This window comes from Schistocerca gregaria, chromosome 8 (assembly GCF_023897955.1).
Source record: "Schistocerca gregaria isolate iqSchGreg1 chromosome 8, iqSchGreg1.2, whole genome shotgun sequence".
Lineage (NCBI taxonomy): Eukaryota > Metazoa > Arthropoda > Insecta > Orthoptera > Acrididae > Schistocerca > Schistocerca gregaria.
In genome coordinates, this window is record NC_064927.1 from 301,282,249 (window position 1) to 301,354,337 (window position 72,089).

Here is a 72,089-nt window from a genome sequence, read left to right on the forward strand (position 1 = left end):
GAACAGTAGAGAACGATCAGCAAGAGAGACCCAATCACTTACAATTGAATTTTATAAGTAAACAGTATATCCTTTGGTATTTAATTCAAACTGATTTGAATTTCCTGTCAGGAGATCCTCCCTCTTCAGCATAGACTAAGTCTTTTTTCCGACAGTTTATGAGTGGGGGAGGGAGGGGTCTGGGGATTTACCAGAGGTGGAGGGGTCCATTAATTTATCAATTTAATTAACTAGTCAATCGCGTTGATAGAGTGGGAAGGGTCTGTTTGAACAACTTAAGCTCGAAAGTGTGGTTGTATAAGTGAGGGAGGAGGATTAGAGGTGTCCAGTGAAGGTGAAGTGGTGTGGGTTTCCCGGGAAGGACGGAATATCCACAGTGTGTCATAAATCAACGGTCAGGGGCTAATAATCAATTTTGCAAAGCCATAGGTTAAGGTCATAAGTCAATCAGCTGCCACAATTAAATTAATTTCCTTATCAATTTCATATCAAAAATGGGCTTATACTGCCTTTACCCTACCAATTATGGCACCTTGGAGATCAGAGTGGTTTGCGCCACAGTGTTGTGGTGATGACAGAAGTCCCTTGCAATAACTAATCATGCTTTGTTTCTCTTCTAGGTCTATGTAGAAATTCCGTACGTACCTCTTAATATGTGCAGTGCATCGGTTTTTCGTCAAAAGGAACTCAATGACAGCTGGTTCCTTTGTAAGAGCACGGTCAATTTCCTTCCCCGTCCCTGAAAAAATCTTTGCCTGTGCCTCGCTTCTAATGATCTCGACGCTGACAGGACGGTAATATCCGTTCTTGGTTTTACTATCTGCGAATAGATTAAGGCCTGACTGAAGTTATACTCTAATATATGAATTGTTATTATCCATTAATCTACTTTGAAACATGATCTGACAGAGAATCGTCCGAAAGGTGTAGACACAGTAGCACCTACTTGCACAAATTCTCCGCAAAGAACAAGAGATAATCACAGCTTGTATAATTGAACATTGAAAGCTGTGTAATTACTCTTAAAAGGCGGCAAAAATTAAAGAGTTAATGTGATTAGCTTGTAGCTAAACATGGGCACGTGCGACAGTTTTCATTGCCTAGCTGACTGACAGAAAGTTGCAGCCTTATACCTGTTGGATGGCTGTAATTGTATTGTCTTTCTAGCTATAGCCTGTGTGTGTTGTGGTAGCCATGGGCTTACCCTTTCACGACAGCCGCCATCCGGAAGACGCTGTGATTGCGGGTCTACGTGTGTATCAATCTTCGAATGCTCTGAAGCCTTTGCGCTTACCGGAGCGGTGTCAGCAGGACACACTGGATCCTGCTGCCGGCACCGCACTACTTCGCATTGGCAAGCTACGTTAATAAACACGGCCACAGAAGCCTCCAGACTTACATAAATCTCTTTTATGCGCAAGTTGTTTATACCTGGGCGGAAATAAGTGACTGAGTGATCTGACTTTCCTCTTCCGGTATCGTGATAATGATGTAATACCCAAATTAGCCAGAATCAGTCATCATGTGCAGACAACGAAAGCCAGGAAGATCTACCATAGAGCCAATCAAGCACCTTTTTCTTGAAAGAATCGAGCAAATACGCAGTGAGTTAGATAATATAACGTCCATGTTAATTGCTTTGCATTTTTAATGGCGACAATTGTCTCACATCAAGAGTGGGATAAAGTGGACATAATAACGTTTGATCATTCAGCAAGATATGAAACAAAAGAGCAGTTCACCGGACTAAAAGATAAAGTGCCCAAGAAAGACTCCATTAGGCATCCAAAACGGGTAGTGGTGAACCGTTATTCCAGAAGGATTTGATGAAGTGGCTGTTTCAGTTTGTCCCAAAGCTCTTAATTTCGCAACTACAATCAAGATAATTCCTCTTGAACAAATCGTGAGGGCCGTCGAAGAATACTTGTTTTGTCTTCAGAAAGTGCAAGCCGAAGAAGTGAGACAAGATGTCTCGAGAGCTCTACGGAAATCGAAAACACATAGAAGCAACGTAACATCGCAGGTACGGAAATCTCTTAAGAAATCAAGAGAAATGAAAGCATCTTTGTGACGAAATCAGATAAGGGAAATGCTACAGTTGTTAACAACGCTTTGGAATACCACAAGGAGATGGAACAACTATTAGCTGATCCTGCGTGCCTCAAGTTGATAACCCAACCGACAAACAGAATCATCCGGAAAGTTAAAGATCTGATAGTCTCCAGAACGGATAGCTGTGTTATAAAAATACGTCTCACCCAGGATGTATGGACTACCGAAGATCTACAAAGAACCACTTCCTGTGAGACTTATTAGTGAATGCCATTAACTAGCCAACATACTTTTTGGCAAGTCATTTATCTGGAAAACCGAGACATCTAGTTGAAAAAAAAAATACTTTAGTCAAATATTCAAGACTTTTTTTTTAAATTACGTCGAGAGCGAAGATACCAGGAAGTGACATTCTTGTTTGCTTCGATGTGACAATGTTTACTAACATCCGAGAAACTTGTACAATAGAGATCACAAGGGGGAAAGCTATTCCAGACTTTTGTGACTTAATTAACTTACTGCTTCGTTAGAGCTATTTTAAATACGATGATGAATTCAATGAGTGATCTGACGGTCTTGCAATGAGGTCATCCAAGTTGCCAGGAGCATCTGACATTTTTTATGGAATATTGTGAGCAACAGTCATTACGTATGTGCTCCTTTGAAGCCTTCCTGTTGGCTCTGCTATGGGGATGACATAATTGCTATATGGCAGCTATGAAAAGGTTCATGGGTTCCATAATTTCTTAAATGGTATCCACCGCAAAATTTGGTTTATTTTTGAGGTTGAGAGTAGGGTCAGTATCGTGTTCCTGTATGTGTTGATATATAGAAGATATGACAACACTCAAGAATACAGAGTAATCCTGCTGCTAAGTCTTCTTCTGAGCCGGGGGATAACCGTTACAGTATTAATCAGAACGTGTACAAAACTCGGTCTTTGTAATACGCTTGAAGAGACATCAGAACGATCTTCCAGCCATCACAGACACACAAGTTTTCAAACAATGGAAAATCAAGGATGGAATAATAACAACATAATGGGAATAATTGATCGCTACTCACCGTATAGTGAATATGCTGAGTCGCAGATAGGAGAACACAAAGACTCCCAAACAATTGAGCTTTAGGGCAAAAAGGATTCATTGGAATTAGACAAAACACACACACACACACACACACACACACACACACACACACACACACACACACACACAAACACACACACACACACACACACGCACACAAGCACACAAACGCACAGAAACGTAACTCATATACACATGAGCATAGTCTCTGGTTGCTTCGGCTTCACAACAGATGTAAGTAAAGCGACACTTGTAAATAGATTACCTTAGATTATAGCACGAATGGGATTTGATCGAACCTGTCATGATACGGGAAACCACACTTATGTTTGAAATTCTTGAAAATAGGATTCTGAATTTCGTATCGCTTTTCCAGTGACACATATGTCTACGCTTCTGTTACTCTACTTGTGCGATTTAAGTAGCTGTATCTACAGTGCATTAATCAAATCAAGAATTGGACAAAGACTTTAACATAATTTTCACTTACGTAGGATTGTACCGAATATTATTTCCAATAAGTAAACGATTACACTATAATGTATGTAAAGAACCTAAATCCAATCAAGAATTGGACAATGATTGTAACACAACTCCGTTTCATGTGGGTTTCTATCAAATAATTTTGCAATAAATAAATAACTATGCTGCAATATGAAGATTATATTTAGAGCTGATTTGGCGGTATTACCGACAGACTTAATAAAAAGCTATATTTTGCTGGAGGTGATTTCATCGCAGTACTCGTACTTTGTAGCCAGTCTGTTTTATCCTTCTTTGTGATACTACTCACGCGTTTCGGTAGGTCATATTCTTGAGACGTGAGAAGGTTTACGACAGTGGTTAAAAACATATGCCAAGTCAGTCACATTTGACGCTATAAATCACATATTTTTATGTTCATTGAAAACAGAGACATGAATGAATAAATAAATTCTATTTGAAAACAAAAAATCATTTTGTTTGAGAATGTGTTTCATGACATTTCTTTTACTACGTATCCATCTCGTGACGCTTTGTTTTTAGGGATTTTAAAGCTCCCCTACATCTGGTTTCCTGCATCATAGACACACAAGCGTCGTGATTTGGAACTTTGAAGTATTGCACCAAATATTTAACAACCTTTGTAGTGAAGATACTTCATGTTACATCGGTGACATAATAAGTTATAAAGAAAAACTATACTTCTATTTTAATTCAATGAAGTGAACCATGGGTTTACAGGGTCCTCAGATGCCATTTTGTATAATTTCAAACTAAGTTATTTCTGTGAGTCACTGTGGAATTCAAATGCACTTTCCTTTGAAACTTCGTTGTCAGGATCACTTTAAACGCAGTGGCATATTAAGTGCTATGAAACACATCTTCCATGGGAAATGAAATTGCTTTTTATTAATATTTAACGGGAGTCGTTTCTATTACTTGTTATTGCACTATGACGCATCGCGTAAGAAACGAAACTCTGAAGGAAATGTTTCGAGCTTCAGTGCAAATGTAGTAACTAATAATGCCAAAATGAAAAAAATTATGATTTTATGTTTACATATTATATTTGACACAGAACGTTCACATAGACTTCGTAGGGCATAAAAATATCTGCAGCAATTCATTACATGTTTCTATATTCGAGTATGATGCAAATAAGCGGTTCGTGTACTACACAGATATAAATAAATTAACGTTAGTCTGTTAATATTCCATGCCTCTAAAACACAAAGAGTTCAGTTTTCTATAAAGAAAAATAGGTTCTCCTTATTAGTACCAAAACAAATGTTAAAACAGATTAGTATCACTGGTGTAACACAAAAAAAGTTAAAAACGCAGATATAATAACACAAAGACATTTTCGGGAGGAGAAGGATCAAGCAATCTGTTGGCGTAGGCTAGCAGTACGTTAGTAAAAGAGATTTAGCTTGTATGCACATAATGGAAGGGAACTTCAGTAACTCTTCGAGCTCTGTATCCTTGCTACGTATAGTTTCGTGTTAATCGTTACTTGTCTTATCCTCTGGCTCAACAATTTTCAGTAGTCAGTCCACTGTACTGCACAACTGATATCTAGTCATAAGTAACAGTAACCAACGATCGTTTCAGGAAAAGGAATTTTTTCTAAGTTTATACACCTGTTTCTGAATTGTGAGTCTTTCAGTCAACGTTACGTATGTGTGTGTGACACAATTGCTAGCATCAATTCACAACTGAATGTATCACTGAACAAAAAGAATAACAAACGTGCAGGAAACAGACAGGTCACAGAAAAACAAGCATCTATTTACTGTTGTAAAAGCGAAATAATGCGGCTGTAAATGGGATAATCTTTCGTAATTCAGAAGTGCAGACCTTGTCTCCTCCAACCGAACGACGTGACACAGTGTTTAACACTCCGGAAACAAATCCCACAGGAACCATGCTCCAGTGTCCATCCAGTAGGTGGTAGATCGCGTCCTGAGGAATAACTTTTATTAGATAAAAATGTTCTCTGATGCTTCTATCGAACTTAGCTGTTGTTTTTCAAGACTGTTTAGAACCTTGAGACGCAGGCATGGCATAGAGACTGCGCGGGGTGGAAATGCAGTGCGTGTTGCCTATCACCCATTCGGCTCCACCTGAAAAATGGAAGGCCTCACAAAATTTAGGTTCCTGATCAGCTTGTAGAACACTTATCTCCGTGCAGAGACTCTCATTCATATGGTTTTCTTGTTGAAAATCGCTATAAGTTTACTGAGGTAGGACATATGTTGCACATTTGGTTAGGAGGCCCTGCTAGTTTGGTGAAATCTTGTCATACCATGATAAGTGAATACAAAAGGACGCATTCTGTCTCTGGGGAACGTCAGTGAACCTTTTTGTCTCTAACAAAAGTTGATCCCAATTATGTGAGCGGCAATACCCCTTGAGGTTCGTTTTAAAAAGACAATGAAACACTCTTAATACATATATGAAATAAAGACGATGCAGCGCTAACGAGTTATCCCAACGGTACGGAAATTGTTACTTGTGATGTCCATGTGCAGAAAACCAAATGATTACAGTTTGCCGGCCGGAGTGGCCGAGTGGTTCTAGGCGCTGCAGTCTGGAACCTCGCGACCTCTGCGGTCACAGGTTTCAATCCTGCCTTGGGCATGGATGTGTGTGATGTCCTTAGGTTAGTTAGGTTTAAGTAAAGTTGTAGGGGTCTGACTACCTCAGAAGTTAAGTCCCATAGTGCTCAGAGCCATTTGAACCATTTTTATCACAGTTTCAGAAATAACTGGATGATATATTCGAGGGAAAGAGCCTCACAAATTGAGCAAGTTAATACCGTGTTGGTCCTTCTCTAGCCCTGATGCAAGCAGTTATTTGTCTGCGCATAGGTTACATTGTTGCTTGATGCTCTCTTGAGGGGTGTTAGATCGTCAAAATCCAAAGCTGGTTGGAGGACCTTGTCATTAATGCTCCTAGTGTTCTCAGTTGGGGAGAGAGTTGGTGACCTTGCTCATCAAGTTAGGATTTTTAGGACACGAAGACAGACACAGGCCGAATGTACCCGACACCACTGCAAACGGCTTGTTTGTTGAAGAAAGGTCATGCTAGTCAGTGCAATGGGTGCCGTGAGCTTACGCCCCTTTCTGTGGGCCGGCTGTTAATGGTGCTTGTGGCCACTGAAGCAGCAGCTGCAAGTCTGATCGATGATAACGATAAAACCGTGTCTCTGACTGCCTCTCTGGCGATTGCTTGGTTTTCACGTTCTGTAGGTCCATCGCTTTGTTGTTGAAGTTGTCTTCAGCCACGTTTCACGCATTCCTCCCAGTACATTCAAATAGTGGCACCGCTCGTACTCAGATGTCGAGCGACTAACCCAATACTCCAACCGGTCTCTTTGTGCCAAATTACGCTTTCTCCCTCGAATGCAGGAATCCACGTATGTTATACACGCACCTATCTGCAAGGATAGATACTGTCCAATACAGTACACGGAATGAAATTCACAAAGACATTACGCTCTTGCACCGTCATCACCCCTGTTTATTATTTTTGCCAGTTGCGCTGTGCTGCCGCCGAAGTTTATACACTGAAGACTCAAAGACACTATTACAACTGCCTAATATCGTGTAGGGCCCAAAAGAGCAGGCAGATGTGCCACAACAGAACGTGGCACGGAATCGATTAACCCTCCAGCCGGTGCGTCAACTTTCATGACGCCACTAGTCGCGATGTATCTCGTGCGTACATGCGACGATTTTTGTGATTTTCTGTTTGTTTACAGGTTCTTCTTCTTTTGTTTTTGTTTTAAATTGCAGTTACCTTTATTGTTACAGATTTTACAAATACAGAAGTGGACATCAGGCTCATTACACTTTCAAATTATCAGAAATATTTGTCATTTTGTAATGGAGAATTACATGAAATTCTTTTAAAAATTGTTTTTATTATAGATACAAATAAATTATTGAACTAATCAAAACATATCTCTTTTTACTGATTGCCCTCTACAGAAAGTCATTGTTCACAAATTATTTTTGCGTGCTTTTGCAAACAAAGATGTGTACCGCATTTTTCACATGTATACTTGCTGAGACAAGTCTTTTTTGTCTCCGTGACAGGTACCTTTTACTTTTATTGTTTTCCGATTCCAAGGATTGTTCAGCGATTTCTTGCTCTTTTCCTTTAGGTTTGTACTTCACTAGCACTGAATTTATATCATCAGGAAGAGTCATAATAAGAGCTCTTCTTTTGAGATGATTTTGCAGTAGAGTCAAAGCCAAAGTTTTGAGGTACTCGCACCGTTTCGAGTATTTATTCTTGTTGCCCAAGAAAGTTAATCTTAAGTTGATGCCTGTAATGTTCAACAGGTGGAAAAAAATCACCATAGTCCATCTTCTTGTTGACCTAGCCACATTGTAGGTTGCACAGAGTTTGTCAACTACATCAACTCCAGATTTGGTGTGATTATAGTATAGAATAATTGATTTTTTTTCTCTAAATCTTCCGAACTCTCACTTGACGATACATGCATACTCGAAAGGAGGACTACAGTTTTCCTTTTTTTCGGGGCATACGACACAAGGGTTTCATTCTTGCTGTAGCCAAATACGCTACCATATTGCTGTCTACTTTTTGGTGCTACGAAATACGATGACAGTTCCTTCTTCTTTTTTCTAATTGTGCATACAAACTACAGTCACCTTTAATGCAGTTCTCTTACTAACTCCAAACTAGTGAACCAGTTATGTGCTGTAATGTTTCTACCCGTCCCATATATTGGTTCGGCAAGTCTCAGAACTACTACTTTGGCGGAGTTGTTATTCTGAAGGGGTCCTTCTGGTTGTAATCCACAACATATTTCCAGTTGTAAGTATAATAAAGCTTGGCATCACATAGGCAGAAAATGTTGATGCCATATTTAGATGGTTTGGATGGTACGAACTGGCGAAATCCACACCGGCCTCGAAATGCTGGTAGTGCTCACCAACTGAGACGTTCTGACCGAGGGAGTAACGTGTCTTGCAGTCATTCAAACACATGGTGAACATTTCCCTCACGGCTGCTAATTTGTCTGTCTTGCACCATTCTTGTGTTGTGGCTCCATCATATAAACGAACACATCTTATTAGGAACCGGGAACGTTTTTCGGACATGGTCATTTTAAAAATATTCAGACCAAGGTCATCTGTTGTCCAGAATTCGTGAACATTCTGTCGCCCACCACGGATCACACCAGCAAGGTATTAGGAACCGGGAACGTTTTTCGGACATGGTCATTTTAAAAATATTCAGACCAAGGTCATCTGTTGTCCAGAATTCGTGAACATTCTGTCGCCCACCACGGATCACACCAGCAAGGTATAACAAGCCAAGAAAGGCTTTTATTTCGATTGAGTCTGTGTCCTTTCAGTCACTCTCGAGAGCAAAGTTTCCTTTTAGATCAGCTATACGCCTGTTAGTGTTGACCACAATTAGACCTAGGATATCATTACTGATGAATAGGCTCCAGCAGTCAATTTCAGTTACCATTTTCTTGGCGTCTCCAACTACCACAGGCAGTGTGGTTAGTACATTATGAGGCCGTGTCTGTGTTGCTTTCCAAGACACTTTCCTCCGTTTAGTTCCATTCTCACCAAAAATAGAAAATAAGTACATTACACCATTATTAGATATTGTTATTATTACATCTGAAAGCATATTTATTGTCTTTTCTATTCACCAAAATAGTAATGTTCATCAGTTTCCTGCGCTTCATTATTTTGCTCTTCATCAAATTCATGATCTGTGTCTGAGTCTGCAGATCGTGTTTCGAGTATATCTTCGGTTTCTGAATCAGTTTCTGCAAGATCATCTTAATCTTCAATGGATACCTCGTCGTCGAGAAGAAGTCGATGTACTTCTTCCAAATTATTTGAATTTTCTAGGTCATATCGTTTACTCATTTTGATAGAGAGTACACCTAGCTACAACGAAACGTTGTTTCACTTAGAAGACAACAAAGCAACTGCCGACTTGCGTACGCTGCAAGCAATGCAACAGCTGCAGTCATTAGCGGCGACAAAGCGTTAGCCGAGTAGGCGCCCTGTATCTGACAGATACAGGCAGTTCATGTTCCCACACCTGACTCATTTATGACCTTGTCAGTATCGGGATAAGACTGAAATTTCTGTGAAGCAATAAGAAAGGTATGACACAAGATGTCGTGGGCCAGCAAACCGTTACCACTGTTCATTGCGGTAACATTAGAGAAAAAGTAGGTCATGTATCTCACAGATACGTACATGCGCGACTGTGGGCGGGTTAATGTCTGACGTAATGCTGGAGGGAATTGTCACCATGACTTGTAAAGGGATGCCCGTAAATCCGTGAGAGTACGAGGGGGTGGAGATGTCTTATCAATAGCACGTTGCAGGGCATCCCATACATGCTTAATAATGTTCATGTCTGGGGAATTTGATGGCCAGTGCAAGTCTTCAAACAGAAAAGTGTTCTTGGTGCTGTTCTGGAGATGTGCCGTGTCTCATTGTCCTTCTGACATTTCTCATGTCCGTCGAAAGGCACAATGACTATGAATGACGGCAGGTGATCAGGCAGGATGCTTCCGTACGTGTCACCTGTCAGAGTCGTACCTAGACGTATCAGGCGTCCCATATGGCTACAACTGCGCATGCCCCACACCATTACATAGCCTCCACCAGCGTTAATAGTCCAATGATGACATGCAGGGTCCATGAATCCACGAGGTTGTCTCCATAACCGTTCACGCCCGTCCATCCGATACAATTTGAACCGACACTCGTCCGACGAGGCAGCATATTTCCAGTCATCAACAATCCAAAGCAGATGTCGACGGGCCTAGGAGAGGCGTAGTAAATCTTTGTGTTGCGCAATCGTCAAGGATACACGAGTGGATCTTCGGCTCCGAAAGCCCATATCGATTATGTCTCGATAATGGTTCGCAAGCTAACTCTTGTTGATGGCCTAGCACTGAAATCTGCGTCAATTTGCGGAAGGGTTGCACTTCCGCCACGTTGAACGATTCTGTTTAGTCGTCGTTGATGAAGTTCTTGTAGGATATTTGTCGGAGATCTGATGTTTTACGGGATTGCTGATATTCACGGTACACTCATGAAATGGTTGTATGGGAAAATCCCCAATTCGTCGCTACCTCGGAAGTTCCGTGTCGCTTGGCTCTTGCGCCGATTATAACATCACGCTCAAACTCACTTAACTCTTGATAACCTGCCATTGTAGCAGTAGTAACCTGTCTAACAACTGCGCCAGATACTTGTAGTCTTATGTAGGCGTTGCCGAGCGCAGCGCCGTATTTTGCCTATATACATATTTCCGTACTGGAATAAGCATACCTACACCAGTCACTTTCGCGCTTCAGTGTAAAATTAGCTGGGATACCCTGCATCGCTCTGGAAGTTGGTACGAGATTATGTGGTAGTTACAGTAAAAGGATAAACTCTGAAGTGTAAGAATTTTTAAAAAATATATTGAAAGCACATTCTAAACATCTACATTACTTGTTAAAGTATGAGAAGTAAAGTTCTTTTATTGAAAATGTAGTCTAACTATTCACAACGATGGTTAAAGTGTAAGAAGTAAATATTTTTATTGAAAAGCTATTCTATTTACAATACCCGTTTACAACAACATTTTTTATTTTGTTATCCGGAGTGCATACGTAGAAACGTTTCTAATTTCCAACTCGTATAGTTGGCTGCGTATAGTCGGCCGAAAGAAAAAGCGTGTTTGAGGCGGATGCCACAATATTACTAAGTTTGTCCTTCCGCATTCATTGGTATTCGGGGGCATACATTCTGTGTGTCGTTTGTACTTTCCATTCAGAAGCTCTTCTGCGATGATGCTACTTATTTGATAACTATTTGACGATCATCCGTGTTCCATTACATAATTTTGGTAAGTCATGATTTCTTAGTAGTATGATCGGAGATCCTATTTTAAGTCGAATGCGTCTAGTGGCATTCCTGGTACTTTGAAAGAATTTTAAAATTCTGTAGGGAGGTTCACACACTCTTTAACGTTTACCACAGTGTCGATCGGTTTGTATGTCCCCTCTTCACCGGTAATTTTCCTTCGAATATTAAAGCTGACATCGTCAACAACACTGTTTCTTGTAGCTAAACTTGCACTTTTATATAGCCAGTGCGGATTGGTAAAGTTGTAAACAACATTTAGATAAATTTGGTCAATGAATTCGTTTTTAGCAGTGGCTGAGTTCCAGAAATCACTTGAGTTTTATGAGCCGGTCGCCTGGTCAGTAGGATATGTGCCTTGCCTATTTGCAAAAGTTGTTGAGCAAAATGTGTTGCTGTTTTCTCTTTCGGCAGTTTTAACTCTCATATTGCTTGTTAGTCTTAATACCTGTATATGTGGCCAGAGATGTGATTCTTTTAAAGCATGAATTGATCTCATCTTATGGTATGGACTTTGAAGTGTTTGCCAAAGATCTTCTGCGAGTGTGAGTAGAGCACCTGCCATCACGTCAGTTTCCTCGCAAGTCTGGTAAAGTCCTGTCCATGGCTTCGTGCGATTATTATATACGGTTGTGCACTCGCCCCAGAAATAACTTCAGCTGTCTTTAGAAGTTAACACAGTCCAGATGCTCTTGAGTGTTTACATACCGGAGTTTGCTTTTAATTTATTAATTAGGAGTCAAATTCCGTAGGACCAAATTGAGGAGCAAATCTCCAAGGCCATGGAACGTGTCAGTACATGAAATTACAATATAAAAGTAAGAAAAGATAAAAATAAAATCTTTATAAGCCCGAAAAATCTCAATCCATAAGTTTAAGTAAACGCAATCGACAGTACAACAAGAATCAGCTTAATTTTCCAAGGAACTCCTCGACAGAACAGAAGAATGACCCATGAGGTAACTGTTCAGTTTCGATTTTAAGAGGCGTAGATTACTGCTACGATTTTTGAATTAGAGTGGTAGCTTACTGCAAGTGGATGCAGCAATATACTGCACACCTTTCTGAAAAAGCGATAAGGAAGTCCGATCCAAATGAAGGTTCTATTTCTGAAAACTATTAGCGGAGAGAAATCTGCTTACTCTGGGGAATAAGACAGTATTGTTAACAAACAATGACAGTAAGAAATATACATATTGAGAGACAAATGTCAAAATACCCAGATACGTGAACAGGGGTCGACAAGAGGTCCCTGAACTTACACCACTTACTGCCCGAACCGCCTGTTTCTTAGCCAAGATTATCCTTTTAGTATGGCAAAAGCTAAACCATAATATAATACCACACGACATAAGCGAATGAAAATAAGCAGAGTAGACTAATTTTCGTGTCGAACGATGACTCAATTTAGATACCGTTCGAATAGTAAAAATGACAGCATTAAGACTTTGAACAAGGTCCTGAATGTGGGCTTTCCACGACAGTTTACTATCTATTTGAAGACCTAGAAATTTGAACTGTGAAATTAGATCGTCAGGTTTTGATGAAGTCTGACTGTGACTTAGCATTAGTTTATTTTCTACAAGCTATGAACGTAGGTCATGAACTGCATTAGTTGTAACCGAGCCAATGTTCTACACAACATCCTTTACTGCCAAGCTAATGTCATCAGCAAAAAGAAATATTTTTGAATTACCAGTAATTCTATAGGGCCCCCCATGAACCATGGACCTTGCCGTTGGTGGAGAGGCTTGCGTGCCTCAGCGATACAGATAGCCGTACGGTAGGTGCTACCACAACGAAGGGGTATCTGTTGAGAGGACAGACAAACGTGTGGTTCCTGAAGAGGACAGCAGCCTTTCCAGTAGCTGCAGGGCAACAGTCTGGATGATTTACTGATCCGGCCTTGTAACACTAACCAAAACGCCTTCCGGTGGTGGTACTGCCAACCGTTGAAAGCAAGGGGAAACAACGACGGTAATTTTTCCCGAGGGCATGCAGCTCTACTGTATGGTTAATGATGATGGCGTCCTTTTGGGTAAAATATTCCGGAGGTAAAATAGTTTCCCATACGGATCTCCGGGCGGGGACTACTCAAGAGGACGTCGTTATCAGGTGAAAGAAAACTGGTGTTCTACGGATCGGAGCGTGGAATGTCAGATCCCTTAATCGGGCAGGTAAGTTAGAAAATTTATAAAGGGAAATCGATAGGTTAAAGTTGGATATAGTGGGAATTAGTGAATTACGGTGGCAGGAGGAACAAGACTTCTGGTCAGGTGACTACAGGGTTATAAACACAAAATCAAATAGGGGTAATGCTGGGGTAGGTTTAAAAATGAATAAAAAAATATGAATGCGAGTACGCTACTACAAACAGCATAGTGAACGCATTATTCTGGCAAAGATAGACACAAAGCCCACGACCACTACAGTAGTACAAGTTTATATGCCAACTATCTCTGCAGATGACAAAGAAATTGAAGAAATGTATGATGAAATATCAAGAAATTATTCAGATAGTGAAGGGAGACGAAAATTCAATAGTCATGAGTCACTGGAATTCGGTAGTAGGAAAAGGGAGAGAAGGAAACTTAGTAGGTGAATATGGATAGGGGGTACGAAATGAAAGAGGAAGCCGCCTGGTAGAATTTTGCATAGAGCACAACTTAATCATAGCTAACACTTGGTTCACATAAAATAAGGTTGTATACATGGAAGAATCCAGGAGATACTGACAGATTTCAGATAGATCATATAATGGTAAGACAGAGATTTAGGAACCAGGTTTAAAATTGTAAGACATTTCCTGGGGCAGATGTGGACTCTGACCACAATGTATTGGTTATGAACTGTAGATTAAAACTGAAGAAACTGCAAAAAGGTGGCAATTTAAGGAAATGGGATCTGGATAAACTGACTAATCAAGAGGTTGTACAGAGTTTCACGGAGAGCATAAAGGAACAATTGAACGGAATAGGGGAAAAAATACAATAGCAGAAGAATGGGTAGCTTTGAGGGATGTAGTAGTGAAGGTAGCATAGGATAAAGTAGGTAAAAAGACGAGGGTTAGTAGAAATCCTTGAGTAACTGAAGAACTATTGAATTTAATTGATGAAAGGAGAAAATATAAAAACGCGTCAGTAAAGCAGGCAAAAAGGAATACAAACGTCTGAAAAATGAGATCGACAGGAAGTGCAAAATGGCTAAGCAGGGATTGGTAGAGGACAAATATAAGGATATAGAGGCTTATCTCACTTGGGGTAAGATAGATACTGCCTACACTAAAATTAAAGAGACCTTTGGAGAAAAGAGAACCACTTGTATGAATATCAAGAGTCTTATCTTGGAAGGTAGATTAAGGAAAGGCAAACCTACATTTGTAGCATTTGTGGACTTAGAGAAAACTTTTGACAATGTTGACTGGAATACTCTCTTTCAGATTCTGACGTGGCAGGGGTAAAATACAGGGAACGAAAGGCTATTTAAAATCTGTACAGAAACCAAATGGTAGTTATAAGAGTTGAAGGACATGAAAGAGAAACAGTGGTTAGGAAGGGAGTGAGACAGGGTTGTAGTCTCTCCCCGATGTTATTCAATCTGTATATTGAGCAAGCAGTAAAGGAAACAAAAGAAAAATTCGGAGTAGGTATTAAAATCTACGGAGAAGAAATAAAAACCTTGAAGTTCGCCAATGACATTGTAATTCTGTCAGAGACAGCAAAGGACTTGGAAGAGCAGTTTAACGGAATGGATAGCGTCTTGAAAGGGGGAATAAGATGAACATCAACAAAAGCAAAACGAGGATAATGGATTGTAATCGAATTAAGTCGGGAGATGCTGAGGGAATTAGATTAGGGAATGAGACACTTAAAGTAGTAAAGGAGTTTTGCTATTTGGGGAGCAAAATAACTGATGATGGTCGAAGTAGAGAGGATATAAAATGTAGACTGGCAATAGCAAGGAAAGTGTTTCTGAAGAAGAGAAGTTTGTGAACATCGAGTATAGATTTAAGTGTCAGGAAGTCATTTCTGCAAGTTGGGGAAGAGTTCTCGGGCTTCCAGCCAGGTGGCGGTGTCTTCAAACTCCGACGTTTAGACGAGTGACATACTCATCATCTTCGTCAGAAGATGATGAGTATGTCACTCGTCGAAACGTCGCAGTTTGAAGACATCGCCACCCGGCTGGAAGCCGGGGAACTCTTCGCCAGCTGTATACGCCTGAAAAACATACATTCACATTTCTGAAGGTATTTGTATGGAGTGTAGGCATGTATGGAAGTGAAACATGGACGATAAATAGTTTGTACAGGAAGAGAATAGAAGCTTTAGAAATGTGGTGCTACAGAAGAATGCTGCAGATTAGATAACTATCGAGGAGGTATTGAATAGGATTGGGGAGAAGAGAAGTTTGTGGCACAACTTGACTACAAGAAGGGACCGATTGGTAGGACATGTTCTGGGGCATCAAGGGATTACAAATTTAGCATTGGAGGGCAGCGGGGAGGGTAAAAATCGTAGAGGGAGACCAAGAGATGAATACATCAAGCAGATTCAGAAGGATGGAGGTTGCAGTAAGTACTGGGAGATGAAGAAGCTTGCACAGGATAGAGTAGCATGGAGAGCTGCATCAAACCAGTCTCAGGACTGAAGACCACAACAACAACGACTATAGGCCATATTATATATATAAATAAGGAACAGGAGTGGGCCCAACAGTGATCCTTCACCACACCCCACTTGACCGTAAAGCACTCAGACCCCACATCACAGCCATTCTCAGTATTGTGAATAATGACCTTTACCTGTCTGTTGCTAAAGTAAAAGATGAACCAATTGTGACTACTCCCCGTACTCCGTAATGGTCCTACTCCTGGAGAAGTATTATGTGATCAATATAATAAAACGCCATAGTTAGTTTAAAAAAAATATCCCTAGCTTTAGGAACCTTTTGTTTAATCCATCCAGTGATTCACAGGGAAAAGAGAATATAGCATTTTTACTTGTTAAGCGACTTCTAAAGCCGAACTGTACATTTGATAGCAAATTGTGTTATATAAGATGATTTATTACTGTTACATTCAAAGTTCTTTTCAATAACTGAAGCAAACACTGATTGCATAGAAACGGGTCTAAAATTTTGTTAGTTATCCTTTTTCTCCCTTACTCTAAAGCGACTATACTACTGAGTACATTGATCGTTCAGGAAACTGACCATTCCTAAAGGAAAAATTACAAATATGGCTAAATAAAGGGGTAACATGTGCAGCACGGTACTTTAATATTCAGCTAGGCCCTCCATCATAAGCTTGAGAGTCCTTTGTCTTCAGTGATTTAATTATTGACTCAACCTTCAACTTGTCTGTATCACAGGGGAGTATTTCACACATCAATCTCGAAAAGGCTATTGCCAAGAAAGTTACCAGGGCTAAAGGAAAAATTACAAATATGGCTAAATGAAGGACTAACATGTGCAGCACGGTACATTAACATTCCGCTAGGCCCTCCATCGTAAGCTTGAGAGTCCTTTGTCTTCAGTGATTTAATTATTGACTCAACCTCCAACTTGTCTGTATCACAGGGGAGTATTTCACACACCAATCTCGAAAAGGCTTTTGCCAAGAATGTTACCAGGTCTAAAGGAAAAATTACAAATATTGCTAAATGAAGGGCTAACATGTGCAGCACGCTACTTTAATATTCAGCTAGGCCCTCCATCATAACCTTGAGAGTCCTTTGTCTTCAGTGACTTAATTATTGATCCAATCTCCAACTTGTTTGTATCACAGGGGAGTATTTCAGACACCAATCTCGGACAGGCATTTGCCGAGAAAGTTACCAGGACTATTCGGAAAGTGAGGAACGATTGATCGACAAATGGAAACCACTGTGAAAATCAGACGACGCTTTTCACCGACGTTTTGGGCAGTGTCTCTAGCATGCCCGTCGATGCCATCAAGACGCTCTAGTAAGTTGTGAACGCAGAACGAGCGAGTAAAGGTACCTAGAACATCAATGTCTCCCGCCAAGTAGAAGACCCGTTGAGAGGCTCCCTTCTTCGAGTCAGTTCTTATCCGCACTCTACAAGGCCTATGAACACGCCCCTGCAGCCATTTCGATAGGAAGCGTTCGATCACCCACAACACAGCCCTAATTCGCTCGACCTCAGTATCATCTCTTTTCACATGAAACGCTGGATACGAAGACAACACTTGGGTGCAGGCTACGCGCTGTAGATAAGCGTAGGGAAGTAACGGCAAGCGCAGGCAGCTGCATTCTATGACAATGAGCTGGAAATTTGGTATAACGCTCCGGCATATGTCTAAGTCGGAGCGGCGACTATGTAGAGAAGTACCTGGAAGGTGTTACTAAATGTGCAAAGAAAACTGTTTTGATTTTCACTGTGGTTTTCATTTCACGACCGATTTCCTGTAGAAACTAAATCTTTATTTAATTCGCCAGCAATGCTAAGAAAATGTAGTTAAATACTGTACACACATCTGATTTATCAGTTACAAGAAAATGGTTCAAATGGCTCTGAGCACCATGGGACTTAACGTCTATGGTCATCAGTCCCATAGAACTTAGAACTACCTAAACCTAACTACCCTAAGGACATCACACAACACCCAGTCATCACGAGGCAGAGAAGATCCCTGACCCCGCCGGGAATCGAACCCGGGAACCCGGGCGTGGGAAACGAGAACGCTACCGCATGACCACGAGCTGCGGACTATGTTACTGAAATATTTGCACTACGAACTGTACTGCTGACCAGAAACTTCCTACACAACTGATCATATGCTTTTAATTTTATTCTGTGAATTAGCTTCTCTGTTTGCTTACCACATACTCTTCGCCTTCCGAATAAAATTTTTAAGCACCTTGCAATACTGCTTGCTATCGGTTACTGTAGCTTCATTGTGACTACTTCTAACATTTTGAATAATTCCCGCTTTGTTCTACATAATATCGTTATACTACTAGTCAGCTACCTGGGTTGCCTATTATTGCTAGTGCCCTATTAAGAGCGTTCATATGGAAAGCAACTCCCAAGAGCTTGATAAATGTGTTCAGGAATGCATTATATTTATCATTTATGTTATCGGCAATGTAAACATCCTGCCACTATTGACGAGATTTAAAAAACTCTATTGCTATTGGATTAAATTTCTACATAGTTTGTAATTATATGTGATATTTGTTTGAGTACAAAAGCATTTTAGTTTAAAATTTGTGCATCATGCTCTGAAAGGCTATGCACCCTTTTACTAACAGAATGCCCAACTAGTAATGAAGAATGAATAAAAATATTGTCTATGCCTGTACTTCTGTTCCCCTGCACCCTAGCTGAAAACAAAACGCAGTCTGCATCAGATCTACAAACTTCCTTTATCTTGCACACTCATACACTAAACGTATATGTAAATCACCACATATAACTAATTTCTTGTACTTTCTGCAAAGTGAATCAAGAATCCTCTCTAGCTCGAGCAGAATTGCTCTACGTCACAGTTAGGAGATCTATAAACAACAACAATTAGAAGTTTAGTTTCACTAAATTGAACTGACCCTGCACGACACTCAAATATCTGTTCAGTGCAGTGCCGTGATACGTCTATGGACTCAAATGGAATACGGTTTTCTACGCACGTAGCCAATCCCCCACCTCACAAGGAACTCCTTGAAAAACAGCCAGCTAATCTGTATTCTGGTAAAGGAAGTCTCTGAATTGTCAAATGATTTAAGTTGTGCTCCGACATACCATTTTAGAGTCAACACCTCTAAGCAGTTCATTATTTTATCTCTAATATCTCTTATATTTTGATGAAATTTGTTCATTGCTTCTCTACTTGGAAACATGAAGTGCTCTGAAGATGAGGATCTAGTTAGAGGGACTTCCTTTAAGGAGGTACACCTATCGGCTAACTTCAATCTAACAAAGGTGCAGCTCTAACACCAACTACTATAGGAATTTTTCCATGAGAGATCCCACAACCACCCACTGCACTGTTACCTATAAGCTTTGCCAGCCTCCCCTTCCCATATCTACTGAAGTGATGGCCATGCCTAGTGAGATGTCATACCAAGCTGGCACCACTGAAATGTGACCCATGCCCTTTGCCATCAGCGCTCTCCCCAGCCCCGTGTTCTTCGGCTATGTTCAACGGCAAGTTTGTCCCCCTTACATATGTGTGGCTGCAACACCGGATGGTGCCAGTGCAAGTGCCGTGTGTTGTTTATCACGTATTTCCACCAGCAACAGATTTATTAGAAACGTTTTCGTGGTGCCACCTTGTGCTGACAAGTAAATAATTACGCCAATGTTGTTGATCCGCTCCATGATAACGCTGTAAATTTCCTTTTCGTAATCAAGAGGAGTGGTTTACTTGGTTGGTTGATTTGGCGGAGGGAAACAAACAACGAGGTCATCGGTCCGTCGAGTTAGCGAAGGAAGTCGGCCACGCCGTTACAAAGGGACCATCCCGGTATTGGCCTGCAGTGATGTGATTTAGGTGAATTACGGAAAAGCTCAATCAGAGTTGCCGGATGAGGGTTTTGCATTCGCTGTGTTACATGATGCTATAGTTGTCGCGAATACGCCTGTCATTTGTTCAGCTGACGCTGTGAGTGAGGCTTCTTGTAGCGCTAATTCACAGTGGCAGTCGTTTTCCAGTAGTCCCACACCTCTCTTTACATCTAGCATTGGTAACCGTCAACAGTCGTGAGTTCAGTGAAACTTGTTGGCTCCGTATTTTGTGTAGCAAATTCCAGAGGCAAGAACGTCTGGCGTTGTGCAGATGTACGGTATATAGTCGGCCTAGTCCTCCAATATTCATCATTCCTGAACGATCTATGGGACTGAAACTTCCTGGCAGATTAAAACTGTGTGCCCGACCGAGACTCGAACTCGGGACCTTTGACTTTCGCGGGCAAGTGCTGTCTCCGCAGTATCCTTTCTTTTAGGAGTGCTAGTTCTGCAAGTTTCGCAGGAGAGCTTCTGTAAAGTTTAGAAGGTAGGAGACGACATACTGGCAGAAGTGAAGCTGTGAGGACCGGCTGTGAGTCATGGTTCGGTAGCTCAGATGGTAGAGCACTTGCCCGCAAAAGGCAAAAGTTTCGAGTTCCAGTCTCGGTCGGGCACACAGTTTTAATCTGCCAGGAAGTTTCATATCAGCGCACACTCCGCTGCAGGATGGAAATCTCATTCAGGATCTATGGGATTCTTTGTTTTCATCGCTGAAAGATTTTTCTTGTTGTGTTCCACATATGAGAGGTGGGGACGTCGACTTGTAGTAATGTTTTCCCCAATGGATCCGCTAGGCACAGTCGGTAAAAAGCTGTTAATGTTCCGTTTTGAGGTGGTTCGCTGGCAATTTTTCTGGCGTTGTCTCTTGTGAAGTAACCTCTTCGCACTGAATTGCAGTATTCTACGTTAATGTGTGCTTGGAACATTTTGGAAAGTAGTGTGTTATATTGTATTGCCAAACGATTATCTATGTCCAGTTAAGCGCTGCTTGTATCCGTTTTTTTTTTTTTTTTTTTTTGCTGTAGCCATCGATTTTGGTGATCGCTTTCCGTATTTTGGTTACCCACCAGCTCTGTTTTGTGTGTCGTAAATGTATGGTGTTGGTTATTTCTTGTTCATTTTCCATCACTCATAAACGGCGAATTTGCGGTTAATTTATACGCATGGCCCCGTGAATGATGTTTGTCACTACTATGTCATGTAGTTCCCGATCTTCCTGTGGCTTGGGAAATTTAGTATGGATGATTTTGTTTGCATCCGTGGGATGAATTCTTTCTTATAGCGGTACGAGATTCTGTGACTGTTGCCAGTCGATTGTGTACATCCAGTATCCAACGGTTCCAAAGATGAGGTATTTAATAATGACATCAATAAACCTCATTTGTTTTTGCCGGAAAACTTGTTTTGATGTAAGGGTGCCTGTACGTATCTCTGTTGTACTTTTATTCCTGGCCATGACCAGTTGCATTTGGATGTTATGAAGAGGTCAGGTCGTTCACATTTTCTTATCTAGGTCATGGAATCTTGGGTGTATTCGTGCATGTGCCCTGGACTTCCTATAAATGACGATAATAAGATTACTATTGTTCCCGTCATTCATGACTGCCTTTCGAAGGTGGATGAATTCTTCTGTGCATAATTTCTTCTGATTCCGCCTCATGTAAAGTATCCGTTCAGCTTCTGTTTCTGCATACGTATCTGCCAGGAATTATTGGAATAGACAGTTAGTATCCAAAAAGTGATTGCATGTTTCATTATATCTGATAATTAAGCAGTGAACATAGAACTCCTTGGAAGTGACCTATTTGCTTGTTTCTACGACCGATTCAGGTTGGATTTCTTTCACATTATCTGCTTCTGTTTCCATTGTCTAAAATTACGATGGCCGCTTTGTCTATCTGAGGTGCATTAAATCGACGTTCGTAGTCTCCAGGAGTTCTTTTATTGACTCGAATTATAACTTTATAGTCATCAGAAATCGTTCGGTCTAGTGCTGTTTTGAGTATGTGAAACAGTTAACTGTATTTCTGTAAGATCCTCTGTGCAACGTTTACTAGTTGTGCTCCCAATCCACTGATATTTGTGCATCGTTGATCAATTTCTATTTTTCACTTCCGACGAACTTTATTTGCTGAAATTCATGGTCTTCGTTGGGTCGTCTTAGAAATGATCCCATGTCATGATAGATTAGTCCCTGTATGGAAGAAACAGAATCGATTTCATCTCTGCTGGTATTGATCAAAGTGACACGCAAAGAAGTTATTTGAAAGCAGCTGTTGTACGCTTTTTATTATAAAGAAAATGTTTTGATTCTGGAGTTTCCCCGGTCACCTGATATAAAAGTTCCTAAGGAGGAACTTCCAGTGGTAGTAGTTTAACATTTCCTTTCATGCAGCAGAAACCTCAGGTTTCTCTACTGTTTTTTTTTTCGCGTTGCAAAATTGGCACATGTTATCTCTTTTTCCTATTACAATGTGTTTGTGTGTGTTATATCGTTTCGTCAGGACGTAATGGAATGCTTCATTTGTCAGGTTGTACTGATAACCTGCACTCTCCGCGTTTGTTGTAGGATAATATTTACATTGCTTGGGTGAGTTCACTGTCTGTTGTTATAAGAGTGTGTCGAAATTCTTGATTCTTCAGTTCGTTAATTTTGTTGGTCTTCCTCCTTCTCAAGGTACTCATTGTCATTCCTAGGGATGTTACACGTGCTTCGAGTGCTTCATCTGTTTCCTTTCTTCGGTGTTCTTTTTGTTTTCACCGTTTTGATTCAGATAATGCAAGATTTTCCCTTTCAAGTTTGGGCAGTGTCTAAATATACATAAAATAAACTTTCTGTCAACAAATAAACTATGTACACTTTTCTCACTTTATGTTAGATTTTTATTCAGGCACTGCTCCACGTTGACTATTCACACTTCACTGATGGATTTTAGTCATTCACTGCACTACTTTTACGTTTCCTCCCTTCCTCACTGACAAGAAACTGACGTTCTAACCCACGACGGGTCTTGCTTTATGTAAGTCTAGCAATGGACAGCCCCACCCCTGGCGAATTTTATAACATATAAAAAAAGCTTATAGTGGGCCAGAATGTTCCGCGACATTCCACAATTGGATGATTCTGGATGTCCTCGACCATTCTGGAATCTTTCTGAATGTACCAGATTATTCCCGAACATGAAAGAACATCCTGTTACAATGAGGAACATTCTGGAATGTTGTCGAATGCTCAAATGCTCTAGAATACTGTGAACTAAATCATGCATCGGTTCATGGTAGAACAACATTATAATAAATGCAAATTGCTAGTTTGCTTTTGTACTACAGTATTACTTTTATTGTGTTAACCGGTTTACATCTTAGAAGGCCATCTTCATAAAAGTACTGAGTATTGTCACCAAAGAAGTTACATGTTTGTAAACAACGTTCGAAGAGAAGTTATGCATCTAGATAAAAGCAGAAACATACAGTAAATATACTGTGGTGGTAATGCAATGCAAAAAATAGGGCTGCAGAGAAAATAAATGGGAACGAGTTAAGAGGAAAAAACTTTTAAGAAAAACAGGAACAGCAAGTTTACATAACAGTTTAGATTAATAATCAAAACCAAGAAAATAAAACAAAGTTAGAACTTGACAAGGCTACTTCAGGAGGCATAAATCATGGAGAGTGATATACACTCCTGGAAATTGAAATAAGAACACCGTGAATTCATTGTCCCAAGAAGGCGAAAGTCTATTGACACATTCCTGGGGTCAGATAAATCACATGGTCACACTGACAGAACCACAGGCACATAGACACAGGCAACAGAGCATGCACAATGTCGGCACTAGTACAGTGTATATCCACCTTTCGCAGCAATGCAGGCTGCTATTCTCCCATGGAGACGATCGTACAGATGCTGGATGTAGTCCTGTGGAACGGCTTGCCATGCCATTTCCACCTGGCGCCTCAGTTGGACCAGCGTTCGTGCTGGACGTGCAGACCGTGTGAGACGACGCTTCATCCAGTCCCAAACATCCTCAATGGGGGATAGATCCGGAGATCTTGCTGGCCAGGGTAGTTGACTTGCACCATCTAGAGCACGTTGGGTGGCACGGGATACATACGGACGTGCATTGTCCTGTTGGAACAGCAAGTTCCCTTGCCGGTCTAGGAATGGTAGAACGATGGGTTCGATGACGGTTTGGATGTACCCTGCACTATTCAGTGTCCCCTCGACGATCACCAGAGGTGTACGGCCAGTGTAGGTGATCGCTCCCCACACCATGATGCCGGGTGTTGGCCCTGTGTGCCTCGGTCGTATGCAGTCCTGATTGTGGCGCTCACCTGCACGGCACCAAACACGCATACGACCATCATTGGCACCAAGGCAGAAGTGACTCGCATCGCTGAAGACGACACGTCTCCATTCGTCCCTCCATTCACGCCTGTCGCGACACCACTGGAGGCGGGCTGCACGATGTTGGGACGTGTGCGGAAGACGGCCTAACGGTGTGCGGGACCGTAGCCCAGCTTCATGGAGACGGTTGCGAATGGTCCTCGCCGATACCCCAGGAGCAACAGTGTCCCTAATTTGCTGGGAAGTGGCAGTGCGGTCCCCTACGGCACTGCGTAGGATCCTACGGTCTTGGCGTGCATCCGTGCGTCGCTGCGGTCCGGTCCCAGGTCGACGGGCACGTGCACCTTCCGCCGACCACTGGCGACAACATCGATGTACTGTAGAGACCTCACGCTCCACGTGTTGAGTAATTCGGCGGTACGTCCACCCGGCCTCCCACATGCCCACAATACGCCCTCGCTCAAAGTCCGTCAACTGCACATACGGTTCACGTCCACGCTGTCGCGGCATGCTACCAGTGTTAAAGACTGCGATGGAGCTCCGTATGCCACGGGAAACTGGCTGACACTGACGGCGGCGGTGCCCAAATGCTGCGCAGCTAACGCCATTCGACTGCCAACACCGCGGTTCCTATTGTGTCCGCTGTGCCGTGCGTGTGATCATTGCTTGTACAGCCCTCTCGCAGTGTCCGGAGCAAATATGGTGGGTCTGACACACCGGTGTCAATGTGTTCTTTTTTCCATTTCCAGGAGTGTATAAAGCAATTACGATGACTACCCAGAAAGTAATGCACCGCATTTTGTTTCTCAGCCGAAAACGATGCTACGATTGCTAAAAGTTACCTATGTATTATTCGAAGTCTACTGAGTGAGCGCGCCAAGTTTTCGCCACTGCCAACAGATAGCGCAGCTGCAGGACAGATTCAAAATGGCGTCTGTAGGTGATGTACGTTACAAGCAACGTGCCGTCATCGAATTTCTCAGTGCAGAGAAAGAAACTGTGGCGAATATTCACAAACGCATGTGGAAAGTCTATAGAGCATCTGCTGCCGACAGAAGTTCAGTTAGTCGCTGGGCACGGAGGGCTAGGTCATCAGAAGGCGATTCGGCGGAGCTTCACGATTTGCAGCGGTTGGACTGACCATCCTCGCCTGTAACACCTGACGTGTTGCCGCGAGCTCATGTTATCATTCGCGAGGACAGTTGCATTACTACTCGGCAGTTGGCGGTGCATCTGTCAGTCAGCAAAGGAAGTGTAAGTGCCATTATCCACATTCTTGAATATTCAATACTGTGTGGAAGATGGGTCCCGCGCTGTCTAACGGTGTATCACAAATCACACACAAAAGAAATATTTATCTTGATCTGATGCAACGATTTGAAGCTGAGGAGGATGTTTTCTGGTCCTGACTGTCAAAGGCGATTACACCCAGGTTCACCATTTTGAGCCCAGAACGAAACAACAGTCGATAGAACAGTGCATTTCACACTACCCACGGAAGAAAAATTCAAAGGAACTGCTTCCGCTAGTATGGTCACGATCACCGTATCCTGAGACTGTGAAGGTGTGATTCTCATTCATGTGATGCCAAGAGAAGATACCATTAACTGAGATGCATATGTCAACACATTAACGAAACTCAAGACACGCTTCCGGTGACCTCAGCGGCACAGCAACCAGGAAGATGTTTTGCACCATAACACTCGGCCCACACTAGTCTGAGGACTGCTGAACACATCGCAAAACAGGGTGGAACAGTGTTGCCACATCCACCCTACAGCCTTGAACTAGCCCCCTCGGACTTCCACTTGTTTGGGCGATTGAAGGATGCCATTCGTGGAAGACATTGTGAAGACGACGAGGAGATGATTCACACAGTGAAGCACTAGATACGCCACCATATCAAGGATAGATACTGACAGGGCTTACACGCCTTTGTTTCGCGATAGGGGAAGGCTATAGAATGGGGTGGAGTTTACGTGGAAAAGTAGAATGTGTACATAACCCTCATATGTAGCCTCGCAAAAGAAGAATTATTAGTGTAACTACAAAATATATATAATGAATGTAATCATTATCAAAAGCGAAAAGAAAAATGAATAAATGCAGGGAAATGGAGGAGTGTGAGCGAATGTACATTAAATGCAATCTTTAAGATTGTGTTGTTACTGCATTTTAAAAGGAAAAAAGCAAAAGAATACACAAATACAATTGAGCACACAGGAGAGACGTTAACACAATTCTCAAAATTGTGTCTATGTAACAATTTGCATTAAATAAATGAACCAATTAAAACAAAAACAATACTGTTCAACTCCTTACAATGCACTACCACCGAAAGATGTTACTAACTGTACATTTTCCTTCAATTTACATGTGTAGGTTCCTTTCCAATGTTGTTTATCAACACTATACATCTGTGGTGAAAATACTCAGTAAATGTCTGAAGATGGCCTTGTAAGCTGAAAACTGGGTAGAACAATAAAAGTAATATTGTTTAACAAAAGTTCTCGAATACTCTTGAATATTCTGGAAAGTTCTGAAATACTCTCGAATGAACTGGAATGTTCTAGATATTTCTAGAGGGCCGGACTTCCCCACCCTTACATCTGCAAGAGCACGCCCCCCAGGTAAATATGGGAACTTTCTTCATACATGGGGAATAGCAAGCTACCACACAATATAACTCCCATGATCGTACCGGGACTCGTTTCTGGTACGCAGTTGTACACCTACTTTTATAATATATATTTGTTATATGTTCCGCACATACTTGTATGAATTTGTTTATTTTGTCCTTATTTTTTCTTGACCCTCCCAAATGACATTTTCCCAGGAGCAATATAAAAATAGTGTATCAAGCAAATACTGATTTGCTTCCAGGGCTGTATCCACTTGCAAACAAGTCTTGTAGGTTTGTTCGGTGCGAGAATACGAACAGCTGTAGTTTTACTTTCAGTAGCTCCCCATAAGCGTCATTCGGTAAAGGCTTCTCACAATGCACAGTTCACGTAAATCTGACGTTACTAAGAGCGTAACACAAAACTGACTTCAAGTCTCGTGTACTGACACACAGTGCAATTATTTATTACAACGTAACGGCGCATTTGCTGGATTTGGCAGTGAACGAGGAAAATTCACACTTGTCATGAAGCCCGCTGTCTTCAAGTAAAGGTTTAGTGACTAAAATGTACATTACTCCTAATGCCTGCACTACGTACCAGTACAGGGGAGACAAAGACAATTTTGTGTATCGTTTTTAATAACGAGATATTCATGTGTATGTTAGCGTGTGATACGTTTTTCAGAAGGCGTTGCGGTAAAGGGACCAAGTGGTTTACCAATTTAAAAGCGTAGCGTGCCATTTAAAGAAGACGCACTGCTGTACATAACCTCGGAACGAAAAAAGTTACAAGAATGGCAGACACTCTGGTTAATGTCCCCTAGTAGCTAAACAACATTTTAGAGATGCATTTTTTGTTTTACTTTTGGACGAAAGGCAATTTTTGGTGGACGAGATAAATGGGACACCGAGTATACAGGGTTAGTCGCTGTGTCTTAATACCATCTTTATTACGTAAACAGTTCCAGGTACTTAAATGAGGTTTATTGCAATTGATAGTTTTCTGAGGGGCACGTAATATTTTGTATGTGTTATGTTCTGACCTCTAGTACCAGCTATCAATCGAGATATTGAAACAGGATTGTTCCATCGAGGGAACCGTAGACTTCTCATAATTGCATTAAGTAGCTCTTGGTAAGGCAGTTACAGTGTTATAGCGCTTGTTAGTACTGACGCTGAAATCATTTACAAAAGATTTCGAGAAATTCACTCCAGTTGGAAATCAATGCGGCAGGGGTCGTTATTGCAGTGCAAACAACGCCAAGCAGAGCTCTCATGCCACACTCCGTTGTTACAGGCCGATGCGGCGAGACAGGCCTACGTTACCGAGATAAGACCTCATTGTTTATGTGACGTAGATACACGATCGGCTAAGATATTTGTATGTAGCACCACAACATAAACAAGCTCCTGGCGCTTCAGATGCAATTAGGATAAAGAGGTCGGCCGGAGTGGCCGAGCGGTTCTAGGCGCTATAGTCTGGAACCGCGTGACCGCTATGGACGCAGGTTCGAATCCTGCCTCAGGCATGGATGTGTGTGATGTTCTTAGGTTAGTTAGGTTTAAGTATTTTTACGTTCTAGGGGACTGATGACCTCAGATATTAAGTCCTATAGTGCTCAGTGCCATTTGACCCACTTTTTATGATAAAGATTTGAAATCTGCGTAAGTTTCCTGGTTTATGTGGAAACGACTATAGGTAGATTACCATTACGATTTATATAGCATTTGTTTGATATTCGCTATATAAAAGTAGCGTGTGTAACTTATTCCCGTAGGTGTACGAGCCTGCACGCAAGAAATATTGAAGCGGATAAGACCAGTCGATATACAACACAGTTCCGCCTAGTTTTTGCAGTACAAAGGAATAAGTAGTCGAAAGGCTGCAAACAAGGTCGCAGCGTTGCATAAACGTGTTTAAATAGGCGATTTCGGCTGAGTACGTTTTCAGTGTTAGAACATTCCTCGGATACTTGTAGGAACAATTTAAACCTCAAAACTAAAAGCACAGTGTCACTATACTTGTCTTCTCAAGCGCTCTCATATGCCGCTAAAACAGAACACAATTCTTTTCGTCTTTTTTTCTTGTTTTGCTTCTGCCTCGTTCCCACAATGACGCAGGGTTGGCAAGGTTAATATCAGGGGTGGCCAGATGCCGTTCCTGTCACCACACCATACCCCTCGGGACGTAATTAATGTACCCCAACTGGCTGTGTCTAGTGTAATCCATGGTATAGTGCGAATGTGTTCAGATGTCTGCGAGCCGTGTAACTGAGGCGGAACGTGGGGACCACCCCGGTATTCACCTAGTAGGACGTGGAAAACCGCCTAAAAACCACATCCAGGCTGGCCAGCACACCGGCATCAGCCGTTAAGCCGCTGGGCGGATTCGATCCGGGACCAGCGCGCCTACCCGAGTCCAGGTAGCTGCACATTAGCGCTCATCGCTAACCTGACGGGTAAAACAGAACACCATTAATTTTTTTTAAAACAATATTGCTTGCTTGAATATCTTGTCGATACAATATCACATATCAGGTTCTTGACCCTTAGCGTACTATCTTTTGCTGAAAATCTTAGCCGGCCGCAGTGGCCGAGTGGTTCTAGGTGCTTCCATCTGGAAACGCGCGACCCTGCCTCGGGCATGGATGTGTGTGTATTCCTTAGGTTAGTTAGACTTAGGTAGTTCTAAGTTCTAGGGAACTGATGACATCAGATCTTAAATACTAAAGTGCTGAGAACCATTTGAACCATTTTTATTTATTTTTGAAATCTTATTTCTATATCTAAAGCCGTTAACGAAATAAAAGGGCTGTTAGATTTTACATGATTCACTCTGTGTACATAGAATTCTTATTTTCGGTCGCAGTGCAACACGCACAATAAGCTACTTGCAACAAGGAAAATGGTTTTGTGACCCGTGTGTAGCGAAAGAAGAGTCTCCCAAAATAACGAAAAGGGTCAGTGAATCAGTAGTGATATGCGTTCTTTTAACGTTGGCACCTGTCATTACTTTCAGCGGAATGACTGGAACTGAAATCCAAGAACGTATGGCTGGTAGCCGATGCACAGAAAAGTAGACTCAGCTGGGAACCAAAGCGCAGCGCGGCACACATGTGAGCCACCGCACCCTGGCGCTGCGTTATTGCATTTGCTCACTGGCGTGGGCAGCTGGAACACAATGGCCGCGTGAAAACAACGGCCCAGCTAATGACGGCTCGTTCCGTTGCAATAAATTCATTAATTATTCGCCCATAATGACCTCCAATGAATAATTAAATTCCCCTTTTGTGTTGGCGCCCCTTTATTGAATGCACCCCAATGTTAATGTTAGCGAAGGCAATATCGTAGGATTTCGGTTAATTATAGGCGCAAAGTCTGCGTCAGTGCAAGAAGACCATTTTTAATCACCCTGGACTTTTTACTCGGTTTTTTGGAGCATTTGAATTTTTTATTTTGCTCCGGCGTGTGGAAAAAGAGCTGTGCGAAAATACTGGACTCTGGAATTTCAATAGAACGTTCACAAACTAACACGCTTTCTAGAGGGAATGCTCTCTGCCACTGAAAGTATTTTGTAAGGGGCGGCCGCAGTGGGCGAGCGGTTCTAGGCGCATTCGTCTGGAACCGAGCGACCGCTACGGTCGCAGGTTCGAATCCTGCCTGGGGCATATATGTGTGTGATGTCTTTAGGTTAGTTAGGTTTAAGTAGCTCTAAGTTCTAGCGGACTGATGACCTCAGAATATGAGTCCCATAGAGCTCAGAGCCATTTGAACCATTTTTGAATGCTTTCTGAACAGCTCGTGAGACCCACATCGATCCACATTAATGTACAACACATTTCCAGAGACGTACATAGATGGTATTTAAGACTTTCTTTTCGCCTCGTAATGATGTGGAAGGAATGACAATAACTATGGAGATCAATAAGAAGGAATTCCGATCAGTGGACAGTCATATCGGGACGGATTTCAGTGTAATTTCGTAAATAGATATCGCTACGACGAAAAACGTCTTTTCCTTAATGACTCCCATCCCAACTCGCGTATCGTAATTGCCACACACTCTCTCCTATTACGTGATAATACAAAACGAGCTGCCCTTTTTTGCACCCTTTCGATGTCCTTCGTCAATCCCACCTTGTAAGGATCCCACACCGCTCAGCAATATTCTAACAGAGGACGAACGAATGTAGTGTAAGCTGTCTCTCTAGTGGACCTGTTGCATCTTCTAAGTGTCCTGCCAATGAAACGCTACCTTTGGCTCGCTTTCCCCACAATATTATCTATGTGGTCTTTCCAGCTGAAATTGTTCATAATTTTAACACCAAGGTACTTAGTTGAATTGACAGCCTTGAGATTTGTACTATTTATCGAGTAGTCGAATTCCAACGGATTTCTTTTGGAACTGGTAAGTTGATATTTGACCGATCTGCTGAGGTCATCGGTCCCTACGCTTAGACACTACTTAATGTAACTTAACATAACTTACGCTAAGGATAACATACACACTCATGCCCGAGGGGGGACTCGAACCTCCGACGGGTGTAGGGGGAGGGCGCGGGAGGTGGGAGCGGCGTGAAACGTGACAAGGCGCCTCAGACCACGCAACTACCCCGCGCGGAGCTAAAATTTTTCTCATGTCTTTGAAAGTTAGTAACTATGCTGTTAAGTGTTAAGCCGCTGGCGACTATGATTAATGTGTCCATAGCACGCACCGAGGCACTACGGTTCAGCGGCAGTGTCCTTCACGGTAATTGCTTGAAGTGAAACACAGCTGTGACAAAATGAAAAAGTGGTGTGCCTTAGTGCTGCACACCGGACACTCATAGACATATTAGTGTGAGCCTGAAAGATCTATTGCAGCAGCTCTGGCAGCAGGTGAGTTCGGGTTATTGTCACCATAAGTACTCAGCAAGACCAAGAAAATGTTTTGAGATGGGTTTGCTTGGTGAAACAGGGAACTGAGCGTTACTCCACCAACTAACACAGGGACAAGGCAGATATCCACATTGATAGTGGCTCTGGTCTTTTTGGATACACGACAGGTAGTTGGGCGTATGCGCAACAGGGAAAAAGGCAGCTATCCACATTCACAGTGGCTGTGTTCTTTTTGGGTACATGACAGGTAGTGGTGCATAGGCACAAGTGTGCACCTGCCTACTACACGTAAGCAATCTCGTAGTTCTACCTGGATGACTGAGCTATGTTGGATGACGACGCCACATGGACTTCCCAGCAAAAGTAATCGGTTCCACGCCACGTCAGGGTAACATCTCTATGCACCAAATTCCTTCCCTTCCGTTCATGCACATTGTGTCAAGAGGCAACTGGCCATCCCAAGGTTATTCCAACTGTGAAACCGATTCCTGCCCATGGGCCCGTAGGTCGCTCTCCGTACAGACCAGTGGTCTACTGTCATCAAGGGACAAGTGTCTCACTGAGATGGGCAACCTCAACAATGACGGTATTAACTAATCGCTTCAGCAGTTTTTAGTAATTTTTTGTTGAATTGCTACCAGATTAGTGGCACTAAAACCCACATCTTCAGGTGAACATATAACTAAAACATTAGAGATGAAAAGCTCCAATATTAAGCCGCGGGTTAGTAATGATTATAATAATATCTTAATAATATATCTGATCAGTCATAAGTAATAGGAGAAAATAATTGGAACATTAGAATATTGGTGATTTGATGTAAATATAGGATTGTCGTTCGCCATCTCTTACAAGAGCATGTAAACTGTCTCTGTGGTAATCCAGAATGCGATGAACAACATACTGACCATAGTTCCCAGTCAGCAAGACCACATTCTTGTCCATGCCACAGAAATAAATGGTTTTGTTCCGTATTTGCTCAGCGGCATTACGAATATGATCGTAAATGAAGATTTTGAGTTTTAATTCATAGATATATTTGGCAAAGTTTCATATGCTCAACATAATTACGTCAATATTCATTACGTCAATACTTACAATAAATCTCTCTATTCTAAACAGCAATATGAGCAGTTCAGAGGCTACCTCTACGGTAAGTTCCTATTCAATTGTCTTTATCTTTGATTTCCGATAATCGCAATAATTGTTGGTCACAAAAGAGGAAAATAATTGACAACATTTGCGGCATACTAAAAGTTACTTATGTGAAATTTAACCCATGCAAGCCGGTGTATAGTCCTCGGAACTTAACTCTCTATTATTAATGAAAATATGTGTTTTGTGACAGGCTGTCTCTGACGTTATCCGTGGCAGCGCTCACTCCGGCGTTTGACTGACGCGGATTGTCGAGTGGCTGGGTGTGAAAAGAAGGCTAGTCTTGCTTCTCGGGCTGTATTTATATGTATGGTACAGTGGACGGCGAAGGGAACACCTGCTGTCAGCTGTCCTTTGCGCAAGATAGCAGCCTCCAAACAGCCGTTTTCTCGGAGACATAATATTTTAGTACACTGTTGTGGATTAATTTCGAATGTTCGTAATTTTAGTATACATGAAGTTACGTGCGTTAAAATCACTGACAAAGTTATTGCTCACCAACGTTTAAACATTAGGGTCTAGAATTCTTAGAACGGAACTGACAGTAGAACTTGATCTCTGAACGGAAACTTTAAGAGACCTTATATTTATTATTATTTACATCTAGGCCTTGAAACGAGATAGTGGCGTGGCTGTTTATGAACCTGCAGCAGATAGTTTTCATCTGCTCTAGAATTCGGATTAGCGTCCGACGCTGTGGATTTCAAAACCATGTTTCCAACGAAGCCTTGGCGCATCTGTTTGAAAACAGACGATTTTCCATAAGATACTGCAAGTACACTACTGGCCATTGAAATTGCTACACCAAGAAGAAATGCAGACGATAAACAGGTATCCATTGGACATATATATTATACTAGAACTGACATGTGATTACATTTTCACGCAATTTGGGTGCACAGATCATGAGAAATCAGTACCCAGAACAACCACCTCTGGCCGTAATAATGGCCTTGATACGCCTGGGTATTGAGTCAAACAGAGCTTGGATGGCGTGTACAGGTACAGCTGACAATGGAGCTTCAGCATGATACCACAGTTCATCAAGAGTAGTGACTGGCGTATTGTGTCGAGCCAGTTGCTCGGCCATCATTGACCAGATGTTTTCAATTGGTGAGGGATCTCGAGAATGTGCTGGCCAGGGCAGCTGTTCAAAAATGGTTCAAATGGATCTTAGTAGCATGGGAATTAACTTCTGACGTCATCAGTCCCCTACAACTTAGAACTACTTAAACCTAACTAACCTAAGGACAGCACACACATCCATGCTCGAGGCAGGATTCGAACTTGCGAACGTAGCGGTCGTGCTGTTCCAGACTGTAGAACCTAGAACCGCTCTGCCACTTCGCCCATCAGGCAGCAGTCGATCGTTTTCTGTATCCAGAAAGGACCGTACAGTACCTGCAATAAGTAGTCGTGCATTATCCTGCTGAAATGTAGGGTTTTGCAAAGATCGAATAAAGGGTAGAGGCACGGGTCGTAACACATCTGAAATGTAACGTCCACTGTTCAAAGTGCCGTCAGTGGGAACAAGAAGTGGCCGAGACGTGTAACCAATGGCACTCTATACAATCACGCCGGGTGATACGCCAGTATGGCGATAACGAATACACGCTTCTAATGTGCGTTCACCGCAATTTCGCCAAACACCGATGCGACCATCATGATACTGTAAACAGAACTTGGATTCAACCGAAAAAATGACGTTTTGCCATTCGTGCATCCATGCTCGTCGTTGAGTACACCATCGCAGGAGCTCCTGTCTGTGAAGCAGCGTGAGGGTAAGCGCAGCCATGCTCTCCGTGCTGACAGTCAACGCTGCTGCAAACGCAGATGGTCGTTGTCTTTCAGACTTCTCCATATGTTGACTCAGGGATCGAGACGTGGCTTCACGATGCGTTACAGACATGTCGATAAGATGCCTGTCATCTCGACTGCTAGTGATACGAGGCCTTTGGGATCCAGCACGGCGTTCGGTATTACCATCCTGAACCCACCGATTCTTTATTATGCTAACAGTCATTGGATCTCGATCAACGCGAGAAGCAATGTCGCGATACCGAAATCCGCAATCGCGATAGGCTACAACCCGACCTGTATCAAAGTCGGAAACGTGATGGTACGCATTTCTCCTCCTTATACGAGGCATCACAACAACGTTTCACCAAGCAACGCCGGTCAACTGCTGTTTGTGTATGAGAAATCGGTTGGAAACTTTCCTCATGTCAGCACGTTGTAGGTGTCACCAGCTGTGCCAACCATGTGTGAATGCTCTGAATAGCTAATCATTTGCATGGAACAGCATCGGTTAAATTTCGCGTCTGTAGCACGACATCTTCGTGGTGTAGCAATTTTAATGGCCACTAGTGTAGGTGCGCTCTATTAAACGAAATACGATGGCCATTCGAAACGTAATTTCCGGTCAGTCACGAAAATGAAACCACTGTGAAAATCAAAAACGATTTATTTGCAAAAGTTAGCTACACCTTATATGTACTCCTCTACATAGTCGCAGCTCCGACGTAGACAATTCGAGCACCATTGTACCAAATTTCTAGTACCCTCGTCATAGAAGGCAGCCGTCTGGGCTTACATCCATTTCTCTGCCCTGGTCTACAGTTCGTTGTCTCTGTCAAAATGTTATCTTCATATGTAGGAGTTGATGTGAGCGGGAATGAAGCTCAGGTGCAGCCTGTTACGGGCTGTATTGTGGGTGACCAAACACTTCCCGTTGAAAACGCTGCAGGAGCATCTTCATTGCCCCTGCACAGTGCGGCCGAGAATTGACACGAAGAAGGAACCGCATAACCGATGTGTTACGTGGGCTGACGACAAGACGCCTCCTGAGACGCGGCAAGGTAGGAGTAGGCAAAATGCAACAGGGAATAACAATATTAATGCGCTAATAGTAAACTGCAGGAGCGTCTATAGAAAGGTCCCAGAACTGCTCTCATTAATAAACGGTCACAACGCCCATATAGTACTAGGGACAGAAAGTTGGCTGAAACCACATGCAAACAGTAATGAAACCCTAAACTCAGATTAGAAAGTATACCGCAGAGACAGGCTGGACAGTGAAGGGGGAGGCGTTCTTATAGCGATAAGAAGTGCAATAGTATCGAAGGAAATTGACGGAAATCCGAATTGTGAAATGATTTGGGTGAAAGTCACGGTTAAAGCAGGCTCAGACATGGTAATTGGATGTCTCTACAGGCCTCTGGGCTCGGCAGCTGTTGTGGCTCAGCACCTGAAGAATAATTTGGAAAATATTTCGAGTAGATTTCCCCACCATGTTATAGTTCTGGGTGGAGATTTTAATTTGCCGTATATAGACTGGGAGACTCAAACGTTAATAACGGGTGGAAGGGACAAGGAATCCAGCGCAATATTTTTAAGTGCTTTATCTGAAAACTACCTTGAGCAGTTAAACCGAGAACCGATTCGTGGCGATAACATACTAGACCTTCTGGTGACAAACAGACCCTAACTATTTCAATCAGTTAATGCAGAACAGGGAATCAGCGATCATAAAGCGGTTACTGCATCGATGATTTCAGCCGTAAATAGAAATATTAAGAAAGGTAGGATGATTTTTCTGTTTAGCAAAAGTGACAAAAAGCAGATTACAAAGTACCTGATGGCTCAACACAAATGTTTTGTCTCAAGTACAGATAGTGTTGAGGATCAGTGGGCAAAGTTTAAAACCATCGTAGAATATACGTTAGATGAGTATGTGCCAAGCAAGATCGTAAGAGATGGAAAAAGTCTCCGTGGTACAACAACCGAGTTAGAAAACTGCTGCGGAAGCAAAGGGAACTTCACAGCAATCATAAACATAGCCAAAGTCTTGCACACAAACAAAAATTACGCGAAGCGAAATGTGGTGTGAGGAGGGCTATGCGAGAGGCCTCCAATGAATTCGAATGTAAAGTTCTATGTACTGACTTGGCAGAAAATCCTAAGAAATTTTGGTCGTATGTCAAAGCGGTAGGTGGATCAAAACCAAATGTCCAGACACTCTGTGACCAAAATGGTACTGAAACAGAGGATGACAGACTAAAGAACGAAATACTAAATGTCTTCTTCCAAAGCTGTTTCACAGAGGAAGACTGCACTGTGCTTCCTTCTCTAGAATGTCGCACAGTTGACAAAATGGTAGATATCGAAATAGACGACAGAGGGATAGAGAAACAATTAAAATCGCTCAATAGAGGAAAGGCCGCTGGTCCTGATGGGATACCAGTTCGATTTTACACAGAGTACGCGAAGGAACTTGCCCCCCTTCTTGCAGCGCTGTACCGTAGGTCTCTAGAAGAGCGAAGGTTTGCAAAGCATTGGAAAAGGGCACAGGTCATCCCCGTGTTCAAGAAGAGACGTCGAACAGATGTGCAGAACTATAGACCTATATCTCTGACGTCGATCAGTTGTAGGATTTTGGAACACGTATTATGTTCGAGTATAATGTCTTTTCTGGAGACTAGAAATCTACTCTGTAGGAATCAGCATAGGTTTCGAAAAAGACGGTCGTGTGAAACACAGCTCGCGCTATTCGTCCACGAGACTCAGAGGGCTTTAGACACGGGTTCACAGGTAGATGCCGTGTTTCTTGACTTCCGCAAGGCGTTTGACACAGTTCCCCACAATCGTTTAATGAACAAAGTAAGAGCATACGGACTATCAGATCAATTGTGTGATTGGATTGAGGAGTTCCTAGATAACAGAACGCAGCATGTCATTCTCAATGCAGAGAAGTCTTCCGAAGTAAGAGTGATTTCAGGTGTGCCGCAGGGGACTGTCATAGGACCGTTGCTATTCACAATATACATTAATGACCTGGTGGATGACATCGGAATTTCATTGAGGCTTTTTGCAGATGATGCTGTGGTGTATCGAGAGGTTGCAACAATGGAAAATTGTACTGAAATGCAGGAGGATCTGCAGCGAATTGACGCAAGGTGCACGGAATGGCAATCGAATCTCCTTGTAGACAAGTGTAATGTGCTGCGAATACATAGAAAGATAGGTCGCTTATCATTTAGCTACAAAATAGCAGGTCAGCAACTGGAAGCAGTTAATTCCATAAATTATCTGGGAGTACGCATTAGGAGTGATTTAAAATGGAATAATCATATCAATTTGATCGTCGGTAAAGCAGATGCCAGCCTGAGATTCATTGGAAGAATCCTAAGGAAATGCAATCCGAAAACAAAGGAAGGAGGTTACAGTACGCTTGTTCGCCCACTGCTTGAATACTGCTAAGCAGTGTGGGATCCGCACCAGATAGGGTTGATAGAAGAGATAGAGAAGATCCAACGGAGAGCAGCAGCGCGCTTCGTTACAGGATCATTTAGCGTTACGGAGATGATAGATAAACTCCAGGTGAAGACTCTGCAGGAGAGACGCTCAGTAGCTCGGTACGGGCTTTTGATAAAGTTTCGAGAACATACCTTCACCGAAGAGTCAAGCAGTATATTGCTCCCTCCTACGTATATCTCGCGAAGAGACCATGAGGATAAAATCAGAGAGATTAGAGCCCACACAGAGGCATACCGACAATCCTTCTTTCCACGTGCAATACGAGACTGAAATAGAAGGGAGAACCGATAGAGGTACTCCGGGTACCCTGCGCCACACACCGTCAGGTGGCTTGCGGAGTATGGATGTAGATGTAGATGTAGATATCAGGCCAGAACTCTCACTAGGCCCTCATACATGCTGGGAGGCAAAATTTCCTATGCGTCTTTACGTACTGTGCACTCAGAACTGGAAATAGCGACGTGCGTAATAGAGACATCGCTCAAGACATTTATGTAGAGCTTCTTCCGATTATCACAGTGGTTTTCATATCGCGACCGATCGGAACTTACTGTCCGAAAAGCCATCGTATACTATGCGCAAAGAACATCACAGATTTTGAATGTGAAAGGGGTTGCTTGGCCTGAAGAGTAACAGCAGCCGTCAGACACACTAAGCTGAGTGGGAGTTGAAGTCTCTTTCAAGTAACGTAGGTGCGTGGGTGGCACAGACGGTTTTACCGAATGTAGGAGTGTTAGAAGGAGCCTTTTATTAAGGCTTGTATAAATTTGCACCACTCTGTGATCACACCACAGGTTGGGACGAAGGTAAGGGGTGCGAAACATAAACACTCTTATCACTTTCAGATTTGGTTGAATGGTTTTGAAGGGCCAGTAGTGGTTCCATCCTGTATACCAGAGCTAGAATTACGGTCACACTACACTCTACAGGAGTCAGATCACTTTCAGTAAGGTTGCAGTCTCATAGCTGCAGGGTCGAATCATTCGGAAAGTGTCAGAAATGGCGAACGTAGTCGGGAATATCGTCTTTCTTCTCATCACGCTGCAGGCTTTCGTTTTCGACCTCGAAATGTGTGCTCATCAGCGCCCCAAGGGAAGCGGTGGTTGCATTGACGCCCTTTATGCCACCTCTTGAGAGTGTTTCGTATCGATTCTGAGCAGTGGTGTGCCTGAAATTTTTTCCTCGCCCAGCCATAAGTCCTTTTGCTAATAGGCGTCAAATGAAGGGGTTACGTTTGAGTAGGAGGGAGTACAGTTTCCATCTTGTGGCACGTCCACGATGGCGATGGCCAGACACGTTGTGGCATATGGTGTCTACGTGACTTCGTTAACCAACCTAGTCTGTTTAGCAAGAGTAATAGAAGGTAGATTTCAGACTACCTAACAGATCAAAACGATAATTTCTGTTCCAACACTGAGTGTTTATGGAAAAAGTTCAAGGCAGTCGTAAAATACGTTTTAGTCAGGTACGTGCCGAGTAAAACTGTGAGGGACGGGAAAACCCCACCGTGGTACAACTACAAAGTTAGGAAACTCCTGCGAAAGCAAAGAGAGCTTCACTGCAAGTTTAAACGCAGCCAAAACCTCTCAGACAAACAGAAGCCAAACGATGTGCAAGTTAGTGTAAGGAGGGCTATGCGTGAAGCGTTCAGTGAATTCGAAAGTACCGACTTGACAGAAAATCCTAGGAAGTTCTGGTCTTACGTTAAATCCGTAAGTGGCTCGAAACATCATATCCAGATTCTCTGGGATGTTGATGGCATTGAAACAGAGGATGACACGCGTAAAGCTGAAATACTAAACACCTTCTTCCTAAGCTGTTTCACAGAGGAAGACCGCACTGTAGTTCCTTTCCTAAATCCTCGCACAAACGAAAAAATGGCTGACATCGAAATAAGTGTCAAAGGAATAGAAAAGCAACTGGAATCACTCAACAGAGGAAAGTCCACTGGACTTGGCGGAATACCAATTCGATTCTACACAGAGCGCGCGAAAAAACTTGCCCCTCTTCCAACAGCGGTGTACCGCAAGTCTCTAGAGGAACGGAAGGTTCCAAATGATTGGAAAAAAGCACAGGTAGTCCCAGTTTTCAAGAAGGGTCGTGGAGCAGATGCGCAAAACTATAGACCTATATCTCTGGCGTCGATCTGTTGTAGAATTTAGAAAATGTTTTTTGCTCGTGTATCCTGTCGTTTCTCAAAACCCAGAATCTAATCTGTAGGAATCAACATGGATTCCGGAAACAGCGATCGTGTGAGACCCAACTCGCTTTATTTGTTCATGAGCCCCAGAAAATATTAGGTACAGGCTCCCAGGTAGATGCTATTTTCCTTGACTTCCGGAAGGCGTTCGATACAGTTCCGCACTGTCGCCTGATAAACAAAATAACAGCCTACGGAATATGAGAACAGCTTTGTGGCTGGATTGAAGAGTTTTTAACAAACAGATCACAGCATGTTGTTCTCAATGGAGGGACATCTACAGACGTTAAAGTAACCTCTGGCGTGCCACAGGGGAGTGTTATGGGACCATTGCTTTTCACAATATATATAAATGACCTAGTAGATAGTGTCGAAAGTTCCATGCGGCCTTTCGCGGATGACGCTGTCGTATACAGAGATGTTGCAGCATTAGAATATTGTAGCGAAATGCAGGAACATCTGCAGCGGATAGGAAATTGGGGCAGGGATTGGCAACTGACCCTTAACATAGACAAATGTAATGTATTGCGAATACATAGAAAGAAGGATCCTTTATTGTATGATTATACGATACACTGGTAGCAGTTACTTCTGTAAGACATCTACGAGTATGCGTGCGGAACGATTTGAAGTGGAATGATCATATAAAATCAATTGTTGGTAAGGCGGGTGCCAGGTTGAGATTCATTGGGGGAGTCCTTAGAAAATTAAGTCCACCAATAAAGGAGGTGGCTTACAAAACACTCGTTCAACTTATACTTAAGTATTGCTCATCAGTGTGGGATCCGTACTGGGTCGGGTAGACGGAGAAGATCCAAAGAAGAGCGGCGTGTTTCTTCACAGGGTTATTTGGTAAGCGTACTAGCGTTATGGAGATGTTTAGCAAACTCCAGTGGCAGTCTCTGCAAGAGAGGCGCTCTGCATCGCGGTGTAGCTTGCTGTCCAGGTTTCGAGAGGGTGCGTTTCTGGATGAGATATTGATGATATTGCTTCCCCCTACTTATATCTCCCGAGGAGATCACGAATGTAAAATTAGAGAGATTTGAGCGCGCACGGAGGCTTTCAGACAGTCGTTCTTCCCGCGAACCATACTGGAACCGTAAAGGAAGGTAATGACAGTGGCACGTAAAGTGCCCTCCGCCACAAACCGTTGGGTTGCTTGCGGAGTATAAATGTTGTTGGAGATGTACACCTCATATGAACTACTGAGTTGTAGACGCTTTCCGCACCTTCCTGTTTGGAGCGTCATCCGGCCCAAGGGTGACGTTACAGCGAGCCACGCTTTTGCCCTATTATAGAGGGAGGTTGAAGACACCTTTGAATCTAGTTTCAAAATTAAGCTCTTCAATGAGAGAAAATTATGGGGTTTCAAAGAAGTGATACCTTTTCTTGTGGAGTGTGGAATGCCATCGGTACGTTCAGTTAAGTACTGTGGACACTTTAACTGAAGATTCTGTTTTAGGTGGGTCAACTTCCCATTGATTGTGGGCTTGTCTCCTCACTCTTGGTGTTTTGACTTACTGGAACTATACTGGATCACAACCGGTTTGATTCCGGTTTCGTTACAGTCCTTACGGACGCAAATATATAGGCAATAGGATCAGTGCTCACGGGGATTTTTACTGATGCGGGTGTGGTACACAAATGGGACACGGTCCATTGGTAATAAGTGTTCTATTGGCAGAAAATTAATCTGGTGCTCTCTGTATCAAAATTAAGTAAAAATCTGAATTCATATATATGAGGTACACCGTCAAATCTTCATCTAATGCTAAGTGCGGCTGTAGTAAGGAGTTACGGAAGAGCGTATAACTCTCCCCGCCCCTTCCTCCATCATATCTTCCTAACCCACAATATGACAGAAACAGAGTAGTGGTGGTTCTGTAAAGTTAGTCGCTTTCAGCAGCCTTTGTATGTCTCAGATACGACTACAGCAAAGTTTTATTTTTAGTCAATATAAATTTTTACTCAGATGGTTGGTATGTCACTAAGATACGAAGAGTTTTAATAAAAAGTGTTTTACTACGTTATTTGGGGAAAATACTTGTAATAGTTAAGTGCGCATCACAACACCTCACCATTATGCGGAGAATGAAATTGCTTGCCACACGAAAGCATGACAAGCCACCTGTAGTAATCGACACATGTGATCCAGAAAATTCATTCACAGCAAACGTAAAGGATAAATAAAACACGAAAACCCACTGATGATGACACAGTGGTGCCGAAACACGTTTGGGTACTGAGGTAAAACGGTGTTTTGCATAACTGGCGGACCTCACATCCAACAATTTTAACTGAAACACGTCCAACTGAAAGAGCTGCAAATCAAAATGATGAATACGAGTAGAAGGAATTAAGCTGTCACACTTGTGAAGATCTAATTAGTTTACGTATTACAACCTTTGTCTTGGCTCAATCCCTATGTGATTTATTTTTCCGAGCGTTCATTGTATGCAGCGTTTTATGGGTGGCTCGGAGCTAAATATTGACTCACTGTTACTGTTGAAGGAAGGGTCATTCAAAGTAATGTAACAAGCCCTTCATTGGAAGGTGTCTAATAGTTAATTAATACAGCAGAAATTAGTTTAAATTTAAATTTTAAGCATTGTTATATTTTCATTGAGGAACGTTAAGCAGTCATTCTGCGTTTTGTTAATTTACTTACGACTCCCTCTGTTGTGAAATTCACATGTGAATGTTTTCTAGCTGCGCGATCGTCGTATACCTAAGGAATTCTTCTAGGAGGACTACAGGAGCAATAGCCAAGTTGGAGGACGATGTATGATAATGTAAATGTGAACAATTACGAGAATATGTGTAACTTCTTGAAAAGACAGTGTGACACTACAACTCTAGTGTACCTCGTCAGATGCGAAGACGCTTACACAAACGATTGCACAGGGAAAATAAAACAGATGCTCAATTAAATAAATGTGATTTATATTCCTACAGAATATGGACCATTTAGTTGCTGTGAACACTGGTGTATATCACTTTTTATATTAATTTTATTTCAATGTCTGAGTAAATTTGCGTGTAGTTTTCTCTCTCAAAGTAAAAATCCAAGATTAATTTGACAAACATAGCTAGATTTCTGATATCTTGCAGGAAAGTATCCCTGAATCTATGAGACGGTCGTCATGGACGAACTTAGAAATTACTCCAAAATGGCGACAACCATTAAATTCAGCGGAAAACTTGAACAACTTCTCCTCGAAACATTTCCTTCGTGCAGAAAATACCCTCCTTTGTCTCGGTTGACGCCTAAGCAGGTTCATAATCCTCTTATTTAGAGGGGATTAGTTGCTTTATTTGCATATGGTAGAATCTGGCCGGCTCTCTTTCTCAGAAGACGGCAGGAGAGCTAATTATTTGAACATAGTAGGCTTGCAGAGGAGCCGTCGTTCTGAGGACACAAAACTCTCAGACGCGCTCTCCTCACCCCATTCTCCTTCCTCGTATATCACCGCCTGCCGTTAGATTCCACGTTGAGAAGATGCTGACTCTTCGAGAATTTTTTGTTACGTTTACTACTGCGTACCTTACAAAGGGGGACTTAACGACGCCCACCGCTTTACTGCACCACGAGATTCCGGTAGGAGCATTGTTGCAGACTGGTGCTTGGATCCAGCCTAATTCATCGTCGCCACAACTGAGTAAAACACTTTGATTTCTCTCTGACCTCTCTGCTTTATCTCAAGAAACTCAACGCCAGCTACATCAGCGGAGTACAAGTAAAATTAGCGTAATGGCGTATTATCCTCTGTAATATCCTCAGCCGTATTTTATTCAAAATAATATTCAGGACAGCATTGTATGTGGAATGTGACAGAAATTTGATTGTATTCTCGTGATACTGATTCAAGGCACTTCATCATTAGTAAAATAATAATTATCGTCAAGGACATAATTTAAATTATATCTCAGACAATACCCATGTAAAAGGATAATGAAAATGTCAATATTTAGTTATCTGTGATTTTTGTAGAAAAATTCTGTTGTACTGCTAGGATATGATTAATGCTCATAACACAGAGGCCTGTAAAAATCTCTACTAAACTATTACGTAGCTAACTTATTTTTTTAAAGTAGTTTGTATATTACTGAAATGAATTTTCTTTCATTGTAATTCTCGTCCTATATAAATGTTAAACTTTCTACTCAGCTACCAAAAAGCGCAACCATTAGCGCTATTGATCCACAGCACAGTTTATTGGTAAATATTGAATATTAATGTGTCGTGATACATTGAGAAATACTTTCCAATGTTAATCCATATAGTGAAGGTGAAAAAAGGTTAAGATATACTACTTATTACAAGTAAAATAAAGCCTGAAGCAGAATTGATAAGTGATTCTCTTATGTTAGCGGCAATCTTAGTGAATTATTGCAGTGGCAGTTTTAACTCTAGAACTGCGGAGTTTCTGCCTTCCTAAAATGGCGGAAAGGGGTCATTTCTCCATATTTTCATATTTGACTTAAACAAGTACGTTTTTTAGTGTTTGATAATCCATACTTTATTTCTAGTAATCATAACACTTGTTTACAATTATAACTAATAATTACTAATTTATTTGAGCAACAGCGTATCATAGTAATTTATTGTTGCTACTGCTAAGAAGTTTCTTAACTATAGATTTTAATTTATTAACTATTCATACAACGTTCTAGACACATTTAGTACTTTTGGTCGATTTTGCTCTCACATGCGTTTTACAAACAGCTCTGTATTATTTTTCACTCAAGTCACCTGAAACTGCTAGACACACTCAGCACAGGTGACCTATTTTACGTGCACATTTTCCGCTCATGACTTCACACAGTTTCCGCTGGTCTTGTTGCCTTTGCAGAAACTGATTTGACACATCCTCACCTTTCTAGGTGATTTCAGTCCCATATCCTCATCCTTTGCTTGATGTTATTCCTCTTTTGTTCCCCTGATTCCATCTGCCATTTTAAGTATGAGCCTCGTCCTTTTAATTTTCTTGTTCGTTACCATGTTATAGACGACCATGCATGTATTGCCGCCATGCCTAGTATGTTGTAGTAGACATGCATTGGTCATCTCCTACACGCAGCCTTCGTAGTCTCTTCACGAATCATTTTATCAACCACATCCAACCCGTACTTTGTTGCATTGTAGAAAGTTACGGTTTCCGGTTTTTTCTTTCCTTCCTCGCTTATTGCTACTTCAGCATGCTACGTACTCAGAAGAATGACATTTTTACTCTTCTTTCCTTGGTATACAGTCAAGGTGCAGTCTGTGTTGCTACTATTGTGCAGTAATGTGGTGGAGTGTATTTCAGCTTTCGGTGTCCTTACTTCATCGGAGATCTCACCGCTGATCTTGTTCATTGTAATGACGTTTTCTTTCTTTGAGTTATTTACCAAGATGAAGAGGCACAAAGAAGTTGTCTCTGGTCACATTTCTTTCTTCTTTTACAAATGGCTCCATGAGACGCAGAACAACGTACTCTCCAAATGGTTGTTTTTCTCTATGTGTGTCCTCTTTGTCAAGGCGTGGGAAAGTGTTACATATATACCTTGTCGTTACATGAACAGCCAACCAGAATTTGAGACCATATGTGTCTGGTTTGTTGGACAGGAATTCAGTAAACCTGCATATTGCTTTGTTTGGTAACAGCTACTCGTTAATTTTTTCCAGGGTGGTAAGTGCGAATACTGTTTTCAATGAACGTTCCCCAAATTTCTGATACAAGAGCGAATTCGTTGACTTACAGTCGTTAAACCTGGGTTGATTTTTCATAAAATGGAGAAATCTGAGGAACGCCTGTCCCTTGGCATAATGTCCTTGATGAAAGTGGGTCCAGAAGAGTGCGGCCACATATCATCTAAAGACATACATTGTATGCACAATACACACAGAACATATATGACGACTATCAATTTCTCCCGATACTTAAGTGATACAGTCCTGTCATTGTTTTTTAGTACTTTTTGAGCATTTCCACTGATGACAGAGCTGTCTACTTGTTGGCAGTCACAAGCAGTGGGACCTTCTCTCTCCTTCAGAACATTCACAACTCACCTTTCAGATGATGAATAAAATCTGATCACCCACATGTTTCCTTCCCTTCCAAGCAACTTTGTAGACGCTTCCAGCTGTACCTGCTGTGGTGAAGGAGGTGATGATTGACGTATATCAGCATCTGAATCACCTTACACAAATCGTCCCTCGTTCACAATGTCTTCATCTTCACCTGTGCGAGGTAAAGAATCATCATCATCATCAGTGAAGTAACTTTCCGATTCTACCTAGGAATTCTCTAGGAGATTGACTATTTTGCTTAAAGAAAATTGTTGCCACTTCAAGATAACAGCAGCGTTACTTCTGATAAACGATCTGCAGTTAGCAAAAAGTCTTTTGAACAACAGTACTGGAATTATTAAAATCATTAATCTTGTTTGGTTCAGATTACTTACCATACATTTAGCTTTTTTGTTGGTTATAAATGATCAGTTTTGTGAATGATTTCAACGACATTTACACTGCTTGACAGACAACATTGCTTCACGTTCCCATGTGGAGTTTTCTTTAACAAATTAACGTCCATTAGTCGGGAAAAACAATCATTAAATAAAACTTCATTTTACATTAATAATTAATTCGTTTTATTGTAATCTTGCTGAAATTGTACAACACAACACACACAATTACACGACACCACACCTCTAATCTGTAACCACTGCATGGTTAGTAGTTCTCGAACAGTCCCTGTCACCCTTTAAGTTAGAGTGTTGTACTTAAACGTTGTCTGCAGCGAATTCTTGGCTGCAGCAGTGCTTTTGTGAAGCTGATCTCGACAATGTGAAAGTTCTTGGTTCAAAAATATGAATATTTTAATGATAAACTTTTTCATTATTTGTATTCCCGTATACTCATTCAGTTTATTAAATAGCCAATTTAGACTTCCCTGAATGTGCGAAAAATTCTATTGCCTTACATTATAGCCGGCCGCGGCCTGTCAAACTTGACGCATGCAATGCATGCAATGAATGCAAACTGTGTGCTGGTCAACACCCTGCCTGTCATTCGGATTTGATCGGTCCTCCTCCTAAGTACAAAGAACGGCGTGACATTTAATTTAGTATTGCGGTTAAGCACTCTGCGGTCGGCACAACTCTCTGAGATCGATGAAATCGTTGTGTCAGTGCTGCTTACCCTTCGCTATTTCTTTGTGGAGTGGAGGACGGTCACAGGTTCAGTGGCTGTTTGTAAAGAGAGACAGTCTGGTGATCTATCGCCACAATCCTTTAAAATAAATAAGTATAAAAGAATAGAGGGATGAGAATTCTCAATTCGCGTAAACATCGGGCTACTCCCAATTTACTGTAAAACAACGTAATGGTACCATGCAGAAAGAATGTAAACGTTTACATGGGAGTGAAAGACCAAAAACTTACAATGGTCGGTAGACGGAATTCAATGCTCTGTACATCAAAAAGAACTTTGTGCTAAATTTTCAGGCACAGAGCACTTGAAGAAACTGATGAAATAAACAGCAAAATTTCTGGAGTCGCATCCACTATTCCATTTTTAGTTGCAATAGTCTTAAATGGAACTGAGCGAAGTGTATGGAGATTTCATACATTACTGCAAAGTACGGTATTGAAGTCAAGGGGCATGCCTGGAGCGACTTTTCGATTTAAATCTCGATATTGTTGACTTTATGAATAGCAGTGCAGGAACGAAATTAGTTCATCCGGAATGCATTGCAGACTTCGCGTTTGAAGTGGACGTGATTGTACACTGACCACAGATTTGACGGCGATGCATTTAAAAAGAAAATCGTGTTGCGGAAGGGACCATTCTGACAAAAGCAGCCAGTTCCCCTAGCTCACTGTCGTTAAAGAAAGCGTGAGGTCTGAAAAATACATTGTGAACTTGCACGAATTAGAACAGTAGTTTTATAAAGGTTTTGAGGTCACTGTCAATCTTATATCTGTTTTGGAGCCTTTTTCGAGAGGGTTTGCCGTTTAAGTCGAAAGCGCTATTTGCACGTGCAGATGTAACTGATTGACCTGCACGGTAATACCACTTTTAACTACGAATCTCTTTACTCTAAAACTGTCCAGGATGCCTAAATTGCTTTTCTCAGGTAGATTTACCAAGTCTCCATAACTATGTTGCAAAGGTGGTGCAATATTTTGATTCACATATTTGTGTGAAAGACCGTTTATCCATTATGAAACTAAATTAGTCACGATTACATGGCAAACTGAGTGCGGAAGTTTATGAAATTGTCTCCGTCTGTCCGAATGCCGGCTGTTTTTACCAGATAAATAATCTTATGGCGTCTTCAGCGCACAAAAGAGAATTAGTTATTACTGAAGACTTGTTTTCTGTGTGATCACTGTTGTTGTTGTTGTCTTCAGTCCTGAGACTGGTTTGATGCAGCTCTCCATGCTACTCTATCCTGTGCAAGCTGCTTCATCTCCCAGTACCTACTGCAACCTACATCCTTCTGAATCTGCTTAGTGTACTCATCTCTCGGTCTCCCTCTACGATTTTTACCCTCCACGCTGCCCTCCAATGCTAAATTTGTGATCCCTTGATGCCTCAAAACATGTCCTACCAACCGATCCCTTCTTCTAGTCAAGTTGTGCCACAAACTTCTCTTCTCCCCAATCCTATTCAATACCTCCTCATTAGTTACGTGATCTATCCACCTTATCTTCAGTATTCTTCTGTAGCACCACATTTCGAAAGCTTCTATTCTCTTCTTGTCCAAACTAGTTCATAAATGTAAGTTGTGTAATGTAAGTTGTTCATAAATGTAAGTATAGAACCAAGTAGTATGCTATATAGCTGTACTGCCACTTAAATGTGGTGCTTTCTTAGTTTTCGTATCTCCACCCCTCAGTGGTGTAGTGGTGGCGGAAATGTGAAGGTGGGACTGACAGATGACACTGAAAAAGTTCAAAGAAGGGCAGCTCGTTTTGTAGTCTCGCGAAATGGGGGGATGGGGGGGGATGGGGGGGGGGGGGGGTAGGGGGGGGTAGTGACACAGACATGATACGTGAATTGTAGTGGCAATCATTAGAACAAACGCGTTTCTCGTTCCGACGGGATCTTCTCATGAAATTTCAATCACCGCTTTTCTTCTCCGATTGCGCAACCACTCTGCTCGGACCTACCTACATAGAGAGAAATGAACGTCACGATAAAACAAGAGAAATCAGGGCTCGCACAGAAAAATTTTAGTGCTCGTGCGCCCCCTCGCACTGTTCGAGAGTGGGACGGTGGAGAGATAGCTTGAAGGTGGTTCATAGAACTTTCTGCCAGCTTCTTTATTGTCAATAGCAGAGTAATCACGTAGATGTAGAGGTTGAGTGCTTCGGCACTCGGGCTCAGCATTGCCCGTGAGCCAAAATCTTTGCCAAATCTGTTATACATCGTCTAGACTGATATCAGAAACAATAATTAATTTTCCCATACCAGGGTAAAAGATGTTCGCACTACCCTTCAACCATCCTTCCCCCCCCCCCCCCCGTCCCCCCGTCCTATCCCCTACACAGTTAAGTGGAGCTATCAAACAGTTACAAAATGCATCCTCCGGTCCCTGGCCGTCTAGTTGGATGAGTATCGGTGGGGATGAGCTCTTTGTGAATTTTCTGGATGTAGATTCTGTCGGGGATAAAAAAAGCAGGTTGTAGGGTACTTACATGAAGGTAAAAGGAGATGTCACTCTGGGTAAAATATCATTTGTCCATGACGGTCGTGACTTACAACACAGTTTTACTACAGGTAAGACTGTGTTACATAGCAGATCTGCAATGCAATTGCATGATGTGGCTGCAGATACAATCGTATAGACTGGTATACTCGATTCGAATATGTAACCGGAAAAAAAGTTGTGGAATAGACTACATATTTTTTCCGAAGAATAAGGATAGTTTGGGGTATGTATTGAGACAGATTGACAAAGTTTTTTACAGTTAATGAGGGTGTGATGGAAGAATGATCAATAATACCAGTAAGATGTATCCTCCGACATACACTGTAGAATGCCTTGCCTTAGCTCTGTTTAGATGCAGATGTAGGATCAAGCATTTGTCTATAAAAAGATAGTAGAGAATTGATGGCCAGTCTGTGATAGGTCGTTGATTACTGTTGTAGTTGACATCGAAGTACATAAAAATAACCATTGCTTGTTATTAGGTCTAGAATTCCTCTTCAGTACAATTAAAGGTACTCTCTATGACACTCTGTAAGGTGGCCTGCAGGTGATTTGAACAAACCCCTTTAAACACACTAGAATCATTTCAAAAGATGGTTATATTTCCTCCACAGAATCTGGTTCAATCTCCTACAAAAGTATTCAGCACACTGTCATGCAGCAAAGGGAGATATGAGTTCACCGAGTGATTATGTTGGGGTGAGATTTGCTCTACTACTCTGATTGGAATACAATGTTATGTGTAAATTATACTAAGCATAGCGATAATTAAGTGTACAGGAGCATGGCTATTCTCATATATAAATAATACTAAATAAGGCATAGTGGGTACAGAAGAAACTCAGTATGTAAAATGTCACATAGACAGTGGGTTTAGTAGTATCTAGGGAAGTGTTGGTTGTTGGGGAGTGGCAGGGCTTCTTTATATTGTGTGGGGGAGATTGCAGGCGCTTGTTTGCCCGTAAGTGTGGCGGGAGAGTCTCGTTAACGTCATCACACTTATATATGGGCCATGATCAGTCCATCTGGGATGCAGAGGCTATTAATAAAAACTTATCACATTGGTAGTACATACTACCCAGGTACAGCACTATTAAGAGCAATTTGATGTTGGAGGTCGATATCTACAAAACGCACCACTCTGTTCCAGCACCTCTAACATTCTGCATGGTGTCTCTTTGTTCTAAGTCGTGTCTCCCTACCACTTTCACGCTATGACGCTCTGAGCTTGTTTTTTAGGGAATTGACTAGTTTGAACCTGGGACCTGCCGCTGGTACGGAGACGCCAGACCACACATGACATGTAGATTTCAAAAGAGTTCAGTGAGACTAGCGGTGATACAATCAAATACTTAATGCTTTCAGCGTTAGCTCCACTGCACTCCCTGTAAAAGAATCTTAATACTAACTAAATTTAGTGGAAGGGGTTCAAGGCTTTCATATTTTTAATTAGCTGGTAAAATAACGTCGAAAAAGCAGTTGAGTTTACCATTAGAATTTTTATTCTACTTATAATACATTGTTTATAAATTGTACTATTGATAAAAGGAAATATTTTAATGCAGGATGATAAAAACCAAATGCGTTCAACAAACATGTGAACGAATATTCCCTGAATGAGTTTTTAAGTTCTATAATGGATAGAAGGATGACCTATGCCATATCACATCTATAATCTACGTTTAAATTAAATTTCATAAAAGAGATAACTATCAAAAATGGTCTACATTGACCCTCAATTATCTTTAATTACCTATTTAACTTGTCATAAATTACAATAGCTGATGTGTTTTCTCCATGATTATATAACAGAAAAATTATCGCGTTTCAGATTTTAACTTTAAATTGCAAATATGAATAACACGTAAGTTTAATTTACGATCGACACTAGTATTACGTAAAAATGGGGTGTAACAGAAGATACTTCTGTAGTTCTGAGTGAAGCCTTATGTGCTCTTATGTGGCATCGCGTGCGTTCGTTACCTTGTCGGTGGTAAGGCAGCGTCAGGGGTGGCGGGAAGCTAGCTCCACACACCTCGCAGTCTCTGTAGCAACTCTCTCGAACTTATCCTTACTACTGTACTACTATACTACTGTACTAAGAAATAGGTATCTGGCTGTGTTTCCAACTGAACAATCAGCGTCTCGGTGTCAACCTTAAGCTCTGCCTACAAAAGTTCTGTCTATCCAATGACAAACGTTATACTTTTCGGGGTGGGCCAATGTTTTTAATATCTGCGACATAACAGAGACGCGTATAGTCTCACGCTAAAACTTGCAGCTGGTGTGGCCCTTTTAGTGTTATTGTAAGATCTATACTGTTCTTCTGGAGAGCTCTATCTTTTAACATGGGCTGGGGATCGACCTCCCTGTGGTCGGCCGGCGATGTGGGTGTCTAATTGTCCCGCTCTTGTCCTAGGGCCTTCTAGCCTACACGACTGTGCTCTCGGCTTCTGTTGTTGTTTCTCCCCTCGGAACTGTGTCTGTATCACAGTGGGAAGGTATGACATGCATTTACGCGTTCTTGTGTTAGTCTCTGGCATTCCATTTGCTCACTCGTTGATTGTATTACTTTGGTTAATTTAATGTCAGGATTTATTCGGAGCTGTGTGACATATTGCCGGATTTGCTATCATGTCAGGGTTTTCATGGAAGGTGTTGGATTTGCCTGACACCTTAGACACCCAGCAGTGCATTACATTCTATTCACCAATGCAGAGTCATCTTACTAAGGAAGAAAGTGTGTTAATAATAACCCAGCACTCTTAAGCGGATAGAGAGCCTTCGTCTCTGGTGCAAGATTGATGCTGGTATTATTATTGTTAGGTGTCGAGATACTGTAGCGGAAATAGAGTGTGTAGAATATATTACAGATGCTATACCGCAATTTCATAATTAGTTCATTGTTTTTAAGACTTATAGCAGGAAGATGGGTTTTGGAGATGTATTTCAGAGACTGGAATTCTCAGTGCTATATCTGTTAAAAGACAAGAATATGAGGAGATCCCGTATCACGAGGGAGAAGTGGTTTACAAAATACTTCTTCAGTTTATTGCAGCGTCTCACACAAGTCTTTGGGTATTATTATAACTAGAAATTACGTAGGTTTGACGAGAGGAATTCTTTGTATGCACCATTCACAAATGGTAGGCGGATAGATAGTGGTTATATCAGTGGACAACAATATGTCTGACGACCTTAAGGAGTGACACACTGTACCTCTGATTGTTATGATAATGAAATTAAAACAAGAGAGAATCGTCTGCTGTACTTGTAGCTCATTTTCGTGGATGACATATTCATCAATGACTTTTTCAGTTGGAATGAGGATAAAGTTCTATAATTGTAAAACATTAGTTGTAAAAGTATTTCTTCAAACATATACTGTTAATGATCTATAAGAGGTTTTGTGTTGTGTGGAACCGATGCTGTATTCAGTGTAAATGGTATGTCAGTGCACTGTGAGGTTCTGGAATAGACTACATCTGCACTACTCATCTCTGGAACAGCCTACAGATTTTAGACAACTGATAAAGAGTGTGTGCTTCAATAACATAAGAAGTGTTAGAGACGCGTGTGGCAGGTCTCTGTAAGATCTATTTGTTTAATATGTATTGCAAAATGGGTTTGTTGAGAGTTACAAAACACAATTGCTAAACCCGTCATAAGTCATTTTATCATGGTCTGTGTAGTAGTTTCTCTCTCACAAAGGCTTGTCTGCTGCAGAGCTAGACTGTGGCATGTCGTGTCTCGCTTATTTCCCTCTGAGTGATGGGTGGGAGGAGCAGTGGGGCAAAGGGCGCAGCCCCTCGTCAAAAGTATGGAATACGTTTTCTCTTATAGTCTGTATATTCGCGTGCTCTACACCGCACATACGTCACAAGGTGCACAGCAGTGGCGAGTCTCGTGTGCTATCAGAGGTGTTAGATACACTTCTGGTTGTAAATCCACCGTGGCACAAGCAACCAGACAGGACGCGCATTGACAAAAACGACGTTGTTGGTCTGGGAATGACGGCCATATGGCTGGGCACACGATGGATCATGCAGAGACAGGGCGCTCCCCCGGCCGAGTGTGGACTCCAGGTGTGGGATATTATCATTGCTTCATCTTTCTATTGAAGCACTCCGACCGCTTTTTAAAAAAAGTGTAGTTCTACGATCCTCGTAGGAGCCTGAAAATTATGTCAATGTTTTTAACACACTATTAGTGGTGGTGGCTAAGTTTGAGTAAGTAATACATTGGCTTTATGAGCATTTGTGCTTAAAAAACATTTAAAGCAGAGTATTCATGTAATTCCTTTAATTAAACGCAATGTAGTTGTTGTTTGACATTTACAATCAACGAATTTTTTATGTGTGACTTCTCGAGTGCATGTTCGTAGAACACTGGCTAAAAATCAATAAAATAGCAATTCAGTCCTAAAATGCAATGATGGAAGGTAGTATGTTTCAGACGGAGCTTTTCACAATTTGTTGCTAAATAATACAATGTGGAACTTTTTAACATTCACAGCTCATTATTTACGTCTGTCGTGATAACATTTGGGGATAGGTAAAATAGGAAGTAAAATTTGTTTAGATATAATTCTTAATAAGAGCAAAATCCGGTAAAGGAGCAGCGATATCGATATTTATTGTGTCTTTTTAAAAAGTCAGCAAAATAGCAACAAATCCCTTCTTTGGGTGCCTCTTCTTGAATTGTTGGAGAAAATCGGGAAAAGTACGCGAAAACTGTAAATTTAGTCATACGTTGTAAAAAAATAGCATTGTCCGTTATACTACGTTCGGAATTCACGACAAAATAACCACAAATTGCAAACACCTCTGAGTGCCATAGTCTCCTGTGAATATTCTTAAACAGAGACCAAAATGTGCAAACATCATTGGGTACTATAGTCTGCCGGAAATCTGCAAAAATCACCGAAATTTGTTGCTCTTTCCCAAACAAAATATACAGTACGGATGTCTAGTCTCCACTCAGGAAGTTGGGGTCTCCAGGAAGTGTGTTAGTTGGGAGGGAGAACCAATAGGATCGTAGTAAACCAGTGTGGGGGGGGGGGGGGCGGAGTGGACTGACCAATAAATTATGGTCGTTAAGATTAGGTAATGATAAATTCGTAAACACAGACTACTCGGAGGCCATCTTGCTTATAAATTATGGTAATTATATTGACAATCACTGGTTAGTGTCTACGACGTAATTGAACACAGTTTCTGTCCATAAGGCCAAGTGGCCACCTCCTTTAAGTTAGGAGAACAAAGGGCAATATTATACCAGAAACTGCTTAGACATACTATTTTAGTCAGCATTTACCACTTCACCAAAGATTCTGTATGCATTCTCCCGGGTTCAACCTGAACTAATCCAAATCCTCTGCAGTAAATGTAATAGCCAATGCGAGCATTAAACGTGATCTTAGCAAATTACTTGGTGACTTTTTATTCCATTTGTTGCGAGCTGTCTTCGCTCACGTGATGGTAAGTGACAAATTCTACATAAGCAAGTGAGAGACATAATTTGCAGGACTCACGCTTTCTTGAAGTGCAGTACACGTATATACGCGAACCGCAACTGTCACTTGAAACTGGCTACATTATAACCCTCGTCAGTGTCTTATCGTTCGTGAGTCGGACTGTAGTGTAGCGTAGTGTTGTGTAGTGCGGTATAAAGCTATAAATTACCAAATTTAGAGTCGTTACAGCGAGGAAGCTAGGAATATGGGGTGAAACGTTTCTGGCATAGGCCAGACCAGTGGTCATTTGCATAGCCATTCGAACATTTGTCTCACTGTACATACGTTACGGTACACTAAGCCGTATTTGAACTACGAACTTGGGTTGAAACCCAGGAAAATTATGTGAATAGAATGATTCCTTATTCAAAGGGTTTTAATTGGACTGAAACTAATACTCAGCTAATGCCTCCTACCCTCTTTTATCTGGACTGTTCGGATATTGCGTGCAAAAACGGTCACATTTGTTGGGAGTTTTCGCTGAAAAACAATCACCATTGAAGATCTTCTGACTGGAACGTGACTGGATAGATCAATTTGGTCCATTGGTGTATCGGACTTCGGTATAAGATACGTTTTAGTCATTTGACAACATCTTAATTCGTTTGGATTTTACATGCAAAAGACATGTTTATCCAGGAGGATCGTTTTAGCCAATAGTCTTTATCCGTTCTAGAGATATGATGGTTTAAAGTGAATCAAATCAATAAAAAAAACGTACGTTTAAGATAAAATTGACAACTTGCATTCAAAATCTAGATTCAGTCGGATTTTACGAGATAAAAACGGGTTTTTATAAGTCTTATCAGGCATGCTACTTCTATGTTAAAACTTGTGCTAAAAGGTTCTTATTTTTTAGGAAGGTAGACAAGTATATGTAAGTAATGGTGGTTCTGTTGTTTTGTGAAAGATTTGCGACGATATAAGTAATATGGTTCGAAGGACAATAAGGGAACCCCACCAGATCAGTCGTTACCGGAGTCATTCAAAAATCTACATTGGTTGCCAAGCTATGACGATTTAATGTGCAAAATAGGGTGACCAAAAGGTGCAAATGAAAAATGCTGGTATCGTAGCACAGAGAAGGTGAATATGTCATGGCAAAGTTATGGATGAAAGAGGAAAGTAGCTTTCCCAGTTATCTCACTGCTTTAAAGACATTTAAATCAAAACACACTGATAGATTCGCGCATTTTTGCTAATGAACCTTACTTCCCCGACACGGTGAGGTCTCTTACACAACCCCTTATTATATATATGTTGACGGGTGTAAGAACACACAGAAACAAATTTATGTGCTTCTAGAGTTGGGTGTAACTAAAATAGGAAGTATCTTAGAGCGTGGGTGCATCTATAAGAGAAAGTGTTCCAGTGTGGGGCATGCTTCCTAAAGTGTAATGATTCGTTGGTATTGGTGGTGGTTAGTGTTTAACGTCCCGTCGACAACGAGGTCATTAGAGACGGAGCGCAAGCTCGGGTTAGCGAAGGATTGGGAAGGAAATCGGCCGTGCCCTTTCAAAGGAACAATCCCGGCATTTCCAGAATGAGATTTTCACTCTGCAGCGGAGTGTGCGCTGATATGAAACTTCCTGGCAGATTAAAACTGTGTGCCCGACCGAGACTCGAACTCGGGACCTTTGCCTTTCGCGGGCAAGTGCTCTACCAACTGAGCTTCCAAAGCACGACTCACGTCCGGTACTCACAGCTTTACTTCTGCCAGTATCCGTCTCCTACCTTCCAAACTTTTCAGAAGCTCTTCTGCGAAACTTGCAGAACTAGCACTCCTTAAAGAAAGGATATTGCGGAGACATGGCTTAGCCACAGCCTGGGGGATGTTTCCAGAATGAGATTTTCACTCTGCAGCGGAGTGTGCGCTGATATGAAACTTCCTGGCAGATTAAAACTGTGTGCCCGACCGAGACTCGAACTCGGGACCTTTGCCTTTCGCGGGCAAGTGCTCTACCAACTGAGCTTCCAAAGCACGACTCACGTCCGGTACTCACAGCTTTACTTCTGCCAGTATCCGTCTCCTACCTTCCAAACTTTTCAGAAGCTCTTCTGCGAAACTTGCAGAACTAGCACTCCTGAAAGAAAGGATATTGCGGAGACATGGCTTAGCCACAGCCTGGGGGATGTTTCCAGAATGAGATTTTCACTCTGCAGCGGAGTGTGCGCTGATATGAAACTTCCTGGCAGATTAAAACTGTGTGCCCGACCGAGACTCGAACTCGGGACCTTTGCCTTTCGCGGGCAAGTGCTCTACCAACTGAGCTTCCAAAGCACGACTCACGTCCGGTACTCACAGCTTTACTTCTGCCAGTATCCGTCTCCTACCTTCCAAACTTTTCAGAAGCTCTTCTGCGAAACTTGCAAATCCCGGCATTTGTCTGAAACGATTTAGGGAAATCACGGAAAACCTAAATCAAGATGGCCGGACACGGGATTGAACCGTCGTCCCCCCGAATGCGAGTCCAGTGTGCTAACCACTGCGTCACCTCGCTCGGTAAATAATGACTAGTTGTCTCATATTACACAACATGTCAAATGCCATGTGGGATGCCATAATGTCATGTATTGCATTATATTACATGACGTCAGTACTAACAAATGAAAAATCGTAAAAATGTCAATAAGTTTCGTTTTAAATGTCTTTACAGCCGTCACATAACTCGAAAGCATAGTTTCCATCGTTTACATTAATAACTCTGCCCGGAACAATTCGCCTTTCTTTGTATTATGAAAGGAGAATTTTTCGCTCAGGTATAGCTATGTGGACATAGAAAAGTAACAAGCAACGTGTAAAATGTCTTTCGTATCCCAGATGAGCGTACTTTTGCATATCGGAGAGTCAATCTGCAATAAAACCGCGCGCGCGAGTGTGTGTGTGCGTGTGTGTGTGTGTGTGTGTGTGTGTGTGTGTGTGTGTGAAGCTTGGTTTCTCTTCTGCAGTGCTTCAGTTTCTTTTCCTTCGCGAAACAGCATAATACTCAAATTCACCTCTAGCTTTGATAATGGCCCCAATTCTGCAAGGAAGACAGTCCACAAGTTCATTCACGTTCGCGAAATCTACCTCAAGAAAGACATTGATGATCAGTTGCATATGTACATCTGCAAACATATTCTCTAAATCACAGTAAAGACGCTGTCAGGGAGTATTGAGCCTGGTATCAAATATTTAGTTTTCTTCGTGTTCCGATTTAGTATGGAATGTGGAAATTAGGACTGATTACGTGGCTCTATGAATCTTGTCGGTTCCACCTGCTTTATTTCCTTCGTTTGTTGATTGTCCTTAGAGTTGGCGTACTGCGTTGCTACATTGGCTGAAATGTGGGGTTTGTTATTTGGACATGGACAGCGGTAAACAATGTAGTCGACAGATGCTCAGTTGCATTTCACTGTCTTTAACTTTGCACAACCCCCCAATGATACACAGTTATATACGTATGGTCAGTGCACTACTGTTTAACTTTCGATAAGTTTCATTAATAGTTTGCAGGCAAACCTCCACATACTTCTACAATAGTTTACTACTGAACATCTACGAGCAGTAAACACCGAACCACAAAGTTCACAGTTCTTGTAGAATAGAAAGGTAGGTGTGGAGCAGACACTGTCATTGGTTTTGCACGTGGCCTTATTGTTTAACACTTATTCCACAGTTAATTTGAAGCATTGTTGTTTTTGTAACCAACATGAGTTTCTCATCTGAAACTCGTGACCAAAAATCGGTCCCTTATATGTCATCACAATAACAGGTGCTGAAACTACCCATTATTCGAAGATTAATTTACAGAAATTACTATTAAACCTACACTCGTTAAATTAACTGAATATATCGAAAAATCGGTCTATTTAATAGTTTCTTATACAGTGTGTTACAAAAAGGTACAGCCAAACTTTCAGGAAGCACTCCTCACACACAAATAAAGGAAAGATGTTATGTGGACATGTGTCCGGAAACGCTTAATTTCCATGTTAGAGCTCATTTTAGTTTCGTCAGCATGTACTGTACTTCCTCGATTCACCGCCATGATTTCATACTGGATACTCTACCTGTGCTGCTAGAACATGTGATTCATGCACGATGAAGCTCCTGCACATTTCAGTCGAAGTGTTCGTACGCTTCTCAACAACAGATTCGGTGACCGATGGATTGGTAGAGGCGAACCAATTCCATGGCCTCCACGCTCTCCTGACCTCAACCTTCTTGACTTTCATTTATGGGGGCATTTGAAATCTCTTGTCTACGCAACCTGGGTACCAAATGTAGAGACCCTTCGTGCTCGTATTGTGGACGGCTGTGATACAATACGCCATTCTCCAGGGCTGCATCAGCGCATCCGGAACTCCATGCGACGGAGGGTGGAATATGTATCGTTGCCAACGGAGGACATTTGCAACATTTCCTGTAACAAAGTGTTCGAAGTCACGGTGGTACGATCTGTTTCTGTGTGTTTCCATTCCATGATTAATGTAATTTGAAGAGAAGTAATAAAATGAGCTCTAACATGGAAAGTAAGCGTTTCCGGACGCATGTCCACATAACATATTTTCTTTCTTTGTGTGTGAGGAATGTTTCCTTAAAGTTTGGCCGTACCTTTTTGTGACACCCTGTATAGCAAGAGTTAAGCCGAATTATTTGTTGAATTGATGAAATTAATATATTTAGTTATGTAAACAATACTTTTGGCAAACTGTTTATTACTTTGGAATTAATGAAGGGTTGGTTTTGGTAACATGTTTTCGAATACAGCCAAATAGATGCTTTAAAAATGCTGTATTTGTCTCCCAATTGTTATTAATTAGTAAGAAATTTATATTTGTCTGTACGTCCATAATAGAATTTAAGTTACGAACAATTACTGATATCACCACAAACGATACTAACTAGGCATAGTCAAAATAAATTATAAAATCAATTACACTCATAAAACAAAACAAAAATTTGGATCTGGTATTATATTCTTTAAAACTGAAGGCCAACATTTCTCTTTTATGAAAACGCAAATAATACTCACTTATGTTAAACGTAATTAGTCCAAAAAACGAATTTAAGGAGGAAAATGGGAAAGCAAGGGGGAATTAGTATATGCCACTTTCCTTCTTCATAGAGTGGTGTATTTAGTATTATTCTTTCTTTAAGGTTCCTACGGGAACGATGTATAGAGAGCAAAGAATAGCTCTGTACTAATCAGTTAATACTGGTTTCCGAAATTTTTGTAAGTAGGCTTCAACGCAATAATTTACGTCTCGATGCAAGGGTCTGCTAATTTAAATGTTTCAGTGTACCTGCCACGTTCTTACTTGAGTTAGACAAACCTGTGACTGTTAATTAATTCCTTCTTTGCATGCGTTCACTATTCCCTCTTACTTCCATTATTCCTTGCTACTTCCATTTGCTACTCGTCCCACACACTTAAGATATATTTTCAAATGGAGCTCATGGGCGCTCAACGTCAAAGAATTTTTACCACTACCACCTTCAGAATTTCAAAGAGAACAGTCCACTCAACATAGTCAACATCTTTCTGCAAGTCTACAAATGTTACATACGTAGGTTTGCCTTTCTTTAACCTTTCTTGTACGATAAATCGGAGGGTCAGTATTGTCTCGGGTGTTCTTACAGTTTTTCGGAATTCAAACTGATCCTTGCCCTGATCGGCAGTTTCTCCATTCGTCTGTATACAATTCACGTTAGTATTTGGCAACCATGATTCATTAAACTGATAGTTCGATATTTGAATTAGTACATGATTCATAGACTTTGAGGTATGTCGCTTGTCTCATGCATCTTGTACATCAAATGGAAGAGTGTTGTTGTGGCAGGCCCTGCCAAGGCTATCAGTAGTACTGAAGGATGTTGTCTACTCCAGGGGCCTTGTTACGAGTTAGGTCTTTCACTGCTCGGTCAAAATCTTCTCGCAGTAACATATCTCCCATCTCAAATTTATCTAAGCCCTCTTCCATTTCTGTAATACTGCCTTCAAGTTCATCTCCCTTGAATAGATACTCTATCTACTCCTTCCACTTTTCAGCTTCCCCTTCATTGGTTGGTACTGGTTTTCAGTCTGAGCTGTTGATATGCATACAGCTGCCTCTCTTTTCTCCAAAAGTCTCTTTAATTTGGCAGAACAGCCTGGATCGAGGGCGCTTCTGCTACTTCGCTTCGTAGCAGGACTACTTTCGTTGTCATCTGCGGCACCCTTAGAGCACAAGTGGAGGTCGAAAATGTTCTACGCCCAGTTTCGTTGTCCTTCATGCCAAAACATTCTGGGCTTACGTTTCAGCCATATAATGCCCGATCGCACATGACGATAGCTTCTAATGCCTGTCTTCCAGCTTGCCAAACCCAACCTTGGTCGCCACTCCTCTCCCCAAATGAGAAAGTTCGAAACTTCATTGGGAGGACCCTTCAACCGATATTTTGTCATTCTAACGCGCCATGTGGACAGAATATGGAAGCATATCCCCGAGCAGAGCATCCAACAACTCAATCAGTCAATAAAAAGCCAAATAAGTGCTTGCTTAAGGGACAGAGGTGGATAAAGTGTTACTGACTTGCTCAACTTCTTAAACTTCGTTCTCTCGAAGAAATCACGCAATTTTTCAGCATTTTCTGCATTGAAATCATTTGTTTATCTGTATGTACATCACCTCTACCGGTTACCATCCCATTCGGATAATTCTTTCATGGTTCGTAATGCTCTTTTTTTAAATGTATACACAAACTAAATACTCGTGCATCAAATGCTGTTAAAATGTCGGTTATCACGGACTGCCGTCTGTGTTTCCACTGAAGTTAAATTTAAAATGGAAGTCACTTAAGATACTACGCTAGTTAATGCATTCGTCTGTTAACATATGGCATTAGTAGTTACCGAATATACACTATGTGATCAAAAGTATCCGGACAACCCAAAAATATACCTTTTTCATATTAGGTGCTTTGTGCTGCCACCTACTGCCAGGTACTCAATATCAGCGACCTCAGTAGTCATTAGACTTCGTGATAGATCAGAATGGGCCTCTGCGAAAGTCACGGACTCCAAACGTCGTTACTTGTATCATACGTCTGTACTCCATTTACACACTCCTAAACATCCCTAGGTCCACTATTTTCGATGTGATGATGAAGTGGAAACGTGAAGGGACACGTACAGTACAAAAGCTTACAGGCCGACAGAGTCTTTTGACTGACAGAGACCGCCGACAGTTAAAGAGGATCGTAATGTATAATAGGCGGACGTGTATCCAGACGATCACACCGTAATTCCAAACTGCATCAGGATCCACTGAAAGTACTATGTCAAGCGGGAGGTCAGAATACTTGGATTCCATTGTTGAGCGGTAGCCCATAAGCCAAACAATCACGCCGGCGAATGCCAAATAACGCCTTGTTTGGTGTAAGGAGCGTAAACATTGGACGACTAAAGAGTGTAAAAACGTGGTGTCGAGTGACGAATCACGGTAAACAATATGGCGATCCAATGGTACGGTGTGGGTATGGCGAACGCACGGTGAACTTCACCTGCTAGCGTGTGTAGTGCGAACAATAGAATTCGGAGGCGGTGGTGTTATGGCGTGGTCGTGTTTCTCATGGAGCGGGCTTGCACCGCTTGTAGTTTCGTGTGGCACTATCGCAGCACAGGCCTACATTGATGTTTTAAGCACCTTCTTGCTTCTCCCTGTTGATGAGTAATTCGAGGATGGTGACTGCATCTTTCAATACGATCGATCACCTGTTCATAAAGCACAGCCTGTGGCGGAGTGTTTACACGACAGTTACATCACTTTAATTGACTGGCCAGCACAGAGTCCTGACCTTAATCCTGTATAACACCTTTGATATGTTTGGGAATGCTGACTTCGTGCCAGGCCTCACCGACAAACATCGATACCTCTCGTCAGTGCATCACGCCGTGAAGAACGGGTTGCCATTCCCGAAGTAACCTTCTGGCGCCTAATTTAACGTATGCGTGCGAGAGTGGAAGCTGTCATCAATGTTAAGGGTGGACCAACACCATATTGAATTCCAGCATTACCGATGGCGGGCGCCACGAACTTGTAAGTCATTTTCAGCCAGGTTTCCGGGTACTTTTGATCACATAGTGTAAGATATGTCACCCTCCCTGTAGGGCGGACTGTGTACGTACAACACTTCAAAAAAATGACTCTGAACACTATGGGACTTAACTCCTGAGTTCATCAGTCCCCTAGTACTTACAACTAATTAAACCTAAACTAACCTAAGGACATCACACACATCCATGTCCGAGGCAGGATTCAAACCTGCGACCGTAGCGGTCGTGCGGTTCCAGACTGTAGCGCCTAGAACCGCTCGGTCACTCCGGCCGGCTACAACACTTCAATGCTAAGTTGTAGGCCAACGAGCGATGATGGTCTCATGAGGTCAGGTTATCTGTTTTGAAACGTCCCCTTAGAAAAATTTTACACGACTGTGCTTAAACTGACACACAAAATCTTTAGCTCTACGCAATCTGACTTCCAAAAATCCCTACGAAAGAATGGCCCTGACTAGCATTAACCTATACGTTTCACAAATCACTTACCTCACAAAAATCTTCGTTACTCAAGCTACTGCAATACAGCGAGCGCCACTACTGCCAGCTAAATAAAAGATTCAAACTACTGAAGGCACTAACTACTGATAGGCATAGTTAGCGAATGAACGATTTTAATAGAGAACAAACAATGTATTATCTTAATAGTCATAATATATATATCAGTTCATGACACCAATTCTTACAAATTTCAAAACTCCGCCATCTCTCTCCCCACGTCCACCACTGCTGGCGGCTCACCTCCAACAGCTCAACGCTACAATGCAAACCAGCCACAGACTGCACACGGCACAGCCAGTGATTTTTACACAGAGCGCTACGTGGCGGCGGCGTTACCAATAAAAAAACCTAAACAGCCTACTTACAGTTTTACCGATCGAACGCTTCAAAACTATCGTTGTGATCGTTTACGGATCGTCTTGAATTCCTTCTCAAGTGAGTTTATTTTGTAATGCGAAATATATTGATTGCTTTAGAACCTAAATAACACATTAGAATTAAGTAACAAGTAAATATATTAGGAAATTACTATGAATTTTCTCGCAGCTGAACTAGCAGGTAACTGTTCGCGTATTGCTCTCCCTGTGACATCTACATACTGTACCAGTGGGCATCAACCCAGCAAATGGGATAACAAATCCTTTCACAGATTCGCTCCTAGGCCGTGAAATCACTGCAGTGAATGGCAGAAATTACTTCATTCACTATAGCAAAGTGACAGTGAAGTTACAGCTCGACTCGGAGCACTAATCATTCGAGCCGGCCCTCGCTTTTCCCAGCAGCTGTAGGCCAAGTTCTGCAAGCTGCGCGGCCACGGCCCCTGCCGGCCGCTCCTTATTAAGTGAGCAACGAGGCCCGGCGGTCGCTGAGGTTGATTAATGAGCGCCGAAGAAGGGCGGTTGCTTAGCGACGCACAGCCCAGCAACTGCTCGCTGAAGACGCCGGCCCGCATATCTGCTCTAGGCGGCCGGCAGCTGGCGCTCTGGGGCATTAGTCTGCAGGAACACGAGGCACGCCCCGACGACATTCAAGCCGGAATCCGGGAGGCGTGGCAAGGACCGAGGCACAGCAATTAACATCCCGCTGTGGCCGTTGAGGGTGGGTGCACACTACGTCCCTCCTGCGAATTGTGCGCGTCTGTGAGAACAGGCCCATATCAAGGGCGTCGCCGGAATCTAGCAACGTATGGGAAGGTGAAGGGTTCACATGCTGGCCCGGTTCAGATGCGTAGGATAAAATATACTAGAGCACGATTCCACCCGTCAGCTTTGACCAATGCCGTCATACAGCAGCCAAAGACGAGACACACTAATGATTTCAAAACTGCGACCAAAACTCTTAAACGTATCCAAGACACCGATATGTAATATAGATTAAGAGATTTCTGGGGACTATTAATAATAAATATTAAAACTAATGGGTCAATACAAGCAAACTGGGCTAGGTTGCGAGGAACTATAACGTAATGTAACAACATGAGAATCACAGTTGCAGTAAAATACCGGAATCGCGACCCAGAAAGGAGCAATACATAGCCAAAATTCACGATAAATAATGAAACGTGGAATGTATATCACTTGAATAGAGCTAAATAGTTCAAGCATACGGCACTACACAATAAAATAAATCGTAAAAGAAACAGCACAAGACGCCTAACGAAAATTGACGAGAAATAATATCATGTGGAATCGACATTTTCAGTTGAACTCTATAGCGTAAGTATACACAGCGATACCAAAAACGCAAATGTTGAATGAAATAGCACAACACGTCTAACGAAAACCCACTAAAAATAACGAAACCTGGAAGTAACAACTGGAATTTACCTAAATATATTAAATTTACAGAGAGACACAAAAAATAACCCTGAAAGATATCGCCCCATTTTCTAATAACATAACAATAAAAAAACAAAGGAAACATCCAAATATTTTTGAGAACGAAGATTTTTAATACTATTGCTGCTCATTTTAGTAGCAACAGTGTAAGCTGTGCTTCTACGTTTCTGCCGAAGCTCATCCTTGTAAACCTTGTCATATTCGGTAAAAGGCCACACATATTTATGAGAACATAAACAATAAATATGAATTCCTGCTCATTGCACTCGGCGGCATTGTAGGCTGTGTTCCTTGTTTTCTCTCTAATCACGCCCTCTGATATAGCATAATTATCAGAATAAACAACACACATTAATTAAGTTGCTCAAAGCCAATAATTCGGTTCACACACTTCGGTTGACCCGATGAGAGTTAGTTGTTTGGCGTATAAATAACAACATTTCGAAACTGAAGTTTAGATAACATGCAATGTCAACAACAGCTAAAATTTATCCAGAAAGAAATCAAGGCTTGTAGTGAGTATCCACTGTAGGCCACCATTCTCTTCCGATCAGCAGATGCAGTAAATAGCGCCTCGTAACGTCGGAGGCACATACTTATTAAGATAACACACCGTGTCTGGAATGCAACGATTCATGTTCAGGAAAACATTGATGAAATCGTATCGTCTTTCACGGGTACTTCAGATTCCCCCGATAGAATAAAGAATAGCCATTGTTTCCTGGAAACTTGGCGCTAAGACATTCGAGGAGATGCATGGGTTGTACCGTCGAAGATACGGAAACTAGATCCTAACAAGGACCAGTATCAGCTTTAAGTCAACAAATCCAGACGCAGAGAAAGTTTTCTTAATTAGGAGCATACTGGACAATCATCAAAATGCGACGACACAGCCCTGATATTTGAGAAGGCAACTCAAATAGGCATATGCGCTTCTGCCAGCCGTTAATACCATGAGGTTAACATTCCGCGATCCATTGTCCAGTGTACTCACCCCTTTATTCTGAAGACTGTGGCATATCGCATCTAGCTAATTCGTCTCCTAGAGGAGGAATGCAATAAAAACATAGAGATGTGTATTCAACTTCGTGTGTTCGTAGACACTGAAAACCGCTTGGATCAACTCCTCTACCCGGAAGAGGCACATTTCACATGCGAGGGTTGTGAAACGTCACAACTGCCAAAAACAAGCCCATGATTTCCAAGAATGGGACATAAACATCCTGAAACTGAACATGTGGCTAGGAGTGACCAAGACGAAGATTTATGGATCATTCTTTCTTGCAGGACAAACTATGACAGGCTCCAGGTACTTACAAATGCCTGAGTTTTTACTGGAAACACAGATGGAGTCAGGTGGATTTATCATTCCGTTTTGTAGCAGCTGGACACGGCTCCTCCGATTTTGTTCTTACTGTTGGAGACTACTGGCACTACATTTTCCTTTGCGATGGACAGATATTCACCGCGTATGTGGTCTCTCAGATCACGTGACTACTTTATCCCTCTTCTCATGTGTACAGTGATAACAGCAGTACCATGTGCCAGGAGCGTAATTGGATTGTGAATGTGATTAACAGCATCACACCTCGTCTACTGCTGTGTTTATCTGAACCGCGGTACGTACTCTTGCAAAATTATAGGTATCTCTAGTCTTCATGTATAGTGTGGTTCCATTTTGATACATGTCTTATCTGTAATTATTTAACGTACACTCAGTTTGCTATATGCTAATCCTAAGTGCCTGCAAACATTCGTATTACTTATAATATTCATTTTATATACTGATGCTGATGGTGACTAACGCCAAAACGCGTAATATTAGATTAATAAGCGAAGCGATATCAAATTATAGTTTTCCCTGCATTATAATTATATCAATTCCGGCCAGTTCAGCAAATGGCAGACTACGCAAATTAAAAACAGCAAGCCTTACAAACAATGTAAAACATTATTACGCGTGTATTATTTGGTTCCGATTATTGTAGTCGGTGAATAATAATATGTGGGAAATAATGGCAACAAATGTAAAAACCATGATGTGAAATAATGCGACTGAGATATTATTAAGCTATTCACAGAAAACAATTTTTGTAAGCAAACAGTGCACACATAATAATGTTTTACAATGTTTGTAAGGATACTAAGTTTGAATGTTTTAGAACAAAGAAATAAAAATAGGAAAAGAACACTGATGATGGCGACATTGCTGCTGAAACTAGTTTGGGAAAGAGATTAAACAAATAAGAAAAGTATTTTGCACCAAGGCGGGCCCACAATGGAAGATAGTTATATAGCATTTTATTTGTGACTTAACTCCTGTAAGTAGGCTGTTTAGCTTCTTATATTGGTAACGCCACGTAGCGCTCTGTATGAAAATGACTGGCTGTGCTGTGTGTAGTCTGTGGCTAGGTGGCCTTGTTGGAATAGTCGCTATTGTAGTGTTGAGCAGCTGGCTGTTAACAGCGCGTAGCATTGCGAAGTTGGAGGTGAGCCGACAGCAGTGGTGGATTTGGGGAGAGAGATGGCGGAGTTCTGAGGGCGGATGATCTGGACGCCTGTCCATCAGAGACAATAAATTTGTATGGCTGGATGCATGAACTGATATATATATTGACTTTTGAACACTATTAAGTTAAATACATTGTTTTTTCTGTATGAAAATCTTTCATTTGCTAACTATGCCTATCAGTAGTTAGTGACTTCAGTAGATAGAATCTTTTATTTAGCTGGCAATATGGCCGATCGCTGTATTTCAGTTCGAGTAATGAAGATTTTTGTGAGGTAAGTGATTCATGAAAGGTATAGGTTATTGTTAGTCAGGGCCATTCTTTTGTAGGGATTATTAAAATTCAGATTGCGTTTTGCTAAAAATATTGTGTGTCAGTTTAAGCACAGTCATTTACAATTTTTCTGAGGGGACGTTTCACTCCTCACTCCCAAATTCGTTGGCTCTCATTTAGGAATCAGAGGGGTTTCGATACCCAATCACTTTGATGGTTCAGAAATGTTATATTGTGCCTGCGACTGCAATTTGAGTCAATGAACACTCCAAGTCTGTTTTTCGGCTTATCTCAAACACGTGATTTGTAGAATGGACAGAAGAGCTGCTGCTGGAATTATTATTACTATTATTATTAGCTTCTGTTTTCACTGTGTATACACACATCAAAAAGTTTCGCATTACCCCGGTTCTCAGAACTCTTGAAGATAGACGTTGACTGTGGATATTGCATCATAGACACAAGTCCTTCGGCTGTTCAGATATGTCATAAAACGCACCCAAAGATTTAAACAGACATGCATGAGCAGCACGTACTGCACGTAGGAGGTCCGACAGACGGTAGTCCCAGTCATTCCACCAGAAAGGGGGCACACGGCTCGTGTTGTCTGCAGTTCAACCATTTCTAGACTTTGTGCCAGGAAGGGCTCTCAACAGGCGTCTCGGAGTGAACCAAAGTGATGTTATTCGGACATGGAGGAGATACAGACAGACAGAAACTGTTGATGACGTGCCTGACCGCTACCTACGGATAATGGCTCGGAGGTACCCTGACAGCAACTCCACCATGTTGAATAATGATTTTCGTGCAGCCACAGGACGTCCTGTTACGACTCAAACTGCGCGCAATAGACTGCATGATGCGCAGCTTCAACCCCCAAATCCATTTTTGCAACCACGACACCATGCAGCGCGGTACAGCCGGGCCCAACAACATGCCGAATAGGCAGCTAATCGTCGGTGACGTGTATCGAGGCGACCCAGTCAGGCTGAACGTCTTAGACACACGGTCCAGCGAGTGTATCAGGGTGGAGGTTCCGGGCTGTTTCGGGTGGCATTATGTGGGGCCGACTTACGCCGCTGGTTTTCATGGAAGGCGCCGTAAAGACTGTTAGGTAGGTGAATGCCATCCCCCGACCGATAGTGCAACCTTATGGGCAGCATATTGGCGAGGCACTCGTCTACATTTGCGTCCCCATCATGTACATCTTGTGAACGACTTCCCTCAGGGTAACTACATCGCTCGACTAGAGTGGCCAGCATGTACTCCAGACATGAATCTTATCAAATCATCGGCAAACCTCAAAGTTTTTATATCTTCTCCGTGGATATTAATACCTACTCCGAACTTTCCTTTTGTTTCCTTTACTGCTTGCTCAATATACTGATTGAATAACATCGGGGAGAGGCTACAACCCGGTCTCACTCCGTTCCCAACCACTGCTTCTCTTTTATGCCCCTTGACTCTTATATCTGCCGTCTGGTTTCTGTACAAATTGTAAATAGCCTTTCGCTCCATGTATTTTACCATTACCATCTTCATAATTTGAAAGAGAGTATTCCAGTTAACATTGTCAAAAGCTTTCTCTAAGTCTACAAATGATAGAAACGTAGGTTTGTCTTTTTCTTAATCTTTCTTCTAAATTAAGTCGTAAGGTTAGTGAGCACTATGGGACTTAAAATCTGAGGCCATTAGTCCCCTAGAACTTAGAACTACTTAAACCTAACTAACCTAAAGACATCACACACATCCATGCCCGAGGCAGGTGTTAACCGATATGTTAGTATTGAAGGACAGATAGCGCTTTAGGTGGTCATGCATTTGCGTTAATGGCCGAAATTGACGGTATATTAATCATAAAACCGCAAGCAAGTCCCCAGAAAAAGCTGAACTTAATGAAAGTACGTAAAAATGACTTTACTATCACTATAGCTTCTTTCACTGTCAGTGGCAGAGTTTATCATGTTAATCTGGACGTGGAGGCTGAAATGGCTAGAAAATCCGTCACTGAATTCCTACCAACTCCTTTTGTGGTAAGTTCAAATCAACCGGAAACATATGTAATTCCACAGCCCATCAAGTCTGCTCCATTGGACGCATGGCTGCATGGACGCTCGGCTGACGAGTTGCGATTGAAAATGTCTGTCGAGGAACTGGCCTGGCTGAGTAGTCATTTTGTGTCGTCTGCCCCTAAATGGAATACTCGTATCTCAGTAGCTTTCGATCGTCACATCACTTCCTTTGGCAAAACAATGGATATTCTCAGTGGCGACCAGTGACAAGATTGGTTATAAGATGCTGTAATCCTACTCTGACTCTTATTTCATTTGGTTAATCAGCAACGATCTACCTAATACTTGACGCTGAAAAACTGCATTCTGCTCTCTCTCTCTCTCTCTCTCTCTCTCTCTCTCTCTCTCTCTCTCTCTCTGTGTGTGTGTGTGTGTGTGTGTGTGTGTGTGTGAGTGTGTGTATGTGTATCAATGGTCAATGAGGTGGGACATCAGTAGTAGTACAGTCGCCTTTGTCTCTCTAACGTCTAAATTAACTATGTTAGCCAATTGTTGCACTTCGTGTGAAGCAATTGCGTTAAACAATTTTGTATGGCAATGCCTGATCTGAGGGACATCTCACGCCTTCAGACGTGTCCTCCACAGTGCACTTTGAGGTGTTATTGATAGTGACCTGTGAATTTCGTGGAGGTCTTGATTTCTATGGTTCTGTCCACAAAATCGTTCTTTGGGTACTTTGGCAGAAACAGAACATCCCTCCTTCCTTAGTCAGCTCATTAAAAGCAGTAGTTGGTGCCTGACACTATAGGAGATGGTATATTCTGACTTTATGGCGTCCTGCGCCCAGATCAATTTTACAAACTTCTGGTGGATCTGGCCATCCGGGGATGACCCACATTCGTTAGCTTTCTGCGATTCGCGGCTGAGAACTGCTTTATAAGTTGGCTCCATGTCCTACACGCCCATGAGCTGTCATCGAAGAAAAGTACGGTTTCAAATAGGGGCCTCTTATTTAGGTGAAAAATGCAGATCGTATGATTTTGTAATCTACGATGGTT